General features: G+C 52.6%; 1 protein-coding gene and 1 long non-coding RNA gene across 5 annotated transcripts; one reads left to right on the forward strand and one right to left on the reverse strand.

Annotated features, from left to right (window-relative positions):
* The first annotated feature begins 4569 nt into the window (after positions 1–4569).
* Slc28a1 (solute carrier family 28 member 1) lies at positions 4570–45049 on the forward strand. Of its 4 annotated transcripts, none has more exons than XM_074061588.1 (18): positions 4570–4856; positions 5904–6015; positions 6795–6883; positions 7913–7998; positions 9941–10121; positions 12136–12277; positions 13452–13565; positions 14862–14939; positions 23686–23766; positions 25324–25404; positions 28147–28272; positions 36203–36333; positions 37835–38003; positions 38280–38477; positions 42783–42864; positions 43807–43905; positions 43996–44107; positions 44377–45049. In XM_074061588.1, the coding sequence occupies exons 2-18, from the start codon at positions 5920–5922 to the stop codon at positions 44447–44449; spliced, it is 1938 nt and encodes a 645-aa protein (XP_073917689.1). In that variant the 5' UTR covers positions 4570–4856; positions 5904–5919; the 3' UTR covers positions 44450–45049. The 4 variants fall into 4 exon arrangements, with proteins under 4 accessions (XP_073917689.1, XP_020039109.2, XP_073917688.1 ...); XM_020183520.2 differs by having other exon boundaries at positions 4571–4856; positions 7910–7998; XM_074061587.1 differs by lacking the exons at positions 4570–4856; positions 5904–6015 and having other exon boundaries at positions 6800–7998.
* LOC141419192 (uncharacterized) lies at positions 5222–10095 on the reverse strand. Its single transcript, XR_012443848.1, has 5 exons — positions 10011–10095; positions 9322–9430; positions 6257–6329; positions 5850–5979; positions 5222–5711 (listed from the first exon to the last, which is right to left on the reverse strand). It is a non-coding gene; the product is annotated as an uncharacterized lncRNA (long non-coding RNA).
* Positions 45050–52976: the final 7927 nt, after the last annotated feature.

Consider the following 52976-nt stretch of genomic DNA (forward strand, 5'->3'; position numbering starts at 1 on the left):
TTCCATCCACTCATCCATCATCTATTTTATTTGTCGAGATTACAACCAGAAGTGGAAAAACAAGAATGCTCCTTCATAACTGTCTGGGGTGGAGGTAGGGCAAAATGGCTTTGGTCCCCAAGACTGCCCAGCAGTGAGCTTCTGTCACACTTCCTTTGCTGCTCATGTATTTGGACTGAGGCCAACGGAGGCGCCCTTCTGTTCAGACCCGTTGGAATGGCTCCCATCCCACTGGATCAGGGCTAATCTGGGCTCCGTTGTTGACCTGAGGGATTGAGCCTGGTGCACAGGACCGACTGACTTCAGGAGGCTCTGGGGTCACAGTTGCAGCTCCCTCTGGGCAGGAGGTGCCCCTACTGGTACCAGAGGCTCTGGCCCCTCACCTCAGAACCAATGGAGTTCAGAGATGGCTCTTAATTTATTTCCCAAGGGCTTGCGTGAGTAGCAGCCACCGGGCCGATGGCCTCAGGGGACGCGCCCCCCACAATGAAGACCCCCACCTTGGAAGTGAGGTGCATCCCTGGTTGAGCAGCATCCCAACAGAACAGGACTGCATGGATTTCTGGGCTGAGGTCATGGTCCAGTCAATCACTCCTCCACTGGCTCATCTTTAGTCGTGTGTCCAGGCCAGTGTGGACAAGTCCCCTCGAAGCCAACCAGCTAACAGACAGTTCTCTCTCTCTCTTGTTTTTTTTGTTGTTGTTGTTTGTTTGTTTTGGCGGCACTGGGGTTTGAACTCAGGGCTTCATGCTTGGTAGGCAGGCTCTCTTACCCCTTGAGCTACTCTACCAGTCCAGCTGACAGTTCTGACCAATAAATGCTCTGGTTTGGCACTAAACCTTGTGGGTTCCACCAAAGCCCTGATAGTTTCTCATTGGAAGGGCTGGGGCAGGGCTCAAGGAGCCCCTGCCACGCAACCATGAGGCACTGAGTTCGAACCCCAGTACTGCCAAAAATAAAAAAGATTCTTCTTGTTGGAAAAAGGCTTGTGGGCAAACCCACGTCCTCCTGGGGACCCCTGGAGGCAAAGGAGACTGTGCTTGGTCATGGCCTGTGCCACGGGACCCACACCTGCTTCCATTAGCCTGGGAGCCAACAGAAGCAGCTGGCCTGGCCTGCGGTGGCCTCTGCTGCCGGCCCAGGCCACTTTTCTGTGAGCAGCAGGTTAAGTGCTGACAGCTGCCCTTCTCAGAAGCATTGCCCTGAAGCCACCTCCCTCGGAGGCAGTGCCTCCTTCTCCCGTCGCTGGTTTGTGACTGGCGGAGGAGAGGACACGAGAAGCTGGGCCCGAGGAGAGACTAGCTGCACACAGAGTGTGCCGTCTGACTCACTGTAGGATATTCTTGCTTCTTATTCTTGTCCCTCTCTGCGTCCCTCACTCCCTGCCTGCCAAGAGACAACCATCTCAGGCGACAAATGTGCCCCAGACCCATCCGGCATCCTGCCACACTGGGACCATCAGGGCACTGTATGTTCTTGGAGCAGTTGAGTTTTTGGACGTTTGAATGTCCAGTTAGTCAGCCCTGGACTGGTCTCACTTAGGAAGTCACTTAGAGACACTGCGTCCCTGTTAGCACAGAGTGTGACCAGAGAACAGTGATAGGTTCAAGTTTGGGCCCAGAATCCATCCTGCCCGCGTGTAGCAGGCGAGATGGTAACGTGGAGTGGACCTCCCACAGACAAGCACGCAGCGTGACCCCTGGCTCTGCCCCAGGCTGTCTGACTTCTCAATAGTTGCTTCCTTGGGGTAGCTGTTCCCCGCCCCCACACCTTCCCAGAGAGCAGGTAGGGAAAATGGTGGCCTGTTCCTACCTGGCTGGGTCATCAGGAGCGAGGGTTCATTAAGACAGTTCAGCTGAAGATCTCAGCACAGAGCCTGTCACCTGCCAAGTGCGCAGGCGAGCCCATTGTCACCATCTCCTGGAACCATAGGACTGACCGTCTCAGGGCTCCCTCACACCTGGCCCTCCTCCTCCCAGCAGGAGGAGTCCTACTGTTTCCTGCATTCCAGGCGGAGGGTCGCCAGCCAAGATCTCTGCCCAATCCACCCTGAACACCAGCTTTCCAGCTCGTTCCCTGGGGGAGGCGGGCAGCCCTGGGGACGCAGGGAGCGGAGTGAGGACACTTGCTTCTGCAGCATGGCGAGGTGGCGAGGGTGCTTCTGAGTGAGGCAGGGGATCCTGGCAGGCTCTCAGGGAGCAGTTGGTCCTAGTGACAGTAGGACAGGGGTGGAGGTGGGTCCTACCTTCAGCTCTAGGAATGCCAGCTGGGCGGAGGGAGACGCTTGAAAATTCCAACATCTGAGCGTTAGAGGATGACACTCGGAGGTGTCTCTTTTGTTCTTCCTGACAATCGTATTTGACTTGTCGTGACTTACTTGCTGACAGGTCAGTATGGACACTGCTGGCTTTAGGGAAATTGTCTCCCCAGGAGGACTAAGGTCCTCCTCATGGCTTTGTGATGGCCACGACAGGGAGAGCATGGAAGAATTATTTTTGCCCATAGAACTAATCAGCTTGTTAACGGTGACTCAGTGCAGGGTCTCAGCCATCAGGGAGACCCTGATGGAGGCCCAAACGTATAGGCCCCCAGCGACTGAGGAAAATGGTGCACGCAGAGGAGAGAGCCCGGCAAGCTGGGGACATCATCCCGGACCCCCCAACAGGCGGGGTGAGCGATGGCGTCCCTTGGTTTGTGCACCACCATTGAGCAAGTCTCCCACGCGGAAAGAGTGGGAGAGGGAGGCGGAGGAGCAGAACCAGGACATGTCCCGTGCAGAGCGGCAACCCGTTACGTATTTGCAAACGGAGATCTCTGAGCTGCTCGGGTAAAAGTCCCCCTGCCTGTGGCCTCGAACCCTCGAGGGTGTCTGGGACCAGGTGGCCTTACTCTCTCCGTTGTGGCCGAGATTGGGCTTCCATCTGGAGTTGGACGGTGGCCACTCGTGCCCAGCTTCTCCCGACGTGTAGGAAGGACCAGCCAGGCTGCATGGGATCTTTGGCCAGCCATGCCAAGCATTGGAACACGCCTTCCCCTGGAGCCCCGGGGTGGTTGCAGCGCTGCTGAACGGCGCCATGCTTCAGACGGCATAGCCCTCCCACAGAGCGTCTGTCGTGGGTGACAGGCTGTTTCCCAGTCTGTATCTTGCTCAACGTCATCCGAACTTACCATCAGACGTTTCTACTGTGGTAGGGAACCCATTTTTCTTTCTTTACTGGGATTTGAATTCAGGGCAGGTGTTTGGCAGGTGCTCTACCACTTAAACCGTGCCCCCAGCCCTTTCTCTTTAGCAATTTTTCAGATAGGCGCTCACGTTTTTGTTCAGGACTAGCCTCAGATCACCATCCTTCTCCCACATAGCTGGGATCATAGACATGCATCACCACCCCTGGCTTGTTTGTTGAGATGGAGGCCTTGCTACCCCAGTTGGCCTCGAACCTCGATGCTCCTGATCTCTGCCTCTGGAGTAGCTGAGATTGCAGTTACGCACCACTGTGCCTGGACAGGAAATGGGCTTTTCAAATGAAAGAAATGATGATGTTATCACAGGACTGTCATCCCCCAAGTCCTGGATGACCATCCTGTGCCACCAAGCCTGGCAAACATCTAATTCACAACGAAGGGGCCACATAGCCCGGACAGAGTGTGTAGATCCCTGCTGGAAAAAGCGAATTTTTAAAATGCTGAGTAGTATGGGCCCCCATTGTAAAATGAATAATATGAAACAGCAGACAGCGGGGACACGGAGAACGCGCAGTGGACTCAGCAGTGGTCATCCCAGAGGACACTGGGATTTAACTTCCTGTGTCCTGCGTGCTTTTGTCACGTTTCCATGTTTAATGACGCATGTGTGGTGCTCTGGTAATCAGAGAGACTGATGAAGAGGAACATTTTCAGAGAGAAGGGCACCTCCGCCCTCCATGCTTCTTCTTTCCCCAAAAACCAGACATAGCCCCCCACCCCCATCCCCTGTGTTATCAGTTTTTTGAATCATAAAAGATTTTGTCTGGAGTGAGAACCATTCATTTTTTTCTTTTTCTTGTTGAGACAGGGTCTTGCCCAGGCTGGCCTCAAACCTGTGATCTCCCACCTCCACCTGCTGAGTGCTGGGATTACAGGCATGTGCCACCTTGCCCAGCGGCAGTGCAATTAATTATTAAAGAGGTGATGTCAACTCTGTCAGGTGAGTTTAATGTTTAGTTGGAGGACTGAGAAACTAAGGCGTTTGTCCCTTGGCTTTGCACACCGTTGCTTAGGTGTTTAGTTAAAAAAAAACCAAAAACTTGAAATGAAGGGGAAACGGTGCCATTTTGTCTTGTTTTAGTGCCTGCATTGATGCTTAGACCTGAAACACTTCATCTGTCTGTGACAGTCGCACTGCTTGCTGCCTTCCAGCTTAGGACACTGGGTGGCTGTTACAATAATTACTGATCCAGTGAGAAAAGGAGACCTAGATGCAAAATAAGGACTAAATGAAAGGGGGCCAGAGCAAAGCGGAGAAGGGGAGGCTGCAAGGATAGCAAAGACGGCTTCCTGGAGAAGGTGGCCAGGAAGAGGTCAGCTTGGGAACAGGGGGGTGGAAGGAAGGCACCTCTGGAAGGCAGCAGATGGAGGGCAGGAGCTGCAGTGGTCCTGCTCCCCCCATTCCTTTGTCCATGTGACAGTGTTGGGGGTCCCTGTCCCCAGCTGTGGCCCTGGGCTCTGGGAAGGCCCAACCTACTCCAACTCTGGACTCTGCCCAGGAATTTCTGCTGAAATGACAAGACAGGCCAAAGAGCAAGCCGGCTGGACCCAGAGTGTCCCCACAGAAACCTGCACTTCCGTCTCTCCGAGAGCCACCTGTTCACCAGAAATATGTGAGTAGGTAGCTGCCCCTCAGCAGCTGTGTGCTCGTGTGCACAGGTAGCACGATGTTCCCAGGCCGTGCCTGTGCATGGCGCTCCGTGTGTCCGTCCTGCACCTGTCCGTGTGTGCACATGTGCTCTGTGTCTGGGGATGTCAGCTTACCCAGCTGGTGTTTGGGTAGAGCAGGGTGCTCCCCAAGGCAAGGGAAACAGGGGGAGCAGGAATGGGGAAGGGGATCTTAGTTAGGACTCCTTTTTGTTTGTTTGGTTTTGTTTATATGTAGCCCAGGCTGGCCTTGAACTTAGAGCCCTTGCCTCAGCCTCCCAAGTGCTGGGATTACAAGTGTGCACCACCATGCTCAGCTTAGAACTCCTATTTTTTAAATTTTGATGGTACTGGGATTTGAACTCAGGGCTTCATGTTTGCTGGGCAGGTGCTGTACCACTTAAGCACAGTCCCAGCCCTAGGACTTTTATTTACAGATGAACCATAGTCTATAAACAGCTTCAGCAAAAAGGAAGTACATTGGCTTTTGGGATGGAAAAGTCCAGGGATAGGGGAGGTTTCAGGTATGGTTGGATCCAGGGACCAGAATAATGTGTTGAATATGTTGTGACCCCATCTTTAATGCCTGGGAAAGTATGGTATGATGACTACTTCACCTAATGGCAGTGATTTTGACCTGCTCTAGGGAGTGATAAAAGCTAGGGCCTCTCTTCAGGTCCGGGCACAAGTCCTTTCTTTCCCTCCTTGTGAAGTGAGCACAATGTGCTCTTCCTGCCTGGAGCTGGAGCTTTCAAAGACTTTCCTCGCACAAGTTCCGAAGTGAGGGCAGGAAGGTTGTCTCCACGTGCTGGGGAGCCAGACTGCGGCCCAGGGCACAGGGAAGAGTGAGGTCTGGGGTGCCACACACAGTCCCCAGGCATGGCTCTGGTGCCACCAGGCACCTGCTCCCCCACCGCCCACCCTCTCCCCTTTCCCTCCTCTTGTCTCAGGCCCCTCACCTGGCCTCAAGTGGCCTCCTTCAGCTCTGGATCCTCCCTCTGTTTCTCTTTCAGCTGGAAGGTCTGGCACATGGCGGATGACACGCCAAGCCGAAGGCAGTCCATCTCTCTCACACCCGAGGCCCATGGCCTAGAGAACATGGGAGCTGAGTTTTTGGAAAGCATGGTCTGTCCCCTTCCCCAGCTGTGTCTTGGCCTCCTGGGTCTCCTTGGCTTGAGCCAAGCCCGCGGTGGTGGTGGTGATAGTGGTGGGAAACCCCTGTGTCCACTGTCTTCCCTCACACCACCGTCTCTGCTTCCTCCTCCCGGCCTCTGCTCATACGGCCAGGGAACCTCTGATGTGTCGGCCTCCCCAACAAAAAGCAGCCTCCTTTACTCCAGTCCTTAAACATTTCCTGAGCACCTACCCTGTGCCACTGTCGCCTGTCCTACCCTGAAAGGTCAGCAAAGGTCCCAGTGAGTGAGGAAGGAACGCTTGATCTGAAAGATGAGAAGCCAGGTGTCAGAGGACAGGTCGCTGAGGAATCCTCGGCCTTTGAGGAGCTTACTGCTTTGCCATCTCTACCCTCCCAACTTCTGACAGCTGCACTGCCCTGTGCTCCCGGGCCACCTTACACAGTGTCACCTGCAAGAATATTCTCCCCCTCACACGCAAAGGACACCATGGCTATGGGGAAAACAGTGTCCTGAGTCCCGCGAGGAGGTGGCCCCGCAGAGGACTTTCCTTACAGGTTTCTTCTCAGCCTCCAGCTAGCCCTAGCAAAGTCCCAACTTTGCCAGACTCAGGGCACACAGTAGGCTCTGCAGGAGTTAATTAAGTAACCCTGTAGTCCTAGCCTGGGCTAAAGTCGGAGTCCCACCTCGGCCCACTCATGAGGTGCCAGTGGGAGCTGGAGCTGTCCCTTGGGCGGGATGGCTTCCCTGATAGCTCCCTGCTGGCTTTAGGAGGAAGGCTGCCTCCCGGGCAGTGATTTGAGCCCCACAGAGGGTGGGGGCAGCTGGAGCAAGCCAGGCCGGAAGCTTTTCTCTGGATGGTAAGTGATCTCTGTGAGAGACACGGGCTGGCCTGGGGACAGGGTGGGAGCCTGGCTTCCTGGCAGGTGTGGGTGCCCTGTGCACCGTTGTTGAAGGGAGGAGCCGAGGCCTCAGCCAGCATTCCCAGGCAAGTTTGCTGTGCTGTCCTCTGCCAGAGAGGTGAGCCAGGCCGTCCATGGTGCCCCACGGGCTTACAAGCAGCCAGAAGAAAATATCCCAGCAGGAACCCTGATACGGACTACGGGCTGCTCTGGCTGACATTAGTCGGCCCAGCCAGGCCAGTCTTTCTACCCCATTCAGTCTCTGGGGCACCTGGGGGACCTCCCCCCAAAGCTCAGTTTAAAACTCTTATACCCCAGGCCTCTCACTTCACACGGAGGGAAAGGGAGCAGCCCAGAGCGTCTGGTGTGAGCCTGGAACCCAAGTCCTCTCTGGTCAGATCCTGAGGCGAGCAGAGCATGAAGGATGAGGGTGGCAGTTGGGGAGGGGTCCCTCTATCTGCTGGTGCTCAGTCCGCAGGTCCCCAGAGGTGACTCGGTACCAGCAAGGACCTGCATTGGCTCTGGGCCTCCCAGGCAGTGGAGGTGGGCCAGGCTAGGCTACTTCTCCCATCCTCCGTCTGGAACAGGCACTGAGGACTCAGATCAGTGTCCCTATCCCAAGGGGGCAATGCAAAGCTGGGACACTTTCCACCTTGCTCTGGGGGCAGGTGCACACACAGAAACAGGATAGGAAGATGAGACTCTTCCTTGTCAGTTAAGGAAGCAGGGTGTCTTCCCGGGGGAAGTGGGGCCTGTAGGAGCTGCTCCAGGTGCTGAAGGCCCAGCTATACAGACCATGCCTCAGTTTGTCCTGAGCTGGGGTTGCTTTCCAGCTCTGTGGAATGTCAAGGTCAGCACCTGGCTTGTCCCCATCACATTGTACTGGGGACAAACCAGGTGGCCTCTACCTGGAGGTATAGAGGACTCCCAGCAGGGTGGGAGTCAGGGAGCTACTTGTGAACCCTTTGGCCCTCTCCCCCTGAGGAGCCTGCAGCCGGCCCTAAGAGCAAGAAGTTTCTGCAAGGACCATGCCCAGCTGTTCCGATGGATCTGCATAGGACTGCTTTGTACTGGTGAGCCGGGGACCTACTCTACCCAGGACAGTCTCCCATCTCCACATTTCAGGACAGAGCCATCCCTTACCCAAGCTCAGGGCCAGCTTCAGGCCAGGAACAAGCCAGACCAGTTGCCCCCTCAGCAGCAAGGTGGGCCACTAATCACCCATACAATGCAGCAAGCCAGGGGAGCACCCAGCGGGTGGGGGGGGGCATCAGGGAGGATTTCCAAGGGAAGGTGCCTTTGGGGTTCATGGGTGGAGCAGGGCAATAAGGGGTGAGAAACATGGCGCGTAGAGGAGGAGAGGAGCAAAGGTGAGGACCGGCAGGGTGTGGGCTGGTGTGGCTGGAGGGTAAAGTTTGTAGATGGAAGGCCAACAGATGGGGACCGGGTGTGCTCGGGGATGTGGATTTTACTCTCAAGTCCAGAGTCAGCCACTGATGGCTTGGGAATGCCACCTGGACATTCCCAAGGTGGAACCCTGGAAGGGATGGGTGGGGAAGGAGGAAGGAGACGCTGAGAGCAAGTGGTGAAGGAGAACAGGGCTAGAGCAGAAGAACAGCAGCAGAACTGGTGCACCTCTGACTGGGTGCACAGGAGAAAAGAGACCTGGGGTCAAGGCTGCCTCGAGTTCCTCCTTGGACGATGGGGTGGTGCCCTCCACAGAGCTGGGGAACACGGGTGGAGGGAAAGACCTGGACGTCTCCTGGGAGGTTCCACTTCCAGGCCATCTGGGGGACAGGAAGTTTCCTGAGGCCAGCCACATAGAAGGGGCTGTCAGGCAGGAGGGAGAAATCCAGAACAACTCTGCAGAAGGCCAGAGGGACAAGTGCTGGCAGTGTCCATGGATTAGGAGCCTGGGGACTTAGGACAGAGGACAAAAGCAGGATTGGAGTGAGTGGGAGGAGAGGCGGTGTAGACAGCAAGTGTAGACAGCGCTTCAGAGAGACGCGTTGTGGTGGGAGGTGGTGAGGGTTGAGATGCACAGGTGTTTGTGATGGGATATACTTGCTCAGGACCCTTGGCTTGGCTTGCAGGAACTCAATCTCAATCATTAAATTGTCCCTTGCTGTGGCCGACCTTGACTCTCTCCGTACGTGGGTGGTTGTGACTTCCTCTGGCTTTATTGTACCCTATCTTCCACGACGAGACCCTTCATGTGCTTTGTGGGGCAGGCATGAGAGAAGACTGACACTTGTGCCTCAGTACCTCACACCTGAGCTATGGCAATGGCTTCCTCAGCATGGAGAGGTTTTCTCCACAGGTGTAAAGAGGGCTCTAGCCTCAGATCAGACTAACATGGATGGCCGCGTGTCCCCAGTCATAGAAGAAGAAGATACCTGTTGTCCAAGGGTCCAGCCAAAGAACCAGGGAGGTCTCGATTGGCCTAGCTTGCATCGATTGGGCTCAGCCACTCACAGGAGAGAAAGGCAAAGGGAGAAACAGAAACTGCAGGAAGAAAGTGGTCATTCACTAACATCTCAGCACACACGGGTGACCTCCCTCACCAAGTCACTGACTTGTTCAGCCCCATCCTCCATGGGACCTAGTGTGGTCCCATGGCCCTAGACCACAGCCTGTGCTCCATGGGTTCCTGGTGGCTGTCTTACCTCTGGTCTCCTCTCTCTTCTCTCCCTCATGTTCGGGCAGCACTTTGTGGTTTGCAAAGTCCCTTCACACACCTTCTGCCAGCTAACTCTTCAGGACTGAGCCCAGGCCTCAGGTCTAGGCAAACACTAGATGGTTGACTCCCCCCACCCCTGCAACCACTTAACAACCTTTGGTCACAGTAAGGATGACGCTCCCATTTCCAGATGAGGACAGCGAGCCTCAGAGAGCGTGGGTGACCTTCCTGTCCCCAGTGCTCTGCGTGGAGTGAGGCGGCACTAGTGGGAGGGCTGCTGGGCCTGGATTGACCTTGCCATGGTTGACACTGACTTCTCTGTGTCCATCCCCCAGCGTACGCGGCCTTCCTGCTCATCGCCTGCCTCCTGGATTTCCAGAGGGCGCTGGCACTCTTTGTGCTGACCTGTGTGGCCCTCGTCTTCCTGGCCCATGGCCTGCTGAAGAGGCTTCTGGGGCCAAGGCTGAGGTGTGTGAGGCTCCGGGGCCGGTCCCGCCTGAACCTCTGGTGTAAGAGGTGAGTTGAGCTCACAGCCCGGGCAGGGCTGGAGGAGGAGGGCCTTGGCCCGGCCCGCTGAGGGCTCCTGTGCCCTGGAGAACACCACCCGCCCTATAGCCCAGAGCAGGAGTTGCTGAGTGACTTCAAAGGCAGCACCTGTGTGGTGTTTTGCCAGGTCTCATCTGGCTGTTATGACAGGTGACTGACAGCTGAAACAGGACTCTGACCGTTTCCCTCCAGTGCAGGGAGGAGGGGACATCTCAGAGCCTCTTATCAGGTCGCCTGGTGCGAGGCTAAGCACACAGCAGCCAGGGTCCCCCTGGGTCAGGTTCAGCAGGCTAGATTGGGGGCCGGGTAGGGACTGATATTTTTAATCAGCCCCAGAGGATTCTGGGATTCTAATGTAGATGGCCATATATCTGGACAGCAGTTTGGGATGGGATCCCTTGACTTTCAAACTAGATTCCATGGAGCTCTGGAACCACGGAGATGCTGTCAGATAGGAGAGAGAGGTAGGGAAGAGAGCGTCAGATCCCGACTTAACCTATTTTCTGTTGCTATAACTAAACGCTACGGACTGGGAGATTTATGAAGAATAGAGGTTTGTTTAGTTCAGAGCTCTGAAGACTGGGAAGTCCAAGAACATGGTGTTGGCCTCTGCTCGGCTTCTGGTGAGGGCTTTGAACTGCTTCCCCTCACGGAGGAAAACAGAGGGCCAGCCGCCCATGTGTGTGGAAGAGATGGAGCAGGAGAGCAGCCTTGGTTCCCAGCAACCCTCTCTCGGGAAGCAAGCCCGTCCTTCCTTCAAGGAAGGCATTCATCTCTCCCAACGACCTGATCACTTCTCAAAGGCTCTGCCTCTCTCAACACTGCCTCAGTTGCAATTAAATGTCAACACGAGGTGTTTTGGTTTTTTTCATGGTACTTGCGTTTGAACTCAGGGCCTGGTGCTCGCTGAGAGGTGCTCTACCATTGAGCCATGTCCTCAGCTCTTTTTTACTTTAGTTATTTTTTCAGACAGCTTATCACGCTTTGCTTTGGCCAGCACAGACTGTGATCCCCTACCTATGTCTTCCCCTTGGCTGGGATTACAGGTGTGAGTCACCATCTCCAGCAACTCTTCAACATGAGTTTTGGTGGGAATAAACCACATTCGAACTGTAGCATTCTGCCTGGCACCCCCAAAGTTCACACCCTTGGTATATACAAAATATAATCATTCTGAGCCAATAGCCCCCAGTCCAACCTCAACTCAAAAGTCTCATCTGAGACTCAAGGTACACTTTCAGCTCTCCAGGGATAGACAGGCCCAGGGGAAGCATTCATAGTTCAAAAGGGAGAGAGAGAGAGGCAGGAAGACAGAATAACAGGGCCGTGCGAGGCAAATTTGAGGTCCGAGAAGGCATGCCACCAACTCTTCAGACCCAGAACAATTTTTCACTCCATGTGCCACCTCCTGGACACACTGGGGTGCTTGGGCTCCCAATGTCTTGGACAACCCACCCACGGTCTTGCTGTGTGCAGTCCACACGTCTGTTCTCCTGGGCTGGAGTTGCTCACTGGTCCTCAGGCTTTCCCATGCAGAAGGCTCTGACATTCTGGAATCTCGGGGGCAGTCTCACCCCTACAGCAGGTCTTTGCTGGGCCCCCTGGCTTTGAACTCTGGGCAGAGGAAGCCCTGCCTCCACTCCTCTTGCATCCTGCATGTCTGCAGAATTAGCAGTACTTCGTGGATGCCTTTGGCCTTAGCACTTGGGCTTTCTGGAGTGACGGCACACTGCACAGCACCAGAGTTGGGAAGAGCTGCTCGGAGGGAAAACTGTGGAGCTGAGCCCTGATCAGTGATTTCATCTGAGGAAAGAACCTCTCAAAGGGATGGGAGGGAATTGCACCTGGAATCACAGAGGGCCAGGAAGAGCGTCTTTTCCAACTCTAGGCTCTGCCTAAAGTATGGAGAAGGGTCTGGGGGTGTGGGTGGGTGTGTGTGTGCGCGCGATGCTGAAGGCGATGGCTTTCTGCCTCTCTCCCGCAGAGTTCTGGCCCTCGCTGCTGTCCTAGGCCTGGTCTTGTGGCTGTCTCTGGACACCGCTCAGCGGCCTGAGCAGCTGGTATCCTTTGGGGGGATCTGTGTGTTCATCACCCTCCTCTTTGCCTGCTCCAAGCATCACCGCGCTGTGAGTGTTTAGTTGTCCAGGCTGGATGTCAGTCAATGCTCCCTGTTTTATCCCTGGGTTGGAGCTGGAGTGGGACACAGAACCTCCTGCTGGGAGAGCCCTCGAGGCTCTGTGCCTTGGGCCAGGCTCCCTGTGAAGCTGGTGAGAGATATCAGGGACTAGGGACCCCAAGTGGGAAGTCACCTTTCTTTGCAGAAGCCCTCAAACTCCCTAGAAAGCAGTGGGCTCCACCTGGAGACCTGCTGGGGAGGTCACTGGGGTATTTATTTCCTTGGGGACATGTCTTTTGGACAGGGCAAGCCTGGTCCTTGGACTTGTGGGCTCAGGACCTATCTCCCACCCCAGAAAATACGGGATATGAGCCTGGAGTATATCTGAGGAGCCAAGGGTTTTCTGGAATCATTAGCCTGAAATAGCAGTTCCCAAAGTCTGCTTCCCCAACCAGTAGCATCAGCGTCACCATGGAAATTGTTAGAAATGCTGGTTCCTAGGCCCCTTCCAGCCCTACTGAGCCAGCCACCTCATTTCCACAAGCCCTCTGGTGACTGTCATGCCCAGAAGAGCCCACTCGTCCCTTAGCAAGGCCCTGCCGGCCGGGCAGGAAGCAGGGATCCCCTCTGTGTCTCTGAGGCTTAGCAACCAGACCAGGAGCCCTCTCTGTTTCACTGGTAGCTCTTCCTCCCCAGGTCACAGCTGCCTCCCTGGGGCTGGTGGTCACCTGAGCTTGGGAGACGTGGGTAAGGCAGAGAGAGACAGTGACATCCCTAGGGAATCCAGCTGTCTGCTGCAGGGCAGGCCTCCCAGGGAGTGCAGTCCTGTTCCTGGAGGGCAGCAGGAAGGGTCCAGGTGGCTGGGGTTGACATGCTGAGGTGGGCCTGGCCAGGCAGACAATCACCTCCTGAAGCTGTGACCCAGGCACACACACAGGGCTGGGCAGGTTGCACACAGGTCCTGGTGAGACTCTTACCCAACTCCTGCTGCCAAGAGCACAGCCGGTTCTGAACCTCAAGGGACGTGTGACTGGGCAGCCGGCTGCCTGAGGTTACAGGCAGGCAAAAATCTCGCCATCCTCCAGCTCCCTGCACGCTCTGCCCTCAGCCCCACTCCATTCTCTGTGGATCCCCAGGGAGCTGAGCTGAGCTGAGCTCACCAGGACCTTTTTATCTGGTGGCAGGTGTCCTGGAGGGCTGTGTCCTGGGGCCTCGCCCTACAGTTTGTGCTTGGACTGTTCGTCATCAGGACAGAACCAGGATTCATTGCATTCCAGTGGCTGGGCGACCAGATCCAGGTGTGTACGTGGGGCCTGGTTCCCCCAAGCCCCTCAGCTTGCTAGGGAGTGGGAGATACCACTTGGTCGGGGGAAGATGGTTGGGGAGGCCATAGAGAAGGCTTGGGACCCGGAGGGCAGGGGAGGACTGGGACCCCAACTGAGGGGTCAGCCCGGGGCTGGCACAGCTGCTGCTTCTCTCAGGCTGGAACCTCTGGTCCAAGGGACAGAGGGGTCACTTCAGAGTCTGACTATGGAAGATTTGGAAGAGAGTCCCAGACAGGGAGGTTCTTAGGGTAACAGGGCAAGTGGCCCACAGCAACCGTCAATGCCTGGGAATTTATAATAGTTAAAATAGCCAGGCGCTGGTGGCTCACAGCTGTAATCGCAGCTACTCAGGAGGCAGAGATCAGGAGGATCCCAGTTCAAAGCCAGCCTGAACAAATAGTTCATGAGAACCTATCTCGAAAAAACCCATCACAAAAAAGGGATAGTGGAGTGGCTCAAGATGAAGGCCCTGAGTTCAAACCTCAGTATTGGAAAAAAAAAAAAAGCTAAAAGAGAAACTGCAAGTGGTTTACTTGTACGTGTCTGTTTAGAAATACTGCTCTTAAATTCCATTTTTTAATGTTGTAAAATTTACATTACATAAAGTCTGCCATTTTGACTATCGTTAAGTTTCACGCACATTGTCGTGCAGCCATCATGACCTGCTGTTCTGATACAAATGATGGAGGACACAGCGCAGCCTCTCCGTACCTCCCCGTCCAGTGCTGTGTGGGGTGGAGCGGGTCCTTTGCTGACCACACCTGCCTGGGTGTTGTGGAGAGGAAGGCTGAGAGGTAGCACTCTGGTCATGGCCCCATTTTATAGAGAGGAACATTGAGGCCTGGACAAGAGAAATGACTTGTCCCTGATGTCACAATGCCAGCTCAGGGCCGGAACACAGATCTCCTGGAGAAGTGAGCTGGGATGGGGACAGGCTCGTCGGGGACTGAGCAGGAGCAAAAGGCATACCTGTGACAGCCCCCCATGTGGGTCAGAGCCTTGCTTCCTCTGCTGTCTCTTCCCCATTGTCCTAATGACTCTCATCTCAGAGCATTTCTGTAAATCAGACCAAAGGCTGTCTCTTCTCAGGAGCCCATGACTAGTGCTCTGATTTATGTTGCTGGGCCATCCTGCCTTGGTGGGGACCAGGAGGCCAGTGTCCCAGGGCCAGCCCACCTGAGGCCAGGAGTGCCTGTGTCCTCAGCATCCCCTCTCCTGCCTTTTCCCTTCCTCACTCACTCCGGGTTTTTTTGTTCTTTGTCCTCCCAGGTCTTCCTGAGCTACACAGAGGCCGGCTCCATCTTCGTGTTTGGGGAAGCTCTGGTCAAGGATGTCTTTGCCTTTCAGGTCAGTTGACTCTTGGTCAAGAGCAGCTGGCAGCTACAGCCAGGCCTCCAGCAAGGTGGGGAGCCCAGGTCATCAAGGCAGGGCCAGGCTGAAGGGAGGGGCTGAGATCCCTGCTGATTCCTGGGAGACTCGGGATACTGGGAGGAGCCCCACAATGTGCTCACCTGGTGACATGTTTGTGCCACTCTCTGCATATGCAGAAAAGTAAGCTATTTGTGCATTCTTTTCCTTAAAGATGAAACTTCACATGATAGACTAGCCAGAGGCTGAGGACAAGGAGTGGGGGCCACATGGTGGCTCCTGCTGAGACCTTAGCTCCTGACTTGCTGCAGGGGTTCTGGGCCTAGAGAGGATAATGACCGACTGGGGGTGGTCCTCTTCCAAGTCCCTCGCAGCCCACCTGGGCCAGGAACACTACCTGTCAGTCCTGCTGCAAGCTAGAGCTCCCTCTTCCCCTCCCTCCCCTCTCTTCTCCCCTCTTTCTTCCAACAAAATTTACTGTACATTTTCAGCCACACAAAATATTATTGGGGACATTGAACTCAAAGGCACAATTCTGTTTCGAAGATCCTGTCATCGGATGGCAGAGACCTGGCCCCAACTTAAAACTGGGCAGTCTGAGCACAGGGCACTTCTGGTGGGAAACACTCAGCTGCTTCTTGTAGAACTGGGCTTGGATTTCTTCTCTCCGATTACCTGTTCCAGCCCAGAGATGCCTCGGTGAGGACAGACTCTAACAGCGTCCTCCTCTGCCTCCTCATACCCACACTGTCCAGTGATCCCAAGGCTCGCTCCAGGCTTACGCTCTACTTCCAAATGCCAGACAGAGACAGAATGACACCTGGGGCCCTGCTCACCCAGTACCTGACCCCAGTTTTCTGCACCCATGCCACAGGACCACGCAGGGAGTTCACTGCAGCCCACCTGGTGTATCCTGGCCCACTATCCCATGGCAGGGCTGTACAGGCCGTATGCTAGGTTCCAGACAGTTCTTCTTAGCATTACTCCTCCCACTGTTCTGAGCATCTGCTGGGGCTTTGGGACCCAGGAGGCTCCAGCCTAAGCATGGACTTGACCATGGGCTCCTGGCCTGGTGTTGGGCTAGATGCAGTCTAGACATCCTGCCCAGCCCTGAACTCTGATCTCTCATGGCTTCCTTGGGACCTCTATGTCTGGGGGGAGACAGCAGACTCTGCAGGAATGTCAGCCCTTGGATTTTTTTTTTGGTGGCACTGGGGTTTGAACTCAGGGCCTCACACTTGCTAGGCAGGCACTCTATCACTTGAGCCACTCCACCAGCCCAAAGCCCTGGGAGGACAAGAAGGCAGGGGCTGGCTTCCTATCTTCTCAGGAGTCTTCTTGCACTGGGAAGGTTTGCTGAGACCAGTTCTATATGCCGAGGACACCAGAAGGGCAGCCTGGGTCAGTCCCCAGAGGGCCCCTGCCACCATTCATTACCTTTGGGTATAACCAAGCAGGGGCTGACCCAAGTTTGGGGAAGAGCAGTAAAAACCTGCTTCAGGGAGGCTTCTCAGCGTTAAACAGCAAACACAGAACACTGCAGCTCCACCTCCCAGAGGCACTGGGTTCAAGTGCAGTAAGACAGACACAAAGTCAGTGCTTGGAGCTTGGTGGAGAGGGGAGGCTCATAACTAACTAGAGACAGTGAGGAAACTCCCCAAGGAGGTGACATTTGATATGGAGCTCCAAGGAGCTCCTCCAGATCACAGAAGATTGGGACATAAAATGCTAGGGGCAGGAAGATGAAATGGCTAGGTAAGAACCCAGTGTCGGGGGGTTGCTGGTGCCCAATGTACAGACTCGGTTCAGTCTGATAGCAGAAAAGCAGGGAAAGGCAGAACATGTCAGGGGACAGTCTGCAAATTTGCTGCAGCTCTGTCTTGAAGGTCTTAAGTGCCAGACTAAAGCATCTGGGAGTTTTATTTTGTTTGTTTTGAGACATGGTCTTGCTATGTAGCCCAGCCTAGCCTCTAACTTGTGATCTTCCAGCCTCAGCATTGGAGAGTTTTAACCAGAGAGTTTTGACTCGATCTGCTGATGATCATGTCACAGGGTGCTAGGAGGGGACCAGCAAGGAGGTTGTCTGCTAATCCATAATCAATCCGGGAGAGGTCACGAGGAGAGGCAGGGTAAGAGGAGGACAGAGACACCTGCACACACAAGTTGTGGTGGCATTTAGCCATTTGAGGACCAGGCTTGGGTCTTACTCATCTTTATCCCTCACCCAACCCAGGGGCTCTGCTCTCTGCTGTATGAATGAGGTAAATAAACGACAGTTCTCTCGTGCCTCTGGGAAGTCCCTCTGTACCTGCTGGGGATGTCCTGCTTCATAAGTCTCCTGCAGAGCCAGCCTGTCCTGGCTGGGCCGCCATGTCGCTGTGACTGAGTGGCCCAACACCAGGACTGAGCACTCCTTTCCTCAACCTCCCCAGCAGGGCCCAGAGCTTCCCAACCCTGAAAGGCCAACAGCTACCCACAGGCTTTGAAGCAAAATTTAAGGCCAAGATAAGCCACTTTGTCCCCCTCTAATCCTGAGACCTAGTGGAAGATAAGAAAAGATACAGAGAGGGAAAGGGAGGGAAGTCACACGCCAGACCTCACCTCGGCCTCTCACCAGCCTCTAAGGAAATACAATCAGCCCCTGTGACAGGAGGAGCCCGAGGGTCAGAGTGGCTGTTTCCTGACCTGACCGCACACCATGATCACAAAACTAATGAGGGCTGGAGTTGAGTTACAGCCAGGCCCAGAGCTTCTGCTCATTGTCCTCTGTGCCCTGATATCAGAGCCCTTTCCCCAGCCAGTGGTGACAAAGCACCCTGGGCCTTAGGTCGTTTGCTTTTCCCTGGTTTTTAAGAAACAGAATACCTCGGGACTAGCCAGGTGGCAGAACCCTTTTGCAACTCCCTCTAAACGTAGGAAAGGGCACAGCAACTTCCTGGTTCACAAGCTAGGAGCCCAGGGCCACCAGACTCTCAGCCCCAGCCCCCCTGTCTGTCTGTCCTGCCATGTAGCTTCATCCCTCCTACCGGATTCCCCGGTCCCCGACCACACTGCATGTTCATTCTTCCAGTGAGTCCCGCAGACAGGGGCATCTCCCCTCTGCAGCCCACAGTAGAGGAGTCCCGGGGCAGGCTTTGGGTTGGTCTGCTTGAATCGTGTGACCATCACTGGACGTGAGGCCAGTGGAGCACCTGGGGCCTTGTGCTGAAGCCAGGGTGATGAGGAGGGGGCGCTCGGGTTGGAGGGAGCAATCCTTAGAATGCACGGTTTGAAGGGAATTTCCAGGGGGAGGCAGGTACTGGTGACCCTGTTCTGTTCTTGTTCTGGAAAACAAGGCAGAAAACTCCCTGTAGGTTCTGTTGATACTGGATCCTGAGTTCGTGTCCTGGCATAGTCAACGATTGAAGATGCCGGACCAGGAGTTAAGAGTAAAACGAGCACAAAGTTTATTGAAAGGACAGCAAAGCTGCCTGACAGGTGGGACTTAGCGAAAGAGCTAAGCCAAACAATGCCTGACGTCCAGGAGGTGACACAGGGCTCTGTCTGGCTTAGGTCCAGCTATTCTACCTTGAAACTACATTTGTGATTGGTTGGCGCCTGACCAGCTTCTCATTAAATCCAACCACCTGTCTGTCCTTCTCCTTATTGACCTGGACATTCCAGGAGGGTCTGGTCAGCTCCTCCTGGCCTTGGAACTTTGCCCAACTCGTCCTGGCCTTGGGGCCCTGCCACTGTGCAGCTGCATTTTGTTATTTTGGTAAGGGGTTTGCTATTTCTCTGAGAAGCCTGTTGTTTCCCACACCTCTTTAGATGTCTGCTTGTAAAGTGCCTCTCTCTTCCAAAATGGAGTGCCCTCTGTCATTGTCCCCTCACACGGTGATTAAGTGACATCCTCAGAGCCCTTGTGTTCCAAGTGGGTGTTTGGGCTCTATTAAAGGATTAGGTCTTAGGTGACAGATGGCATAGGCCCTTTGATCTTTTCTCCCAGCCAAAATTTGGGGCCACATTTGGAGGTCTAGGCCGTACTTCCTGACCAGGGGCTTATTTCCCGAGTCAGTCAGTTTTTAAGTGACAGAAAGACAACTCAAAATGACCTAAGGAGGGGACTGGGATGCTCAGAGCCTTCAGGTTCCGCTGGATCCAGGTGCACATCACCTGGGATCTGTCTCATTCATGTCCTGCTCTTGATTTCTCAGTATTAGCTTTATTGAGTCTTGAGCAGGCTCTCTTGATGTGGTAGCAAACAGTAGGCTTATCTCTATGCAACTTAGAAACCTTGTGAGAAGGAAGGAAGAGAGCAAGAAAGAGATTAAAAGAGAGAGAGAGAAGCCCAGAGTGGGCTCTTCTTGTACAGTGTAAGCCTGAACTGAAGCTTGGAGCCCCTAGGCTGAGTGGAAGAGGATGGTTTCTCCAAAGAAATGACAGCTTTTTTAGCAAAAGCAGGGGGTGGAGGACCCAGAGCTCCTCCCTTCTCTTCCATTGCAAGGCTGAGAGCATCCCTGGGCTGCGTCTGGCTACCTTTGTTCCCCTGCTAGTGCCAGTCATTTCCTCTCACTGTGGACGAATGTACACTGCCTGAAACTTGCATCCCTCTAAGTCACCTCTGAAGACCTCCAGGCCCTTGACTGTTAATGCAAGGAGGGTTTCTGTGGCTTTGTATTACAGAGGGTCCCACCAAGGCCTGGAGAGGAGCAGGGAGCCACCACTGGCACCCAGCATGGCAGGGTGGGGCTAGACCGAGCAAGGTCTCCTTCCTCCTGTCTTAAGCTACCACCAAGGTTCACTTACAAACCAAAAAGCACCTTGATGACAGTAGAGATCCTCTGAAAACACATTTGAAGAGCACCTGCCTGGCAAGCCCAGGACTCAAATCCCAGAACTGCCGAAGGAAGGAAGGAAGGAAAAAGAAGAATGCATCTGTGGTAGCAAAAGACTCGGAGGAGTGATATCCAGTTAGAGAGAGAAGTAAGGAGAGAGGAGGGTTATCATTAACCAGGCTGAGCATTTCATAATCAAACACTAGCAATTTCCTGGCCCCTGGGAAGTTGAGTCCTCTGGACAAATTCATGGTTAGTGTGTCACGCAGTGCATCCTTAGCAATGCCAGGAAGACTGAAGGCAAACGCTCCCTGGCCAGGAGTTCCCTCTCTCACAAGAGTCACTAATCACAAGATGTAATTCACAGATACCCCATCTGGATCACCTGTCTGGCTGTCTCTCTCTCTCTCTCTCTCTCTCACACACACACACACACACACACACACACACACACACACACACGCAGGCACACATGCTCACTTTCCAAGCGTGGCACTTGCCCTCCAGGTGGGGCTGCGGTGCTGGGTGCTGCTCAGCTGGATGAGTTTTCCTCTGTTCTTTCTGTGAGTCACATGGCTCAAGTTCAAGGTCTCCAGCCAAGGTCAGCCTGGGGAAGTCCTCCCTGAGCTTCCAGACTTTCACAACGCAGGCGTTTCCTGCCAGGCTGAGGTCCAGCTGACCCCTCCTCCAGGAAGTAGAGTCTTTCCCTGGATGGCTACAGCCTCCTGCCTGCCCTGGGCCTGGAGTCCAGCAGACGTGGTGGCCTCTTCCTGGCTGGACTGACTTGATTGGTCACATACACCTCCCGCCCTCCCCTCCCTTCTAGTAACTTTCTACCCCTTCCCCCAGCTCCTGTGTCCCCATCCTTGTCATGGCCGACCTCCTGCGTCACCCTTTCGTGATCCTCCAGCCTGTGGAGCTTGTGTCTACCTGCTAAGCTCAAAAGCACTGCTCAGATGCTCCCCGGGGAGACCTTAGGGTGAAGGAGAGTAGTTTTATCTCCCCAGAGTTTTGGGGTATCTGCCTGAGGCAGACTCTGACCCCCAGCCGTCAACAGTGCCAAACTTTGTACTCACACAAAGATCAAATAAGGTAAGGACTGAAAGGTGCTATTCGGTGATTAAGGGGCCATATTAGTGAGCACAAGTTTTCGTTTTGTTTTTTTTTTGTGGTTCTGGGGCTTGAACTCAGAACCTACATCTTGAGTCACTCTACCAACTGTGAAGGGCTTTTTTCAAGATAGGGTCTTGTGGAACTATTTGCCTGGGCTGGCTTTGAACCGCAATCCTCCTGATCTCTGCTTCCTGAGTAGCTGGGATTACAGGCGTGAGCCACCGGTGCCTGGCTTGAGCACAAATTTCAGGGTACCTTGCACATAGCAGGATTTCATAGCAGGCACATAGTAGGACTGAATGACACTTCCTTCTTCCTTCCACAGCAGCACTGCCCTGCACTGCCTGCCCTGTTCTGTCACCCCATGCACTGCAGGCCCCAAGATATTTCCTGGGTTGACAAGGTCATATTGACCACAGGAACATTTCTAGTATTAACTCTCCCATCTTAAAAATCACAGGTAACCTCTCTTCAGCTTCCCTTCCCAACCTCGACTGTCCCCACTTAATCCAAGCACAGCTTCCCTTCCACCCCAAATCCCCATCTTGCAGACAGCAAATGTCTCCTGGTGCAACTCTGCAGCCAGGCCCTGCTGCCTGCACGTCCGCCTGCCTTAAGCCGTCTCTGCAGCCTGCCAGCCTCCCGCGCATGACTGAGCGCATGGGCTGGGCTGTGTGGACCCTACGTGAGCCTCTGCACTCTGGCTCCTGGCAGAATGACGTCATCTTCCCGTGCTGTGGGTGGGTGGGGGGCTTCCAGCCCCAGGCCGTGAGGATCACAGGGCAGGAGGAGACTTTCTGGAGCCAGTGCCTGTATTCAGGTTATTCCCCCCGCCCCAGCTGCGGTGACATTGGTGACAGATGTGGAGGACAGCCAGTCCAGAGAAAGCCTGTGCTTGGTCCAGGAAGGGTGAGGGGAACTCCTGAGCAGGAGTTACTTCTTATCAGCACTCTGAGCCACCTGGGGCTGTCCTAGGGGCCCTCCCAAAATCCTGAATCATTTTGAACACTAGCCTGAGTGATCTTGCTCAACTCTCAGTTCTGCAAACACAGAAGCAACCTGTGCCTATCTCAGTCTCTCCCGCTGTGCCACTCCCGGTACAAGGACTGCCTGTGCTCTCTGTCTCTGGACCCTTCGTCCCTTCCCTCTTTGCTTGGCTATCATCCAGCCTCTGTCCCCACCCCTCCTCTGACACCGCCTCACATTTGTCTCCAGGAGAAATTGCTGCATGCCAAGGGTCTGTCTCAGGCCTTACCTGACCAAAGCTCTGCGCAACACCCTCTCTTGGCCAACCTCAGGACACCTTCAGTTCCCCGGGGCTCCTCCTCCTTTTGCCTTGCTGCCATGCTGACCCCAGGGCCCTGTCCTCTCTCTGCTCACCCCAGCCACTCTCTGTGACTCATGTGCACCCTTTCCCTTCGCCTTGAACTTCTTATGGACAACACCCACACTGACGCCTGATCAGGATCGCCCCACTCAGCTCCCAATCCTTCAATCCAGCTGCTCTCCCTCCTCCTCCCATCCCAATTCCACGGGCACCTCAAGGCTGTCAAGTTCAAAACCGAATCGATGACCTCCCTGTAACCCCCCGGACCTCTTCTCTGGGTTTGCCCCTTTCCTTTTGAGAAATGTTCACCTATTATGGAAAATTATAGAAAAAATGGGGAATTCAGAAAGGAGAAAAAAATAACCCCAAATTCCCACAGCCTCGGTGCTCAGAAGCAAGTCCTTTGACTGTGTTGGGAGCTCGGCCTTCCGGGTCCTTTTATGTTTAATATCCCAGTTTCCCACTTTTTAACCTAAGAACTTTCTCATGGACTACCAATTTTGCGTACTGCTAAAACTGCTCTCTTTAAGACCCTGGGGAGGATTGCACATGGGCAAAGCAAACATCCCCACAATGCAGCAGGGCACAAGGGAAAAGCTGATGTTGTTCAGCCTCAGTCCCTGAAGCACCCACTCCACCTCAGCTCCCCAAGGCACCTGCCATCGCTGGTCACCGCATGTCCTTCTAGTGACGTCTCTGCCCACACACAATGCGATCTGCAGAATAGCACAGCACACCCCTTTGCTCGTTCAACAGCCTGTCTTGGAATTATCACACACGTCCCCATAGAGAGAATCCTCGTTCCTCTTGCCTGACTTCTGGCTTCTAGCACACCATTGTGTGGCTGTGCCACAGGTTTTTAAACTCTGTAGATGACATGTAAGTTTGGCAGAAGGAGAGGGTGGTGACAGCATGAGGAGCTGGCAGTAAGAATGGGGTGACAGGACACAAGCTGGCCGTAGGAGATGGGATGACAGGACAAGGTGCCATTTGCAGGTCCGGGATGAGTGTCATGCAAGCTTGTTGGCACTGGGGGTACGTGGGTGCCCAAACGATGAGGGGCCTTTCTCTCAGGCTGAAAGCTAAAGCTAGAGTCATTACCCATGGAGGAGAGGACACTGTGCAAGGTGCCAGGCCTGAACAGCACCTTTAACCTTCATGACACAGTAAGGGGACATTTGATCCTATGTAGAGACAGAGAGGCAGGTGGTAACAAGCCTTCAGGCCCCACTCCCCGCACAGCACAGCTGTCTGTGGACGTGGGAGTAGGTAGACAAATGGTCAGTACTGAGACGGCAGAGGAGCCTCCAGAGAGGCCCCACATCGCACACCTGGGAACTTCCTGCACCTGCCAGGTCTCCAGACAGGTGAACCATGGACCAACTGGGCCACCTGGGGTGCCTGGGCTCTGCCTCATACCTGCCCCTGGCTGCCTCTGAGCAGGGTCCCCTGCGCTCTGTCCCCACAGGTGTTGCCCATCATTGTTTTCTTCAGCTGCGTCATGTCAATTCTCTACCACGTGGGCCTCATGCAGTGGGTGATCCTAAAGGTAAGTTCCCAGTGCCCATGGCAGCTCTCCTGGTCACCAGATCCCAGGTCCCTTGGCCTCAGGGTCCAACCTTCCCAGAATCCCCTGCTTCCATAGTCCCAGAATTCCTTGCTCCCAAGGTCCATACCTTTTCAGACTCTCTCACACCTACAATCCACATTCTTCCAGAATCCCTTGCTCCTAATGTCTGTACCCTCCCAGAATCCCCTGCTCCCACAGTCCATATTCTTCCAGAATCTACTGCTGTCAAAATAGCCTTTTACAAGATCTCTTGTCATGACACTAAAGACAAATAGAACCAAAATCCAATGTGGACTCTGTGAGGGAAGGTAAACTGAGGTGTTCAGGGAAAAATAATATACCAAAAAGACCTTGAGAGATTGTAACAGAGGGCCACATAGGCCAGACATAGCTGATGTAATATCCCGTGCTATGTTATAACTACATCTGCTGAATTACAGCCAGGATAGAGGACAGCATCGGACGCCATTGATTTTAGTTGACGACACTCAATAAATCAGCACAAGTGGCCCTCCAGGAGTGCCGACACAACTGTTTGATGTTTGCGTGTTTGTTTTGTGGCACTGGGGAGGAACCCAGGGCCTTGCAAATGCTAGGCCAGTGCTCTGCCTCTTGACCACTCCCCCAGCCCCAACTTGTGGTTAAGAGCACACACTGCTAGTATGAGGGAGGTGATTGTCCCTGGATCTGGAAAGTGGTTTCAGTCATAGTCGTGGGTTCAGACAAAGAGAGTTGGGAGCAAGAAAGTGAAAGGGCTCGAAACTACACCCTCCTTGGTGTGGTTGGAAGAGTGAGGAATGATGGGGGACAAGGGGAAGTGAGGGGCAGGTAAGCTAGAGAGAGAGAGAGAGAGAGAGAGAGAGAGAGAGAGAGAGAGAGAGAAGAGAGGAGGTGACCTGGGGGATAGCAGCAGTGGAGAGAAATTTTGAGAAGGCAGATTTCATCTTGATTGAAGGAAAGGGCTTTTCTGACAGTGTTTCCCAAAGCCTTCTTCTAGCACGTTAGTGAGCACACCTGGTGGGATAACGGGGAAACCAGGCTAGACCCAAGGCTAACCAAACGTAAACTTGTGTCACTTAGCCCTTTCCTGAGCGAATGTGTACCGGCAATCGCCAAGCGCACACGCAGCCATTCTCAAACACATTTGCCCAGGGAATCTGTTTTGCACCGAGGCCACACATTTCAGGGGCTCTGCCTTAGTGGCTGGAGGCGCCCTCATACGGAATGGGTGGCCTTGGGACGTGGTCAGCGTCCTGCAATGGTGGTGTGGAGGAGAAGATAAGCAGGCCTTTGGAAGAAATGTAGGTGAGGGATCTTTGTCTGCTTTCTGGTGCTGGAACAGAATGCCACAGGCTGGGTAATTTATAAGTAAGAGTTTATTAGGTGTGAGCCACAGCACCCAGCCCTTGGAAATCAAATTTCAACACGAGTTTTGGGAAGGATATTCAAACTACATTAGGATCCCTGCTGGGCCGGGAGTTGGAGGACCGCAACGCCTTATACCCTGACTCTCTCCGACCCTGGGCTTCCTTCCAGATTGCCTGGTTGATGCAGGTCACCATGGGCACCACAGCCACGGAGACTTTGAGTGTGGCAGGAAACATCTTTGTGAGTCAGGTGGGTGCCATGTCTTCTCCAGAGACAGCAGGGGTCTCCAGCCCCTGGAGCTCCGCGTAAGCCCAGGAAGAGCCATTGGAACCTTCTCCCCAGGTCACCAAACACTGCCACCCTAGGGATGCTCCAGTGGGGGCTGCATGCCATGCCTGGGTCAGGCCACAGAAGACCTCTGTCTCCTGCCACCACTCTAGCCCTAAGCTGTCCTCATCAGCTTAGAGACTCACAGATCCTACAGGGGGAAACTGAGGCTGGGGGCATGGGAATAATATGGCCAGGGTGTCCCAAGGATAAGCCAAGCTCAGGATCCAGGTGTTCTTCCTGGCCAGGGTCCACTCCGTTGCATTAGTTTGTCTTTGCGTCTTTCTTTCTGACACTAAAACAGTTACCAAGGTAACTGTGACTGTGAAGGCTCTGTGAGTCCTGAGTCCCTTCAGGCCTGACCCTCTTGATGGGAGACTCGGAAGTTCTGCTCCACGTCTGTCCTGCCCGCTTGTCAAACGATGCCACATTTTATTGGATAGTTTAGGAATATTTGGGGATCTTCCTGTCTTGTTTTGCTGTGGTACGGTATGTTGGTTTCAAAAGTTTTTTTTTTGTTTGATTTCAGCAATTAAGATAGCTGTGCTCTCAGATAAGTGTCCCCCAAATAACTTAAGATGTTCGAAATGAGGCCTAATAGGAAGAGGACCCCAAAATACAAAAGCTGTCATTTTAATAGTCCATGTTTCTGCTGAGAAAATAGGAACTGTGGTCACATATGTGACACTGGGTGACATAAAAGGCTCCCAGGGCAGGTCAACTTGGACAAGTTGTTAGTCAAGCTGTCCTGGAGCCCCTGGGTTTCTGCCTGATTTCCCTCAAGGGGAGGGCACAGGGATCCTTCTAGGATGGCAGCAGCATTTCAACCCGTAATCGTGGTGGGTCTGCCCCCCACATCCCCAAATGGAGCACAGCAGCCCATGGCTTTAAATTATTTAAATGTCTCCCTTGTCCCCCTCTGGAGCCCTGAGCTGTCTTCTGAACTCTGGACTGACACATCCAACCTGTCCTGTGACCCTTCTGTTGGAATCTTAAGGACTGCTCAGACGTGATGCCCTAAGTCCTAACAGACAGGATCTGAATTCAGTCCTCATTACAGCCTCCCCACTCCGGCCTCTCTTCTCAGTAACTGGGAACATCTCTCTGAGTGCTCCAGACAGAAAGACAGCCGTCCTCCCTTCCTCTGCCGCCCTCCCAGCAACCCCATGCACGCTCTGCCCCCTCCCCCAGCGTTTCTCCAACTGGCCCACCCATTCCTGCCCAGGACCTTACTGTTGGTTTGGTCTGGAATGCTGTGCTCCCACCTGTACATTTGGCTCCTTCGGTCTCAGCTGACCGCAGCCCTCCCCCTTACTCCTCCTAGGGAGGCCTTTGCTCATTGCCCCCCTTTAAGTACCCCAACCATGAGGCTTCTCTATCCCATGTCTTCACAGCTTTCCCCCCCTTTATTGTGCTGGGTGGGGTGCATGTGGCATTTACACAAGTTCTTACAATATATCAAATACACCATATTGAAGTCACCCCCTCCACCTCTCTCCTTTATCCCTCCTCCCCTTATTCCTGGAACGGTTTCAACAGGTGTCACTTTTGCATTTGTATACATGTGTACACATTTTTTGCCTCATATTCACCCTCCCACACCCTTTCCCCGCCACCTCCCCCCTCCCACTGATGCCACCCCTCCTCCCTGGGCAGGACCTGTTCTGACCTCCTGTTCTTTGACTTTGCAGAAGAGAAAAGATTAAAAAAAAAAAAACATGACATTTTTGCTTGAGATAAAGGTAGCTACACAGGGAGTTTCCTTGTGATATTTCCATGTATGTATGTATTATACCCCAATTGGTTCATCCCTCTAGTTGTCTTCATTCTACCTTAGTCCCTTTCTTATGGTGGTTTCAGTCGGTTCAGATTTCTATATTCATTCTTGTACAGAGTATATCACCCATATTCAGCTTCTCAGTTTCCCTCTTTTACCCTCCCCCTCTCGTGAGCAACCCCGCTTCGTGTGACCTGTGTTTCACAATATTGCTGAATTCCACATCTGAGAGCCTTCACAGCTTTTATCACCATCTGCTCTTTGCAGATTCTCCACCTCCTTCCTCCTGTCACTGCTCCCAGGGGAGGAGTTTTTGTTTACCCCTGTGACCCCATCCTGCAGAACAGTACCTGGCACAGCAGGTGCTTGGTGACTGTGTACTGAGGAATGAGGAGTGGCTCCAGTTTCCCCATGTGCCCTGGGGCAAGCACCATCCAATGCCCCTGCTCCTTTCTTTGTGGCAACCCCTGCCCTCAGGCCTGGAGTTGCACCTGCTCCTGTCCCTTGGTGGGAGCAGTGGTCGTTCTCAGAACCTCTCTGAGCCTCTGTTGGCTCTTCTGGGGAATGGGATGACAGCTCTGTCTCTGAAGGCTGTGGGTGGTGAGGGTGAGGTGCCCAGTAGGCCTGGCACATGCCCCGCAGGCAGTCAACCTGGGGGAGCATTTTCAAACTGAGAGGGAGGCCCAGGGCCCCTCAGCAGAGGTGTCAGACCCTGAGGTGCTGAGAGACTCAGCCAGGTGGGGACTGCAGCAGTCACCCCACTGTGCTATCTCTTCCCCTGGGTCCCCCCAGCACTCACAGGGACCACCATTCCCAGTGGGTGGGGAGTGAAGTTGGGGAGCGCTCTACTACCCAAGCTCAACCTGTCTACCAACTTCCACTTGCAGACCGAGGCTCCTCTACTGATCCGGCCCTACTTGGCAGATATGACACTTTCTGAAGTCCATGTTGTCATGACTGGAGGCTATGCCACCATCGCTGGCAGCCTGCTGGGTGCCTACATCTCCTTTGGGGTAGGTGGAGCCGTCCCTCTGCTGAGCCATGCCAAGGCCCTGAAACCCGGCATTGTGGGAGCCCTGCATGCTTTCTAGCTAGAGCAGCCCGGGATGCTCTCCCTTGGGTCGGGCTGGGAGCTTGGCTGCCAGGCTGGGTGAGCAGACCTGGTGGGTGGGACAATTGCTTTGTCTTCTCACACGGCCATTGGGGACAAAGATTCCAGTGCTTCATTTACTATACCAGGCAAGGTGCTAGATGTCTTAAGGAACCCACTTCCCAAATGAGGTCGGAGAATAAAGAATGCCTCAGTTGGGATCTGAGCCCAGATGTTTCTGACTCTAAAACTCATGTTCATTTCTCCATATTCCTTCCCCCCACCTGCCACTGTCTCTGGACAGCTGTCCTGCTCCCCCACTCCACCCCACACACCTCCATACATGCTCTTGGGCTCAGGTCATCCTTGGCTCCTGAATTGTTGCTTGAGTCACTGACCTGGTGCAAAGCATGCATAGGTCAAATTCCAGGGCTGTGAACTTGGCCCTTGAACCAGTTGTAACACTGCAGCCCAGCAGGCAGACAAATCTTCAAATGCATCCGGGTATCTGCTACAGAGTGTGGTATTAACGCTTTGCATCCAAAAATACCTCCTACCTATTTGTGCTTTCACAGCAAATCCTCAAAGATCTATTTCTTTCTTTTACTATCAAAGAGTGTCTTGGTTGTATGGAAGTGAGTAAAGTTTTGAACAATGGTTCTCAAAGTGTGGTCCAAGGACCAGCACCAGGAGCATCACCTGAGAACTTGTGAGAAATGCAAGTTCTTGCTGGAGGTGTGGTTCAGATAGAGCACCTGCCCAGCAAGCGCAAGGCCCTGAGTTCAAACCCCAGTACCGCCAAAAAAATGCAAGTTCTTGGGCCCACTTCAAAGCAGCTGAATCACACCCTGGGAGTGGGCCCAGCATTCTTGTTGTAACAAGCCTTCCGGAGGATTCTGATGCTAGCCCATTTGAGAGTCACTGACTTAAAATATGTCATTCCAGATCCTTCTGAGGAAAGGAAGTCATTTAAGTCTCTATACTTGAAAGCTCACATATTTGCTTTTTTGTTGTTGTTTCATTGTTACTGTTGTTTTTGTTTTGTTTTGTTCTGAGACAGGGTTTTGCTTGCTATGGAGCCGAGGCTGGCCTCGAACTTGAGCTCCTCCTGCCTCAGCCTCCCAAGTGTTGGGATTGCTACCATGCCTGATTTCCTTCTTTATATAAAAGATGAGAAAATCCTACCAGTAGTTTTCTGTAACTTACTTTTTTCTTGTAACACTCTGATCATGATATAAGATTCAGAAGCACAAAGGAAAAATTAGGCAGAGCTAATAAAAATATCACTACAGATAGTCCCTGAGTTACCATGGTTAGACTTAAAAGTTTTGAATTTATGATGGTATGAAAGTGACACACATTCAGTAGAAATAACACTTTGAATTTTGAGTTTTGACCTTTTCCTGGCTAGATATAGGGAGTACTGTTCTCTTCTCCTCTCTCTGTCTCTCTCGCCTCCCTTCTCCTCTCTCCTTTCTCTCTTTCTCCCTCCCCTTTCTCTCCGTGCCGCTCCCTCCCCTTCCCCCCTCCATTGCTCCCCTCCTCAGTCCTGGGGATTGAACTCAGGGCCTCCCACTTGCTAGGCGAGTGCTTTTGCCCTGCAGCCTCAGACCTCCATCCTCCCATCTCTGCCTCCCGAGTAGCTGGGATTTCAGACCATGCTGTCTGGATCCCGGACAGCGGCAGCGACCCACAGCACCCAGTCAGCCACAAGATCCCCAGGAAGCAGTCGGTGCTCTGCAGTGTTCTGTGTGGCGAAGCTAGGGTGTTCAGCGGCGTAGGTGAATTAAACACACATTTTCGACTTGTACTATTTTTAATTAACGATTGATTTATCAGAATGCCGCCCCATCGCAAGTCAGGGAGCATCTGCGCTTAAAAAGTATGGACCAGGAGAAAACAGTTAATAAATTATAAAAAGATACTCGAGCTCACTGATGGTCAAAGAAATTAAAGCAATACCTTATGTTTTTTTAACATTATGCGCATATTATGTGCCTCTAACTGGCAAAGGTGTGGGGGTCTCATTCTCTCGGGGGGCGGTATAATTGGTATGAACTTTATAGAACACATCTGTCAGTCCATTTAAAATCTCCTGATCTGGTGAGGAATATTTTGATGTAGGAATAGTCTCACAAGGGCCAGGTATTTTGGCACACAGCACTCAGGAGGCTGAGGCAGGAGGTTTTTGAGTTCAAGGCCAATCTGTGCTACATAGTGAGTTTTAGGCTACCCTGTCTGAAAAAAAAAAGTTTCACAAATATTCAAAATTTCAACCTTTCAAATTTATAATAGTAATAAAACTGGAAACAACCCAACTGTCCAACGGTGGCGTGAGTTGAGAGACTTTATCTGCACAGTGCAGCGCCACTCAGCCCCTGGAGAGAGGGAGCTCCTAGTGCCTCTCGGCCTTGACCGGCCTCCGCCTGCCCCCAGGCTCCACTGGTGCTGTGTGTGCACAGGAGAGGGACAGCACGATGGCCCGTGGTGTCCCATTCTCTGGTCCCGCGGTCTCTTATCCCTGTCCTCGGGTGGTGAAAGATCAGCTGGCCTCCTCTTGCTCCATCCTTCACTCAGGACTACGGACCACACCTGTGAGCTCAGCTCCCCTCCACAGGCCTGCTGGGCTTTGTCCGACCTAGCACCTCTGTTCAGAATTCTAGAGACTGTCACTTGTGGATATCCTGTCACACCACGGCCTAGGAAGGGTTCACCACTACCAGTGGTTTTTTTAAATTTTTTTTGCAGTACTGGGGTTTGAACTCAGTGTCTACACCTTGAGCCACTCTGCCAGCCCATTTTGTGATGGGAGTTTTTGAGATAGGGTCTTGTGAACTATTTACCCGGGCTGGCTTTGAACCGTGATCCTCCTGAGCTCTGCCTCCTGAGTAGCTAGGATTATAGGAGTGAGCCACCGGCACCTGGCATCAATGTTTTTTTTGAGGGAAGGAATTTGACACTTGAAAAACATAAATCCCAAACTTTGTTCTTTAAACTTTTTTTTAGGGTGAAATATTGGGGAGGGGATACCAGGCCATTTTCAGGACTTAGGGCCTTTGTATACCTTGACCTCACCTGGGCCTCACAGCCGGTTCTAAGAACCTCCCTGGTCTTCTTCCTAGTGTTGCTGGGACCTCTTGTCACTGCTCAGAACTTAACTACAGGAGGAGGAGTGGCTAGCAAGCGAGAGGCCCTGAGTTCAAACCCCAACAGCATCAGCCGGGGGGAAAAAAAAAACTTAAATACTAGCGCTCCTCCACTTACAATGGACAACATTCTCCCCCCACCCAAATCCATCGTAAGTTTAAAATGCCTGTAATACACCTAACCTTCTCTAAGCTGCACAGTGCACTGACCGCCTGGGCTGGGCTGGCCCTGTGACAGCTCACATGGATTTGCAGCCCACTGCTGCTGTCCCCATGGCTGGCCTGTGGATTCAAATCACCTTCACACTGTTAAGTCAAACACCATTCACCTGAGTCATTGTTAAGTTGGGGACCCGTACTGGAGGAGCTCTCTCCTCTGACACAGTGACTTAACACTCAGCCCACTTCCTCCCCGTCTCAGTTCAGAGACCAGATCCACCTGGGCAGGGCAGCCTATGGCGGCCAGAGACTGGGTGCCCCCTTCCCTCTAGCTCTGCAGCATGCACAGATACAGCCAGGGCCCAGAGCCTCTGGTTTGGAAGTCCAGGCTACAGCACAGCTGGCCAGGGTGCACCTGCCACCTTCCTCCCCTCTACTCTGCCCTGACCACTGGCTTGGCCTCTTACTCCTGACCCCGAGAAGCTCTCTTCTGCCCCCACCTGGCTCTCAGCTGCCGCTGCAGCTGCCACTGCTCCAGCTGGGCATCCTTCTACCGCCTTCTCCTCTTGGTGCTGCCCTTTAACTCCCTCTCCCAGTCCACTCCTCAACTCTGGCTCTGCCCCTGAACTCCAGAACAGTCCCTCTTGCTCTCTCCTCCAACCTCACAGCTTCTTTTTCTTTCTTTCTTTTTTTTTTTTTTGAGACAGGGTCTTGCTATGTAGCCCAGGCTGGCCTCAAACTCACCATCCTCCTCCTGCCTCAACCCCCAGGGTGCTGTGATTACAGGTGTACCTCATAATGCCCAGCTTGCACTCCCAGACTCTTAAGTCCTTCCCCTTTGTCCCACGCTCCCTTTGCCCACGCCTCCTGCTGCTGGTACCTGGATAGCTCTGGACTGGTGATTACCAGGTACGCGGTCCACACATGGCTGCTGAGCACTTGAGATGAGGTCAGTCTGCAGTGAGATGTTCTGTGAAACGACAGAGACAAAATTAAAGTATTGAATTAGTAAGTTTATATTCATCAGATGGATGGAAAGAAAACATTTTGAATATATCGGTTAATTAAAATACGCGATTAAAAAGTAATTTCACATCTTTCCTTCTTTCTTTTTGGTGGTACTGGGGTTTGAACTCAGATTAACCCATTGCTCTTCCTTCCGCTTCCACCACCCCATGATTCAGCAGCTCTCAGTGCGTTTCGTTGTGCTGTCATCCTACACAGGTGCAGTGGGTTTCACTATTACTCACTCCATTCTCTTTTCCTCTCTTCATCCCCTCGACAGCCCCACGATTGCTAACACGTTCCCTATGTGTGCATGTGGTTACGTTTGTATTTGTGTACGTTTGTCTTTTGGATCTGTCTTCCACATATGAGAGAAAACATGTGACTTGACTTTCTGAGCCTGGTTAACTTCAATTAACATGATGACCTCCGGTTCCATCCATTTGCCTGTGAATGGAAAAATTCCCCGTCCTCTGTGTGGCCGAATAACACTTCATCGTGTGTGAACACCACATTTTCTTAAGCCATCCGTCAGTTTCAGGGCGTCGGGGCTGTTTCCGTAGCTTGGCTATTGTGAGTAACACTACAACAAACACGGGTGTGCGGGTGTCTTTATTGTAACTCGACGTATGCTGTTCGGGTTACCCTAGGAGTGGAATTGCTGGATCATATGGCAGTTCCTTTTAGTTTTCTGACGAGCCTCCATACTGCTTTCCAGAGTGGTTGCACTAATTTACATTCCCACCAGCAGTGCACACGGTTCCTTTTTCCCAGCATCCTCGCCAACATTTGTTGTTTTTTTCTTTTTCCTTTGTGGTACTGGGGCTTGAACTCAGGGCCTACACCTTGAGCCACTCTGCCAGCCCTTTTTTGTGAAGGGTTTTTTCAAGATAGGGTCTTGTGAACTATTTGTCTGGGCTGGCTTTGAACCGTGATCCTCCTGATCTCTGCCTCCTGAGTAGCTGGGATTACAGGCACACCGGCTTGTTTGTGTTCTAGATTATAGCCATTCTGCCAGGAGTGAGGTGGGATCAAATGGTTTTGATTTCCATTTCCTTTATGGCCGGGGATGTTGAACCTTTCTTCATGTGTTTTTTTGGCCACTTGGACTACTTCCTTTGGAAAAGCTCTGTTCAGTTCATTTGCCCATTTCTTCATTGGGTTGTTGATTCTCTGGGAGTTTAGTTTTCTGAGCTCCCTGCAAATTCTGGATATTAATCCCTTGTCAGATGTATAACTGGCAAAGATTTTCTTCCATTCTGCGGAATGCCTCTTCAGTCTGGTGACTGGTTCCTTTGCTGTGCAGAAGCTTTTTAGTTTCATGTGGTCCCATTTGTCAATCCTTTCTCTCAGTTGCTGAGCCACTGGAGTTCTGTTGAGGGAGTCATCGTCGCCTATGCCTGTGTGTTCCAGCATATTCCCTGCCCTTTCCTGCAGTGGTTTCAGAGTTTCAGCCTTACGTTAAGGCTTTGAATTGATATTAGTACAAAGTGGGTGAAAGTCAGGGATCTAATTTCAGTCTTCTGCATGTGGATGTCAGTTTTCCCAGCACCATTTGTTGAAGAGGCTGCCTTTTCCCCAACATGTGTTTTGGGCGCCTTTGTCGGAAACACATGGCTATAGCTGGGTGGATTTATGTCTGGGCCTTCTATTCTAGGTCTCTTGTTTTTGCCTGGAGCCTCAGACCATGATCTTTCTCTATGCCACCTGAGTAGTAGCTGGGACCCAGGTGCACACCACCATGCCGAGTTTGCTGGTTGAGATGGGGTCTTGCTCACTTTTTACCTGGGCTGGCCTCAGACCTGGCCTCCTGATCCTCAAATCCTGAGTAGCTGGGTTTACAGGCAGGAGTCTCTGTGCCTGGCTCACCTCTTGTTATGTTTTGAAGTGTGGCTGACATTATATTTGTACTGGGCAATGCCAGTCTAGGTCTTGTCCCTTGTTCCAAAGCCCTGGGTGTCACTCGCCCGCATCCGCAGGTGTCCTCCACATGCAGCTCTTTTTTCTCAGTCTCTCTCGAAAGAGAGAGGACCAGAGGAAGTCCCCAGCTCTCGAAACTGCTAAGCCTCGAAACTGGTCAGAGGCCAGCCTGGGCTTCAGAGTATGGGTGTTCAGGCCTGGTTCCTGACCTTCCTTCATGACAACAATATGTCACATGCCTTCTTTGGCCCTCTGTTTTTATTAGCCTAAGCATGTATCTTAAACCTCCCTCCCTCCTTCTCTTCCTTTTTATTTACAACTTAAGAATGAAAGCCAGGTGTGGTGGTGCACCCCTGTAATCCCAGCACTTTGAGAGGCTGAGACAGGAAGATCCAGAGTTTGAGGACAGCTACATAGTGAGATCCTGTCTCAAAAAAACCCAATAAATAAATAAAAATACAATTTAAGAACTGCCGTTGGCTTATTACAAATGTTAAGGAGAGAAATGTTGTACTTTTCTGTTTATAAAAATGACATTATTTTGTGAACATTTTGAAAGACACCAAAAAGCAGAAGGAAAGAAGGAAATTGCCAGAGACGGCCAGTGTGTTGACGTTTTGGAGTTTTTCTCTCCAGTCTTCTTTTTAAACATAGCTCTGGACACTGTCTTTCCCTGTCATTGTGGTTCTGGCCTATATGTAATTTTGTGGGTGTTTTTCTCCATTATCGTGAGGACTCGAGAACGACGACAGTTTTCCATGGCAGCCTTACAGTGCTTAGCTGGGCTCCCATTGTTACAAGTTCATGTTGGTTCTAATTCCGCCATGTGGTAAGTAGCACAGCTGTGGGAAAGAGCGGGTCATCCTCTCTGTAGAAAAGCACAGAGAAGCCAGGGCTTTGGGTCATGGGGAGGATTAAGTTCAGGGAGGGAGGCCAGAGGGCTGACGCAGCTCCGCCATCTTGCTGAGAATGGCTTTTCCAGTGTGGCTCCCAGTGGCAGAGCCACGTCTTGGAGTCTGCTTAGAGGGCACATTTCCTGAGAAAGATTCCCTAATCACAGGAGTGGGGGTGAAGCATTGTCCCTGTCACTGCAAGCATTCAAAGAAGGACCCTATGCAGGGGTTCTATCCCCATTCCAGGGTGTGAGGGACACCGGGGTGGAATGTGGCCACTTCTTTGATGGATCCCTGCTCAAGTTCCAGAACTGGTTCTGAAACCATCACAAATCCCTCAGTTTATAGAGAACCTCAGCTAAGGCAGATAATGGGACAAAGAGAGACACCCTTAGAAGGGAAGTTAGAACCTTGAACTTGGAGCCAAAAACAGTGATGAGTTTTAATTCCTTCTCTTCTTTTATTTTGGGCGAGTCATATTGACTCCTTCGGGGCCTCAGTTTTCTTATCTGTAAAGTGGGGTGACAATCCTTGCCCTATCCAACACATAGAAGCACTGGGAAGACATATGAGGTCCTGTTAATGACTGTGACAGCTGGAATGACAATGAATACATGCTAGTGTGTATACATGAAGCACACACATGTGCCCCTGCTGCCCTGGGCCGCACTCCATGGTCCCACACGTTTCCTTGGGGCAGTCACCCCACAGCCCTCTCTCACTCTCACAGATCGATGCGGCCTCTCTAATTGCTGCCTCCGTGATGGCTGCCCCTTGTGCCTTAGCCCTCTCCAAGCTGGTCTACCCTGAGGTGGAGGAGTCCAAGTTCAGGAACGGGCAAGGAGTGAAGCTGAGCTACGGGTGAGCACAGCTGGAGGCCCATGAAAGGGACAAGGGGTAGGGTGTGGGGGCAGGGGCAGAGGGGACCCTTACCCTGACCTCCTACTGCTTCCCAGGTCCACCTTCTGGGTTGTGGCTTCACTCATGAAAACACTGACTCTGTTCCCACCTCTTAATCCCCAGCAGCAGGAAACAGCGGACTGGTTAAGTGTGGCCCAGGTGTGGGCGAGTGGCCTGGTATGGGTATTGGTGTTGAGTCAGATAAAGGCTCCAGGCCACCTTCTCTGTGTGCCTGAGCTCTCACCACCAGGTGGCAGTCGCATTCTGACACATGGGGGCCAGCCTTCCACCTGCTTTTGTTATGGTCTTCTCAGCCCCAGTAACTAATGGAACATTTAAATAGTTTTCCCTTTGGTGGACTGGGGTTTGAACTCAGGGATTCTCACTTGCAAAGCAGGCGCTCTACCGCTTGAGCCACACCTCCATTCCTTTTTGCTCTGGTTATTTTGGAGATGGGGTCTGAGAACTATTTGCCCAGGCTGGCCTCAAAGTGCTATCCTCCCAATCTCAGACTCTCAAGGGTTGCAGGTGTGAGCCATCAGCGCCCAGTGACATTTCATCTTTAAATGGCTGGAAAGGCAGCACTTTGGACCAGTGTGCTCGAGACACTTGGGTAACTCCAACCCCAAACCCCCAGGGCTCTGGAGCAGTGCTGTCCTGTGGAGACAGACTGTGGGCCACACTACCGTTTTACACTTTCTAATAGTCATGATTTTAATAAAGTATTTTACTTAACATAACCTATCCAAAAACATGTTTTTGGAGGGAGGCAGGGCCTCCCCCAAACCTGGGGTTTGAACTCAGGATCTCACATTTGCCAGATAGGCAACTCTACCACTCGAGCCGCACCCCTTGCCCTCTCTGCTTTAGTTATTTTTCAGGTAGGGTCCTCAGTTTTTGCCTAGGCTGGCCTGGGTCACCATTCTCCTACCCGCGCCTCCCGCACACCTGAGATGACAGGCACACGCCACCATGCCTGGTTTGTTGTCTCTCTCTCCCCCCGCCTCTCTCCTTCTCTCTCTCCTCTCTCCTTCTCCTTCCCTCCCCTTCTCTCTCTCCCTCTTTCTTTCTCTCCTTCTCTCTCTCTCTCCTTCTCCTTCCCTCCCCTTCTCTCTCCTCTCCTCTCCCCTCCCCGCCCCCTTCTGCCTTTCTCTCCTTCCCTCCCTCCCTCCTTCCTAAATTCCTCAATTGGGGGTGTGTTTTGCACTCAGCACCATTCAGTTCAGACCAGCTTTCTCTCAAGTGGTCATGTCCACATGTGACAAATGGCCCTGTGTTGTTGGCACAGTCTGGAAACCTGGGTCCCTTCCCCAGTGCTTCCATGAGCTCCGTTCTCTCGGTGGCTCAGAGGGAAAGCAAGGACCTCAGATTCTGAAATGCTGTTCAAGCTCCTCCCTGTGTGGACCCCTGCTGTTTGCGGGGACAGTCCAGTAATGACCTGACCTGTTCGTCCTATTAACAGAGACTCCCGGAACCTGGTAGAAGCAGCCAGCAGCGGGGCTGCTCTCTCAGTGAAGGTCGTAGCCAACATTGCTGCTAACCTGGTCGCATTCCTGGCTGTGCTAGCCTTCATCAACGCCGCCCTGTCCTGGCTGGGCAGCATGGTAGATGTGCAGGAGCTCAGCTTCCAGGTGTGGTTCTGGGGCGGGGAAGGTGGGATGGAGGGGGGGGGGTGGAGAGGATAGGAGTGGGAGGGTGGGGATGAGGAGTAAAGGGTGGAGGATGGTGGGGCCGGGGGAAGGTGGTGGGGATGGGGGTGGGGATGGTGGGATGGAGGTGGAAAGGTAGAGATGAGGGGTGGGGGATGGAAGATGGTGAGATGGGGGAGAAGTGGTGAAGATGGGAGGGTGGGGATGGTGGGGTACCCAGGCTTTCACCCTGGCCTCCATTGCCTTGTGTGCCCTCAGCTCATCTGCTCCTATATCCTGCGACCGGTGGCCTTCCTGATGGGCGTGGCCTGGGAGGACTGCCCCGTGGTGGCCGAGCTGCTGGGCATCAAGCTGTTTCTGAATGAGTTTGTGGCCTACCAGGAACTCTCCCAGTACAAGCAGCGCCGCCTGGCAGGGGCTGAGGAATGGGTCGGCACCAAGAAGCAGTGGATCTCCGTGAGTGTCCAGTCCCTTCCCTGGGCAGGGGGTGACACAGCCCTAAGGGCCCCTGGCAGAAACTTCTCAGGTTCCCTGGGCCTAGCTGAGATGGATGCCCTGAGGTGGCAGTGGCCCTACTGTCCTGGGAGGCAGATGGCTCAGGGCTCTGCTGCTCCTTCCTCTAGGCCCCTGGGGGCTGCAGGGTGGGGAGAGCATCGCTTGAGACAAGGCGGAGGCTGAGATGGGCCACTGTTGGCTGTGGCCTGGGGTCAGCCTCTTCTCTGTTAAGCAGAGGGGAATGCCTGCCATGTCCACCCCACAGGAAAGCAGGGAGCATCCAGGGTGCTCCCAGAGGGAACCAGTGAGGAGCACTGCCCACTCCCTAGTGTGCTGGCTTCCGCTTGGGAACTTGGCTGTTCCTGTTAGAATTTCTTCTAAAAGACTGTGAAAGTGCTACAAAATTAGCTTTTCTAAGAGAACACACACTCTACGCAGATTGTTAATAATTTTGGGGGACTGGGATTTGAACTCAGGACTTCACATTTGCAAAGCAGGCGCTCTACCACTGCACCCACACCTCCAGCCCACTTTGCTCTGGTTATTTTGGAGATGGGGTCTCATGAACTATTTGCCTGGGCTGGCCTCAAACCGTGATCCTCCCCATCTCAGCCTCCCAAGCAGCTGGGATTAAAGCCTGGCTCTGGTCACATTATCAAGAATGAAATTATTGCCTATCATGTCACCATCCTAAAATAAACAGCTATTGTTTTATTTATTTTCTTTTTGAAAGAATTTACATAGTTGTTATTATAGCACCCAGGTGTATTGTAGCTAGATTTTTTTTTTTCTTGGTGATGATATTGGGGTTTGAACATAGGGCTTCATGCTTGCTAAGCAGGCCAGGTTTGGGGTTTTTTTTTTGTTGTTTTCTTGTTCTATTATGACATGTGCATCTTTTTGTTTGTTTGAGACAGGTTTTCTCTAGGTAGCCCAGGCTAACCTCGAACTCTTGACCTTCCTGCCTCAGCGTCCTGAGTACTGGGATTGCAGGAGTGCCCCAGCACACCTGCTGCGACTTTTTGTTTCTTGGCAGTGCTAGGGATTGAACTCAGGGTCTCAAGACATGCTAAGCACAAGCTTGCACTGAACTATACCCCTAGACCACCATCATCACTTTTTTTTTTTGATGTTACTGGGATTTGAGCTCAGGGCTTCACACTTGCTAGGCAGGCGCTCTACCACTTGAGCCACTCCTCCAGCTACCAACTTCACTTTTGTTCAATGTATTCTGACATATCTAGCCAACCCTCTGTCATCGGGCCACGTGGATCGGCTCTGTCATGTGGCCGTGTGTGTCACACAGTGTTCAGATGAGCGTCTTTGTGCACAGAACTTTCCTGCCCCTTGGGTCACTTCCTCAGGAGCGTCCCCAGATGTGGCCTGTGGAATAAGAGGCTCCTAAAGGGTCATGACCCCTGCCCTTGCCACCAGCTGTGCCTTGGGCATACCTGCAACCACTGGGAGCCTGTATTTGAAAACAAGTTCCGTGGCTTGGATGGCAAAGGGTAGCTTGCTGTGTTGTCTTGCATTCCTTGAGGGGATTGGAACTTTGATAGAAAATGCTTCTTACCTTCTCAATTATTTTTAAGGTCATACTCTTTCCTTTACAAAGCAAGTTTGTGTGGAGTAAGATGTAGGCGTTTTCCTCTCTCTGGTCTCACCCCTGCCCCAGAGGTCATCAGGGGAAAGCTTCCTCATGGCCTCTGTTTTATGGACTTAATTCCTCCGGCCAGGGTTCACAGAGACCACGAAGGTGCCAGGCACTCTGTAGGCACCACAGATAAAGAGAGGTTCCACGGCTGTGGTCTCTGGTCTCGTGGGACTTACGTTGACCGAGAGACACAGGCCACGCGTAAGAAAGAGAAGAATGGAGTGATGGGCACAGTTTGTAGTAAGATGTATGAAATAAAAACAAAAGGAGAGGTCTTCTTGGCTGGACTGGTCAGAAAAAGCCTCCTTGAGATGTGACATTTAGGCCAAGACTTGGAGGAAGGAGAAGGGAGCAGCTAGGAGAGGCTGGAAGAACATTCCAGAGAAAGGAGGAGGCCTGGGCAACAGCCCTGTGGTTGAAAAGCACTCATGGTTTGTTACAGAACTGAGTGGTGGACTTACCTAGAGCAGGTGGTAGCCGTAAGATGGTGGCACAGGCAAAAAGTACTAGGAAGTCACTGGAGATTCCCATTTTAAAAGGATCATCCAGGCTGGGCATGGTGGTGCATAGCTGTAATCCCAGCACCCAGGAGGCAGAGGCAGAAAGATCACATGTTCGAGGCCAGCCTGGGCTGGAATAGTGAAACCCTGTCTCAAAGAAAAAAAGAGGAAAAAAAAAACAGGAAAAGAAAAAAAAAGTTCAGTTGGGCTGGCAGGGGCAAAGGTACCTTAATATTTTTTCCCACAATATTTGTATAAATCCTTTACATTATAAAGACATTACTCCTTTTCTGTTTTCTATAGATTTCCTCGTCTTTTCTTCCTGCCCCCCCCCTTCATTTTGTGTACAGGAATTTGTTTTTCAACACAGATTTTATATCAAATCTTTTCCTCTGTGATTTTTTTCTATTACTTTTGTACGTGGCTATTGGGTAAGAATCTGTGTTGGTTACTTTGGCCTCCATGACCCCACAATGTGAAGGAGGAAAGCCTGATGTGGGCTCAGAGTTTCCTGGTGGGGAAGGTGGGCAGGGCGGCTTGCATCATGGGAGATAGGAAGCAGAGAGTGAGAAGGAACGGGGGCAGGGCTTACCCCTCAAGGCAGCCCCCCCAGTGACCTGCCTCCTCCCCCCAGACCCCCCCCTACAGTTTCCACAACCTCCCAGATACCACCAAAAACTGGGGGCCAAGCACTCAAGCACGTGGCCTGTGGTAGACGGCCAGGTCACATTCAAGTGGTGACAGTTTATTTTTATTTATTTATTTATTTATTATTGTTTTATTATTCATATGTGCATACAAGGCTTGGGTCATTTCTCCCCCCTGCCCCCACCCCCTCCCTTACCACCCACTCCGCCCCCTCCCTCTCCCCCCACCCCCTCAATACCCAGCAGAAGCTATTTTGCCCTTATTTCTAATTTTGTTGTAGAGAGAGTATAAGCAATAATAGGAAGGAACAAGGGGTTTTGCTGGTTGAGATAAGGATAGCTATACAGGGCATTGACTCACATTGATTTCCTGTGCGTGTGTGTTACCTTCTAGGTTAATTCTTTTTGATCTAACCTTTTCTCTAGTTCCTGGTCCCCTTTTCCTATTGGCCTCAGTTGCTTTTAAGGTATCTGCTTTAGTTTCTCTGTGTTGAGGGCAACAAATGCTAGCTAGTTTTTTAGGTGTCTTACCTATCCTCACCCCTCCCTTGTGTGCTCTCGCTTTTATCATGTGATCAAAGTCCAATCCCCTTGTTGTGTTTGCCTTTGATCTAATGTAGCAGTGACAGTTTAAAATTCCTTAAACAACATGGCAAAGGACTTACGACCAGGAGCTTTGCAGTCAGCCAGAACCAAGTTCAAATTCTGCCCCGGCTCCCTCCTTGCTGCGTGACCTTCCTCTCTGAGCCTCAGTTTAGCTCTCTCTAAAATGGTAGCAATAACCGCCTTGCAGCTCTAACTGTTATCATTCTAGCTCTTCTATCATTTTATGCTGAGGATATTTATGTTTCATTGAGCTGGAGTAATTTTACATATGGTGAGAGATACTGCTCTAAACCAATTCTTTCTTTCTTTTTTTTGGTGGACTGAGGTTTGAACCCAGGGCCTTCGGTTGCTAGGCAGGCGCTCTACCACTTGAGCCACTCCGCCAGCAAATTCTTTTTTAAGAACTACCTCGTTTAAGTCCCTACGGCATGCCTGGTATTTCTCTGCCAGGCAAGTACTAATCGTCCCAAAATACTAGCACTTGTGTTCCCTGTCCTAATTTCTCTAGACAGAGAAGCAGAAGCTCAAAGATGCTACCGACTTGCTCCAGCTGGTCACAGGTGGCCTCTTTCCAGGAGGCCACACTCCCTCCACGCTCAGCCCGACAGCATCCTAACAGGGCATTCAGCCTGAGAGCGTTACACGGAGTTTAGGAGGGCCTAAGGGAGAGGACTGAGCCAGCCTAAATCACACCCCAAGAGACTGGGATGAAGATGAGGGGGCTGAAGGACAGACGAGAGAGGTTCTTGAAGTCTGAGCTGAGTTACAGGGAAGGGGCAGCACTGTCTCCAAGGTCAAGGTCACCCAGGAAGCAGTGAAGGCCAGGTACCCTCTCCTCATCTGTCATCTGTATTTCCAGGTCAGAGCAGAAGTCCTCACGACCTTTGCCCTCTGTGGATTCGCCAACTTCAGTTCCATTGGGATCATGCTGGGAGGCCTGAGTGAGTCCCCCAGGAGCTTCCCCAGCCTCCAGGAGAATCAGGGACCCGAATGTGCTGGGGACCACAAGCCTGAGTTGTCCCATGTGTCTAAGGCAAGCCCAGACACCACGGTCATGGAGTTTCCTCCCAGCCCTAGAATTCCACAATTTTTGTTCTGGGGCTGGCCCCTCTCCAGGCTGTCCTCTGGGAAGCCACAGAGCCTCGACCTACCTCTGTCCCACAGTTGGGAAGGGGTGATGAGAGAGTGAGCAGAGTTGGGGGGCATAAGTAAATGAAGGGCACCTTCCACTCTTGGTCCCTCTGTCTGCCCCCATTTTGTTTCAACAGTACTGGGATTTGAACTTGGGGCCTTAGCAGGCACTCCACCACTTTAGCCATGCACCAGCCCTTTTTTGCTTTAGTTATTTTTCAGGTAGCCTCTTGCATTTTTGCACCTACTTTTGGTAGGTGATTTTTCTACCTACACCTCCTGCATAGCTGGGACTACAGGTGTGAACCACCATGCCTGGCCTTCCCTAGTCCCCTTTCTTTTGCCTCTTTTCCTACCTTCCCAAATGTGAGTTCCCAGGGTGACCTCTGCCTCTCTGCCCTGCTCTCAGCTGAGAGCAAACAGCATCTACCATTCAAGTTGCCCTGGCTGGTGGTGGAATGAACCCATTTTACAGAAAAGGAAACAGGGTCTTGCAGAGGGGAAGTCTCTCAGCCAGGAATGGGCTGTGGGTCCCCAAGCTCATGTTCTCCTGAACCTGCCATTGTGGGTGTGTGGGGCTGAGGTGGCACTGCCCACGGCCCTCAAGCCAGGCCAGGGAAGACTCCGTGCTCTGTGGGGAGGTGACACCTGTCCTCTGAGCACCCAGAGCAGGAGGGCAGGCAGATGAGCTGTACCAGGGATGTGGGGAGACACCCTGCTCCCTGAGCCCGAACACCGTGGTGTCCCTGCAGCCTCTCTGGCCCCCCAGCGAAGGAGGGACTTCTCCCAGGTGGTGCTGCGTGCGCTCCTCACGGGGGCCTGCGTGTCCCTGGTGAATGCCTGTGTGGCAGGTGAGTGCAGCCCAGAGACACGGCCCTGACATTCGGCTGGCCCTGGTCCAGGTGCTGGGGTCCTGCCCACCCGCTGCCTTCCCTCCCCAGGGATCCTCTACGTGCCCAGGGGGGCGCAGGTGGACTGTGGACCCCTCCTGAACAGCACCCTGGACAGCAGCAGCTTTGAGGTGTACCAGTGCTGCCGCCAGGCCTTCCAGAGGTGAGCTGGGGGCCTGGGCCCGGGGCTGTGGGGCGCCCACCGGCATGGAGCAGGAGATCCAAGTGCCAGGATGCCTTTGGCTCCAGGGTGTGGGGTAGGAAGGTTATGGCTGCTGCTGCTGTGTCCAGGGGAGGCAGAAGGTTTGAGGACTGACCTGGGGAGGGAGGGTGGACCAGAGACACACAGTGACTGTCCCAGGGTTGCACAGTCTGGCAATGGCCAGCAGAGGTGGCCTGGACTCCCGACTGTAAGCTTTGCTTTCTTCTCAGCACCAACCTGGAGTTCAGCCCTGAGGCGCTGGCCACCTGCTGTCGGTTTTACAACCACACGGCCTGCGCTTAGTGGGGTCGGGGATGGAACGTCTTTGTCATCTTCACGTCCTTGGGGGGCTGTGCTTCCCAGAATGCATCTCTCTCCACCTGCGCCTCCCTGTGCACCTCCTCCAGAAAGTCATGGGGCTTACACCTGACTCAGCCCCACAGTTAGGAAGAAGCCATGGAGTGACTGGACAGAAGACTGGGGACAAAAGCAAATGAAGGATGTGCCCCACTTCTGATCCCCTCTCCGTTCTCCCCCTTCCTCCCTCCCCAAACGAGAGTTCTCAGGGTCAGCTCTGCCCCGCTTCCCCCACATCTTCTCTGCTTCCCTCTCCTCGAGGGCTCACGTCAGCCTTCTCCTCTGCTGGGGGCCATCACCCCCAAAACCTCCTCCTTCTCCCTGCCCATTGGTCTCCCTTCCCCAGCACTAGTCCCCACCAAACGCTGACTCCTGGAGACCCTTCTTCTGCTTTCAGAGCCTCCCCACCCCCTTCCCCAGAGTGCTTCCCAAAGTGGTGTCCCGTGGAACACTGTCCCGTGAGGCGAGATGTGCAGAGGAGCGCACAACCCTCCAGGTTGAGCAAATGCCGGACTAAATAAAGTTTGTTGGGGTTGTTGGTTTTTACTGTGGACTGGCCATGCTTGATGTGCACAGGACATGGCATGTTTTCCCATTTTATTTCCCACAAGAACCTGTTTGATGGTTCTTATGGTAAATAAGGAAGGTGCTGTGCCATACAACTGGGGAGATACTGTTAACGTACAAACTGCTTGACCCTACAGAATTGTGACACTGGCAAATGTTTACGGAGCGCCGTGTGCCCCGCACTGCCCTCGGCGCTTCGTACATTTTTAACTCAGCCCTTACAGTAATCCTATGAGGTGTACAATTATTGTCCCTAGTTGAGGAATCAGAAGCTCAGAGAGGTTAAGTAACTTGTCCAGAGTGACACAGTCAGAAAGACAAGGAGGCTAGATTTGAACCCATGGCATTCAGTTCCATAATCTGTGGTGTTTAACCTCTCTGCTGGGCTGCTAGTGTTGGAGGAGCTCTGTGGGGTGACTCCCCCCACCTTCTTCCCCTGCCCTTTCTCCCCACCCCAAGCGCTCTGTTCCATAGGTCAGGTTTGACGTCTGGTCCCCGACTTTGTTTCTGGGGTGTGTCGCCACTCTCTGCCTCCCTCCTGCCCAGGCTCACTATTCCCAGCAGCGTGGGCCGCACTGAGCTGTGATGCTCCTGTCCCTGGGCCCACTGGGCCTCTGTGCTTTCACCTGACCTGTCACCTCCAGCTTCCTCCCTGCTGTGGGCTGGCCCTGGCCCGATGCAGGGGGAACACGGAGCCCTGGGCAGCCGTTACTGGGCTCTGCCGTTGTGACCAGTCCCACTTCTGCTCTGCTGTGGACTTTGGCTCCAGCGGGCACTGGCCTTGCCCGGTAGGAACCACCCCAGGCTGACTGAGTCCTTCTTTGCTCTGCAGAGTGAGGTCTGGCCTGACTCCCTCTATCATGGCTGTGGCCCTTGCTTGCTCTCTGAAGCTCCACTCGTCCCCCAGCCCTACTCCTGCTCCCCCTGGGATTTTGGGGGATGCCCAGCTGAGGGGAGCTGCCCAGATGACTCCCAGGATGGCCTTGCCCCTTCCCTGTGCATCTGTCAGCCTCAGCGCCTCCAGCTGGGTCATGGGACAGCCCACTCACCACACGGTCATGTGTTCCCTGGAATGCAGACTCCTTGAACTCAGGGCTCACAAGGCTTCTGTTCTCTCCTGAGGCACCTAGAGTGGTGCTGGACCCACGGATGTGCTGATCGAGGTTTGTGGAGTTGAACCACAGTTTCCCCAGGCCCAGTGTGCAAGGTGGGCTGCATAGGTTCTGATCTGGGGGTTAGGCCCAGAATTAGGGCTCCTTGGTCACAGCACCAAGTTCACACTCCCCCCCACCTACCATCGTGCACCCACAGAAGGGGGAGCCTCTGAGGATGGGGCTGTAGACGCTTATCACTTAGAGGCGGCCCCAGTGGGTACCAGAGGCTTAACTGCATGCCAGGCACCTCTGAGTCAGGTTGGCACAGATGCTCCATCACCCCTCCTGTGGCCTGGCCATGACAGGCATTGCTAATCAATCCATCATCACACTCCAGCAAGGACTTCAGACTCCTGTCAGCTCAGGGCTGCAAGAGCCACCACCGCGGAGTTCAAGGTGCCATCACAGAGCTAAGGAACAGATCCAAAGTGCCACTGGCCTAGGAGGGCCTGGGATTTTGGGGTGAAGCAGACAGGAATTAAGGAGCGGGGACTGTGTAGGTGATTTGTCTGTTCTACAATTACATATTGTAAATCGTGTCTTCCCAAAACTCACATGTTGAAATTGTACACCCATGCTGATTGTGTCAGGAGGGGGGGTCTTTGGGAGGTGATTAGGTCATAAGGGTGGAGCCCTCACGAATGGTGTCAGCGCCCCTGGGAAGGGGCTCCAGGGAGCTGCCTCACCCAACAACTACCAGAGGTTAGAGTGAGAAGCCGTCATTCTGCAAGGCCAAAGTGGGTCCTTGCCAGGCCTCCGCCAGGCTGGCACCCCTGGACTTGTAGCCCCAGAACCCAGAAATAAGCTTCTGCTGTTTGTAAGCCACCCGGTTGATGGCATCTTTTATAGACTCTGAACTAAGAGCTCCACCCTTATCACATCGTCTGAACTTGATTTCCTCCCAAAGGCCCCATCTCCAAACGCCACCACATCGGGAGTTAGGGCTTCCACACGAGCGCGGGGGAGCGGGGAATTCAGTCCAGCCCACCGCCTACTATGTGCCAAGCTCTGAGCTAGGCTTGGGGGAGGAACAGAGGTGAACTTGACTCTAGTGCACTAAAAGACTGGACTCTTCCTTAGAGAAAGGCACTGGTTCCAAGAACAGACCTCAAGACGAGCAAGGGGATGGTCCCAGCAGGGCTCTGCAGATGTCCACTGGCCCTATCAAGGGCATTATTTGAGGCTGTTTGTATATTACAAGTGGAAATAATGTCACCGTACTTTACAGTGTACATTAAGTGCTATCTGTCTTGACACAGAAGACAATGCAGTATTGGGTTGTCTGTAAGCTAATGACTGCACATTTTCTCACCTTGGGCTCAAGTTCATATTTTAAAAAGCCGTTTTAATTTGTATCAAATGTGTGACTGCGATTGCATATTTTTACATAAATAGGTTTCTTGAAACACGTAGACTCTGTGTTCTTCTGTATTTAGTGTATGTATCAACATACAAGGTTTCTTTGTTGTTTTGAAGTCCTAGTAGGGCGTCTGAGAGTCAATTGCGCTCAGTCTCATGACTGTGTGAATGACTTAATTTGGAGATATTAGTGAAAATCCATATTGACAACTCTTCATGAATGCCAGGCTCCTGTCTCCTCCTGCTGTCCCTTCCTGTTGTCCTCTGGCCACCAGCAAAATGAACTGAATGGCTGTGCTCACGGAAATACCTGGAAGCCACAGTGTGGGGACAGCAGAGCCTCCCTGGCAGGGCTGAGGTGGTCATCCAGGGAGCTGGCTGCAGCCAGGCTTGGAGAAGCCAGACAGAGCTTCCCTGGGCAGACCACAGAGGGACCATCCGGCTTCCAAGATGGGGCAGTGCTGTCAGGGGAAGGAAGGAACAGCTGGGAGACTGGCCCACTGGTGCACCCAGGCCTCCCCAACACATCCAGGGATCTAGGGGCACAAGGGGAGGTGGAAGAGATAAAGGCTCAGCTAGAACAGCCGAACCTGGTAAGGCACACACCATCTGGCCCACACAGCTTCCCACAGCCGCCTTCTCCACGCTCCATGTGGGACCAATACTTTACAACAAAAATGAGCCACTGGAAAATCATTATAAAGCGTGTGAGGTGCGGCCGTCCCTCGGTGTCAATGGGGATGGGTCCCAGGATCCTCTGCACATGCCCGAGTCCCGGATGCTCACATCCCTTCTGGATACAATGATCTAGTATTCACATGGATCCTCTGCACATCCTTACGCTTGGAGCCCTCCCCAGGTTATTACACTGCGGGTACGATGTAAATCTATGGAACTAGGTGTCGTGTCTGTTGCTTGGGGAATATGACATGTTCGGTTACAGATGCAACAGCCCCCTTCTGCTGCAAATTCTTTTTCTTAGAATATTTTCAATCTGCAGTCGGTTGAATCCATGGATGTGGAACCCAGAGATGCAGAGAGCTGACTGGGCAAGTTCCAATTCTTCACTGCTTGAGTCAGTAAAGTTGCTTTTCTTGTTGCCATGAAAGTTTCTGAATGTTATCCTCAACTTCAACATAACGACAGAGCCACAAGCACATGGGGGCCACACTGGTCCATGGTCCATGTTTTCGGCAGCTCTGTGCTTCTAAGTATTTTCTTAGAGAACTGTCTGCTCAGAGGCTTGCCTTGCTCTTCAGGGAAAGGCAGGTGGACTCCTGTTGGAACCCAGGAAACCTTGACTTTAATCAGAGAGAACATAGGAAAATTGCACAGAGAACGGCAGAAGTCCAAATAATTTATGAAAATTTCTCCCTGCAGAACTCCCACCCATGCCTGTGGGCCACGCTTAGTGAGGGGCTTCCAAGGAATGCTATGGAGAGGGGCAGTGAGGAAGGAATCTCGCAGTAGCGATGCCTCCATAGCCAGGTGGCCATCGTGACATCATCATAAGCCCTGCGGATAATCCGAACCCTGACCGCCGTGTTGAGAAGGGCACTTTGCCTCGTGGTCTTCCTCCCTTAAAGCCCACAGGCCCAGGCTAAACACGAGAGGTACAGCAAACAAACGCCAACGGAGGTGTATCTATGAAACGTCTACCCAGGCTGCCACTAAACTGTCAAGCTCACCACCACCAAAGAGACCCTGAAAAATGTCTCAGCCCAGAGGCACTAAGGAACCTTTGGTGCTATTGGAAGGCGGTAGAACCTTTAAGAGGTGGGGCCTACTGGGATGAAGTGAGGTCATGGGGAGGGGACCCTAGCCCCTTCCTGTCCCTCTGTCTTTGCATGTTTAAGTGGTAGGGTGCTTACCTAGCAAGCAGGAGGCCCTGAGTTCAAACTCTGGTACTGGGGAAAAAAATTGCATGGGGAGAAACCCTGCATGGACCCAGGTGCAACTAACTTGAAGTTGAGCCCAGGAGTGTCTGTCCTAGACAGGGCACGCCCCAGTAGGCACTCGCCAAGGTCTACATGGAACCCTTCCTGAGCCCTCCTCTCGTGGCCCTGTGGTGGCCGCTCCTTATTTTTATTCAATTGAAGCTTTATTTAATTCAGCTGCGTATTCATTAGCCCTGACCCCTTTCCAAGCATCAGAAGAACATCAGCTGCTTGAAATTACTTTTGACTCAGCACTAGCGAGCCCGGGATCTGTCAGGCCCTTTCAGCATCATTTCGAGGGTGTGTGCACCCCACCCCCTGCTTTTCTGAGAAATTTCACAGCCACAGCAAGGACGGTGCCTGTCACCACGTTTTTACGCTGGAATCATGAGACGCCACTCCTAAGAGTGATTCACAGCCTGAGCGAGACTGAGCCCGGCCCAGGGAAGCCAAGTCTGGATCCTTGCCAATGGTCTTTCATTTTCCCCAGAAAGAATATGAATTATAAAACCCAGAAATGGAGAGCTGGGTGCTGAGTCACCACGGCGGGGCCGGCTGAGAGCTGAGCTCATCCCCACCCTTCCTGCAGCCTGGCTGCCCGGCTTCCATTCGAAAGCAGAAATCTGCCTTAACCTGAGCTAATCTGAGACCATTACGCTTTGTAATCAGAGGAGTCTGACCTTGTCCAGACTCTGCTTGGAATCAGATGGTCATTTAGCATTTGCTCACATCCTACCGCAGACAAAAAGCCCACCACCTCCCAGGTATGCCTACTTCATTTTGAACAGAGACTGCTACTTCTTAGGATGCTTTTTTTTTTCCAGTACTGGGGTTTGAACTCAGGGCCTACACCTTGAGTCACTCCACCAGCCCCTTTTTATGATAGGATTTTTCAAGATAGGGTCTCACAAACTATTTGCACAGGCTGGCTTTGAACCTCAATCCTCCTGGTCTCTGCCTCCTGCGTAGCTAGGATTATAGGCGTGAGCCACCAGTGGCACCTGGCAGAATGCTCTTTTTTAAATTTTTTGCATCAAAAAGTGTTTTGATCCCAGTTTTGCCGTTATGGGCTGTTCAACCTTCCTTGCAGCTGGGTGGTCATGTGACTATTCAACAAAGTTGAAAAATTTTGTTGTTCCTTTTTCCTACCATTATTTTTAAAAAGTCAAATATATACCTTACGGGAATGTTCTAATCACTTTTCCACAGTGCAGCTCTTCAACTGTTTTGTTTGTCGTTTTGAGGAACTGGGATTTGAACTCAGGACTTTGCAAAGCAGGCGCTCTGCCACCTGAACCACGCCTCCAGTCCCTTTTGCTCTGGTTATTTTGGAGATGGGGGTCTTGTGCACTATTTACCTGGGCTGGCCTCAAACCTTGATCCTCCAGATCTCAGTCTCCCAAGTAACGAGGATTACAGGTGTGAGCCATTGGGCCTAGCTCCTTTGAGTGTTTGAAGACGGTTTCCCTCTCTGAGCCAGGAACCTTAGTTCTTTCAGTTCTTCCTCACATAACCCAGAGCAGAGTTTCAAACGTCTCCCCAGGCCTGATTTTTGTTGTTATACATTCATTTGCAGACTGGGCATGAGTCATGAGCAAGCCCAAGATGAAGCCAGTGTGGCGAATATGACCTCATGGGTGTAACCAAGATGCTGTGACTGGCTCTGGACTGGATACGGCCTGGGGACAGTACTCAGAAGAGAAAACTTCTCCAGAAGGAAGAGTGTCAAGAAGCTATGGGACTGAAATCTTCAAACCTGAGGGCTTGCAGGTTGAAGGTGGAGGTCAAGGAGGACTTGCCCCGTGGGAGAAATTTCGAGCCTAGATCACACAGGGGACTGGAGGCAGGCTACGGCAGGAGTGGGCTGGGTGGGACCTTTTCTATCAGGACGTCTTACCTGCCATCCAGGTTGCAGTTCCTAATCCACCTGCAGGCTATTTGCCATGCACAGAGGTGCAAGGGGATTGCTGCTTTGGACCAAGTTTTGATGGCGACATGGAGTGGCAAATTGGGGTGACAGTGCCAACGGGGACTCGTGACTGCTGGAAGAGAAGGGGAGGCACCCCGCCAGTGCGGTGGCTCATACCCGTAATCCTAGCCACTCAGGAGGTGGAGACTGGGAGGATTACAATTTGAGGCCAGTGCGGACAAAAAATTCTAGACACTCCATCTCAACAATAAAAAGCTGGGTGTGGTGGGGTGCACCTGTTATACCGGTATGAGGAAAGTGTAACTAGGAGGCCAGCCCAAGCATAAAATAAAGTGAGACCCTATTCGAAAAAAAACTAAAGCAAAAAGGGCTGGGGGTGTGGTAGAGGGCCTGCCTAGCAGAAGGACAGACAGCGCTTGTCCTCCAATATCTCTTGTCCCTTGTCCCTCTTGTCCCTGAGCAGTAGCTGGTGGTCCAGCTGGTCACTTAGGACAAGACTACTTTTCCAGCCTTCCTTGAAGCTGGGTGGGCATGGGACTGTGGTCTGGCCAGTGGGGTGAGCAGAGGCAAGCAGGCCAATTACATTACGCCCTGCTGTAGATTTCTTCGTAATGAGAGATACAAGAATATTTTAGGTTTTATAGTCACATTATCTCCGTTGCAACTCCTCAGTAGTTTGCAAGCAGCCATATACAACAATACTCAAACAAGTGAGGGCAACTATGTCCCCGTGAGTTGTGTCTGCAAAGCAGGTGGCTAGTGCCCCAGCCAGCCCCTTCTTCCTAGCATCCACCACCTCCCCATAGCAGTCAAATGCAGATCCATCACTGGGTTAATCCATCGATGAGTTCAGGGTCCTCACGATGCAATCGCCTCTCGATGGTTGGAGGCACCAGCTGGGCCTGCAGCATGTGGGCTTTTTGGGGGACACTTTACATTCAACCCCATAACAGACAGGGTTGACTTTGTGTGAGAACAAAGGTCTACCTAGGTTAGGTCATTATCTGGGATCTCTGTTGCATGCACCCTGCCAGTGGATAGGAAGACAAGACAGGTTTGCCGCTTTCCTGTGGGGTTCACGATCAACACAGAGAATAGAATGGTATTAACCGGGGACCCTGCCCTGCTGGTTTTCTGGTAACATGGAGTTGGTGCAATCCACTGAAACCTTAAGTAGAAACAAAATCCAAATACAAAACACACTCCCCACTGGCCACCGAGACCTGAGAAAGACAGACTCTTGCCACACAAGTGAGGGGAAGTGAAAAGAGAGCCTGAATGATGGAGTGGAGTGAGAGCAGCAGGGTTGGAGCAGCTTCAAGCTTCAGTTCATAGTGGGAGGAAGTGGAAAAGGGGCTGAGCTGCTGTGTAGCACCTTTCTGTAATCTGGACCTATCTAATCAACTGGATCCCTGTAACCCCATCTTGGAGAACAGCAAGGTGGCAGCCGATGAACGGCTCCCCTCCCAGCTCCCCAGCCTGCTCCCTCCTGCCCACCAGCATTCCAAATTGCATTCAGAGCCACA

This window comes from Castor canadensis, chromosome 19, assembly GCF_047511655.1.
Source record: "Castor canadensis chromosome 19, mCasCan1.hap1v2, whole genome shotgun sequence".
Taxonomy (NCBI): domain Eukaryota; kingdom Metazoa; phylum Chordata; class Mammalia; order Rodentia; family Castoridae; genus Castor; species Castor canadensis.

Coding starts and splice junctions, on each gene's coding strand:
- Slc28a1 (XM_074061587.1), top strand. CDS start 7,722: ATGCCTCAGTTTGTCCTGAGCTGGGGTTGCTTTCCAGCTCTGTGGAAT. Junction 13,566..14,861: donor GGCTGGGCGACCAGATCCAG/GTGTGTACGTGG, acceptor TTGTCCTCCCAG/GTCTTCCTGAGCTACACAGA. Junction 43,906..43,995: donor GGTGAATGCCTGTGTGGCAG/GTGAGTGCAGCC, acceptor TTCCCTCCCCAG/GGATCCTCTACGTGCCCAGG.